A 72,089-nucleotide genomic window follows, 5' to 3' on the forward strand; every position below is an offset into this window, starting at 1 on the left:
CGAACAACTGTTTTGTACTTAGTCCAGGCATTCGCTTACTACTGTCAATTATCGTTAAACCATTTACTATAAATAAACTGAGTTAGTTGAGAGATCCTTCTTTAACTTCGTAAATACCAAATTCCTTGAACACTGTTTTTGAGCACAGTTATTAAATTATTTCAGATATACAGCGTCATTTCAATACATACAGCTAGAGATTCACATTTGAAACTCACCTATAAATCTTTAAAACGGCAATTTGACCACAGTGCTGAGGATGTATTTACCAGTATATTTTGTAACCACCCTGTTAAATTGTTGACAACTTAGTCAGCCGTTGTCTTAATTTGCAAATGAGAGTTAGTGTGAATGTCTCGTAATAAGTATTTCACGTGATGTGCCGTTACGGCAGTGGCAAAGGTCAACTGTGGAAACTAAGCCACCGAACTTTAACAGTAACGTTATTAAGGAATACACCCGAGTGACTACACAAAGTGAGAGGGCAAGTACATTCGTGAGTGAGAGGTTCAAAATAATTATTAATACCGAACGTTCTTCGGTGCGGCCTTGATTGCGATATATCGTTGCCAGCAGTGTTTCACTAAGGGCGGCGCCACCTCCCTGTTTTGGAAGGCAGAAACCGTGATGGGCGGCGCTTGCCGCTATACTCTAAGTATAGTTACGCCGGTACACAGTTGTATGCGAACGTACGATAGAGGTAGAGACACGTACGTTCTAAGTACTATCATTCCCCGTGGCCTGCGTAACAAGGATTGTGGTTAAAATGCGTTTATTCATCTGAGAGAGGAAATAATCGGAGTTCCGCGACATGCAGAACCTGCATGTCGCTGGAAATGTGACCTTAATATAGAAATTGACATTGGCGACTACGAAGGGAAGGAGAAAAACACTGTCACGTACCTCTATTGTTGAGTAGCGCCGTCTTAAAGATTGACGCCTCCATCTAAATTCCCCATACGAAATTAAAATAATAGTAATCTTCCATAGTTACACGACCTGGGACCCAAGGTATGGTAAATTAGAAAATCGTATTGTTTCAGAAGTTTTTTTCACTATTTCGCACAATTTCACTTGAAATTACACAGCAAAAAATGTTTCAAACGGCTCTGAGCACTATGGGACTCAACACCTGAGGTCATCAGTCCCCTAGAACTTAGAACTACTTAAACCTAACTAACCTTAGGACATCACACACATCCGTGCCCGATGCAGGATTCGAACCTGCCACCGTAGCAGTCGCGCGGTTCCGGACTGACGCGCCTAGAACCGCTTGGCCACCGCGGCCAGCAATTACACAGCACTTCGTTTCTACATCTTATTACCAGGACAAGAGAAAAACTAAATGTAACTATTACTAAAACTAATAAACGAGAGTATAAATCTTCTTCTGTCCGTCTGTGCTAAATACTTTCCAAATGAATCTTAGGTGTGAAAGTCGAATAATTATTTACACATTTTCTAAGAAGAAAATATTGTGAAGTTTCTTATCAATTTCTGAGGCCGAGAGTGTTCCAGCGTAACCTCTAGCGCTGGCACGTCGGTCATGAACGTTAGAGCAAACAGGGCTATGAGATGGCGTCAGCCATTAGTACGCTGACCGACCCCTCTCTAGGACAACACCGAGACAGCACCGCCCTCTAGGGGAAGAGAACATAAGCGCCGATCCACCTTGCCGCAGCCCAGTTCAAGACTAGCCGTTATACACTACTGGCCATTAAAATTGCTACACCACGAAGATGACGTGCTACAGGCGCGAAATTTAACCGACAGGAAGAAGATGCTGTGATATGCAAAGGATTAGCTTTTCAGAGCATTCACACAAGTTTGGCGCCGGTGGCGACACCTAGAACGTGCTGACATGAGGAAAGTTTCCAACCGATTTCTCATACACGAACAACAGTTGACCGGCGTTGCCTGGTGAAAAGTTGTTGTGATACCTCGTGTAAGAAGGAGAAATGCGTACCATCACGTTTCCGACTTTGATAAAGGTTGGATTCCAGCCTATCGCGATTGCGGTTTATAGTATCGCGACACTGCTGCTCGCGTTGGTCGAGATCCAACGACTGTTAGCAGAATATGGAATCGGTGGGTTCAGGAGGGTAATACGGAACGCCGTGCTGGATCCCAACGGCCTCCTATCACTAGCAGTCGAGATAACAGGCATCTTATCCGCATGGCTGTAACGGATCGTGCAGCCACGACTCGATCCCTGAGTCAACAGATGGGGACGTTTGCAAGACAACAACCATCTGCACGAACAGTTCGACGACGTTTGCAGCAGCATAGACTATCAGCTCGGAGACCAGGGGTGCGGTTACCCTTGACGCTGCATCACAGACAGGAGCGCCTGCGATGGTGTACTCAACGACGAACCTGGGTGCACGAATGGCAAAACGTCATTTTTTCGAACGAATCCAGGTTCTGTTTACAGCATCATGATGGTCGCATCCGTTTTTGGCGGCATCGCGATGAACACACATTGGAAGAGTGTATTCGTCATCAGGCCGCATCTCGTGGTCGTGCGGTAGCGTTCTCGCTTCCCACGCCCGGGTTCCCGGGTTCGATTCCCGGCGGGGTCAGGGATTTTCTCTGGCTCGTGATGGCTGGGTGTTGTGTGCTGTCCTTAGGTTAGTTAGGTTTAAGTAGTTCTAAGTTCTAGGGGACTTATGACCACAGCAGTTGAGTCCCATAGTGCTCAAAGCCATTTGAACCATTTTTTGTATTCGTCATCGCCGTACTGGCGTATCACCCGGCGTGATGGTATGGGGTGGCATTGGTTACACGTCTCGGTCACCTCTTGTTCTCATTGACGGCACTTTGAAAAGCGGACGTTGGATTTCAGATGTGTTACGACCCGTGGCTCTACCCTTCATTCGATCCCTGCGAAACCCTACATTTCAGCAGGATAATGGGCGACCTCATGTTGCAGGTCCTGTACGGGTCTTTCTGGATACAGAAACTATTCGACTGCTGCCCTGGCCAGCACATTCTCCAATTCTGTCACCAACTGAAAACGTCTGGTCATGGTGGCCAAGCAACTGGCTCGAGACAATACGCCAGTCACTACTCTTGATGAACTGTGTTATCGTGTTGAAGCTGCATGGACAGCTGTACCAGTACACGCCATCCAATCTCTGTTTGACTCAATGCCCAGGCGTATCAAGGCCGTTATTACGGCCAGGGGTGGTTGTTCTGGGTACTGATTTCTCAGTATCTATGCACCCAAATTGCGAGAATATAAAATCACACGTCAGTTCTAGTGTGATATACTTGTCCAATGAATACCCGTTTATCATCTGCATTTATTGTTGGTGGAGCAATTTTAATGGCCAGGAGTGTATGTACGCTACAGCAGCGACTTATCATTTGTATTGTTTCACTCGTATCAGGAGTTGTATACACTGAAGACTCTTCTTATATGACTGTCTCCAGTTGCTTGCGACGCGCCATTGTATATCCCCAAAGTTAAGTATTGGAAATTATCTTACTGTAAAAAATGTCATTAATACGATTTGGTTGAATTGTTGCCTAGCGATCAGAGAAAGCAGATTGAGCAGTGCGCGGCTCGCGCTCATTCCGTTTGTTGCTCGTCACCTTGTTTTTGTGGTTCTGTCGCCTCGCTTTTTCTTTAATTCGATTTACTGGCGTCACTAAGTTGCTGGTTTGCTTTCCCGTCAGTGGCAGCAGCAGCGCTTGTCGATAAGTGCACTGTCGTACCATCTCTGCAGCGACCGTAAGTATTTCAGGATCGTCGTCTGTCTGGAGTACAGTTGGGAGCTCAGCCGGGCACGGAGCAGCGGTCGGGGACGATGGAGAGTCGGGGACGGAGCCCCAGTGAGGTGCGGACAGCCAGTGCCCGCCGACCACTGGCCACACACATGATCTGTCCGACAGAAGGAGATTGGAGCGGGACGACCGTTGGTTGGTCGTTCGGTTGGTCTTCTCATCGGGCGACTTGTATTTGGTCTTTAGGTCGTTTCTGGGCCTCGTCACTTGGTCATGTTGCCGGACGTGGGTCGGTTCCTTCCTTGTGCAGAGCTGGCCAATGGGCACGTGGTTGGGTCCTAGCCAGTGTGCCCGCGTCGCCGTGTCTACGCGTTCCGAACGGACATGGAGTGGAGTCCAGTTGTAGCTGCAGTCAGCGTCGGACGGCCAAGAATCGCCCGACTGTTGCCGACACACGTAACTTGAGTATGAAAGACCTTCTAACACTGCAGCAGCATTTACGTAGCTTGTACTATGAAATACCAAATTTGGTTTATTAGGTAGTATGTCCCCGACTGAACAAATAGTCCTGTCACGGAAAAGCCACGTATAACACTCCTACCGTCTGCTACTGCTGTACCATAACCTCGAAGCTGGAGGCAGGTTGTGAAATAAAACTGTCTAGTTAGTACAATTATGGTATAAAGCAACAGAGCAGTGTTACCCCCTGAGAGGAATTTTGTTAAGTTGACCGTGCTGTACCTAACGGGAATGGCTTATCGGAAATGAAAGTCAGAATTACGTAAATATTCGAACAGTAACAAACAAAATTTTGCCTATCTGCACTGTTCAATGGATAAAGAAAACGGTCGCCAGCCTAACTAGGCAAGAGAATGATTAACATTCTCGTTCAAGTAAATAGTTGTTGGTAACTTTAATGGATAAACACAACCTATACTTTGTCACACGCGAGTGCAGTGAACTCTGACACATACATATGTTTACGGTAAGATTGAAACTAACACAGCAGCAGAAACAATTTGCAAAATTATAACAGATACCGAAACACACTATTACTTTCAGGGCTTGCACAAAGTGAATGGTCTGTATAACATTACTATTAATATGCACTTCTAATACACAAGAGAGACAAACACTTAGCAAACATGATTATATAACGTTTCATAACTGCAGCTTTCTCACTTTTACTACAGCGAAACACAATGTTGACAAAATTGCAAGAAACTGACTCAACTTTTAGAATTTACTACAGACAACAATGTGATCATTTACTTTATAAGTCTCAGTCTTAAGAACTTTTAATTTTGAAGTTAGCAACAGCACTTTAATAAGCAGTTTTAATAGGAATATTTTCAGCAAACAACATTTACTTTAACTCACTCTCTTGCCACCTTAACTTTAACTTTCTTTTCACTATGTTGAAGAGGCATTAATGAGCATAATTTTGGGATTTAATGTTCTTTTAGTAAGGACTCTCGGATATCACTTTAGCTCAAACGGAGAGGAACCTGAGAGGTGTTATGATGAGGAGAAAAATCAGGGTAGGTACAAAAATTCAGATATAAATTACCTTATATTTGAGCACACTAACACATCCATTAAGCAAATACTTCACTGTACATCATTGTAGTATTCCGATGCAATGATTGCGCAATGTGGTGGCAACTGCATGTTGTTAGGTGGAATTGCAGGTAGAATTGCTGGACTCTTTCATTTCTTGGTGGCGATGATTGATACCAATCCCAGAATATTTCCAGCTATTTATCCATTCTTCCGAGGCAATGGAAAGCGGCAGGAAAAGCCTCTCTCCGAACCAGCACAATATGCATCTTTTACATGGCAGTGCACAGACTCGTAGCTCGTCACCGACTCGTAGCTTGTCCCCGACTGACTATCAGTTCCACCTTTTCTACGTAGGCCAACCACAATTTGCGCGCGCTACACAGTTCCGTTCCCGAGGGGAACCACAACAACTTTTACATACACAATAACTAAGAGCCCTAAGTGAGGATCAGCAGTTTACATAACAGCAAACAAATATATTAAATAAAGCAGAACATTTACACATATTTACACTTCTACAAAAAATTATTCACACAGAAATTACAATTATATATAGTAAGTTTTTGTTCCTTCCAAATGGGACAAAGATTTAAAATTATAGATACACTACCTTGCATAGAATCAAATCACGACATCAAAGGTTTGACAAAGAAAAGAGTATACAATTTTGTGTTATCTGTTCAATCAAACACATTTACAGAGGCACAGCAATGTGACATTAAATGAAACAAAAGCAAAACAAATCAGTACAGCATTAGAGCTATGGTGTTACAACCTGGATTGGTCGTTCCGTCGGTCGTCTCATCGGATGACGTGAATTTGGTCGCCGACCGCTTGTGGAAACTCTCTGTGTGTCGAATTGATGCGTCCTTGTTGTCTCACACTGATTGCTTTTACGATTGTTCGAGTTCTTGTGTAAGAGTGTTTACGTGGGACTGTGTGTAGCTTCTGTGATTTCCACTGACCAGGTGAATGCTGTCTCCGTACTGGAATAGGCAGTTGGTCGGTTGCGTCAGAGGGAATTTATGAGGTTGTTGGTTGGTTCTTCAGCAGTCCCTAGGTCGTGTTGCAACCCGATTGTTTAGTGTTACGCTTGGCTGCCTCTCTCACCTAAACTGTGGTTAGAGATTCCACTCCAGGCCGACCCTCGGAACACTTTTGAGCGGCACTGTCTGTTGTTTGTGATTAGGATTTTATTTGGTCGCAGGTACTGTGCCTGCCCTTCAACCGTGTATTAATATCATCTGTTTTATGTTTAGTATATTTCCTTCAGCCGAACTTTGTAAGAACTTTAAGATTAGGCTCCCAGCCGTGTTTCATTTAAATTTTTCGTTGCTCTGCATTTAGACCTTCAGCCGCGTTTGTTTCAGAATCTGTGGCTTTAATATCTAAATCCTTGTATGTAAGGTTTCTCGTTAATTATCTTGAATATTTGAAACAGCCTTCAGCCGTGTTCTGTAAATGCTTCCCTTAAGGTTGTCTTTAATTATTCTTGAGTCATTGTTTGGGCCTTGAGCCGACAAGATACTTAAAGTTTCTTAAGATGTTTCTTTGTTTTACTGTGTAAAAGCGTATCTTTAAGCCTCTCTTTTATTATGTAAAGATATTTTTTATTGTTTTTTCAGCCGAAGAATTAACTTGAATTTTTCTTAATATGGCCTTTAGCCAGACTTTGTAAGTGCTTGGCTTTTAAAGAATTTCGTTACTTGATATGAAATATTATTTCGGCCTTTAGAAGAGAAGATATTGCAATTTTACTTAAGTAAGGCCTTCAGCTGTTACTCTAAATCCTGGAGTTTTAAAAGCAATCATTTAAATTTATTCTGGAGAAGTTACTTAGGCTCTCAGCCGTGAATTGATCTTTATTGTTTTAAAGACAAAACTGTGCATTGGTTTGAGGAATTAAGTTCTATGTTTTCTTATATAACTAACAGTAATTGAACTTGACCCTTTTCCACAACTTGATCCGCCCTGTCCTGCGAAACCAGATTGCACAGGTTTCCTAGGCACCCCATATTAGACGACTGGGCAGTACACAACATTGGCGATTATGAGGTCAACGGATACCATAGCGACAGCCACCCAAGTTTCAATGTTTTCATTTCGTAGGGTCTTCTGGTTTTGCTGGCGCCTTAAATCTACTTTGCTTTTCTTTGCAGGGCTGCATTTCCTTACTTTAACAGTCTCTTCTGTATTCCTGCTAATCAGTGTTTTCAGGTCGGCGTTGCAGAAATTTTCTTTGCTTTTGTGCTTATTTTTCTTCCTTACCTCGTCTGTTTATTGCATCTCTCCCAGTATGAGCAACACACCTAACGCAACCCCTGCACAGGCATGGCAGCTGCAAGCGCTGGATGCAACGGAGCTAGTGCAGATGTTTCAGTTTCTGAGTAAACAAATCGTGTCTCTAGTCAATAAAGTGCAGAAGCTGCCGGCGAATCAAACGAATACAGTGCAGCAGGTGCCTACAGCAGCTCCAAGTGCTACAAAGTCTTATCGCCAGTTTTATGACAAAGATGAGGAATGGCTCATGTCGTTGCCACAGTGTGAAGCCCATGTAATTTGTGAATGTACGTCACATAAATATTGACTTTTTTATCGGTTGTGAACCGTAGTTAACGTATTTTATGAATATAATTAGTACAAAATATACAGCTTATGTTTCTGAAACAACTGATATTCACAGATAATTTAAAAGTAGCATCTTTATTTAAAACATGTCGATGAAAATAAAAAAGGATCGAAAAGAGACGCGAGAGGAAGGACGTACTTTATATGCCGGCCCGGGTGGCCGTGCGGTTCTAGTCGCTACAGTCTGGAACCGCGCGATAGCTACGGTCGCAGGTTCGAATCCTGCCTCGGGCATGGATGTGTGTGATGTCCTTAGGTTAGTTAGGTTTAAGTAGTTCTACGTTCTAGGGGCCTGACGACCTCAGAAGTTAAGTCCCATAGTGCTCAGAGCCTTTTGAACCATTTGAACGTACTTTATGGTACACACACTGTTTCGTTTCGCGATACGGAAGGCAGCCATTGAGCGGCTACACATATTTTATGTAAGTTACTCGATATTCTGCTAAAATAAACTAATTATTGTTATCAAAAAATGAATTTCGTGGTAATAGTTGTCACCTCAATTGGTCGCAGTGGCAAATTTTTTGTAATAAGCATTTTTTTCAATAATTCTTGCTGCGGGAAGCTCATCTTCCGATGCAGCCTCTGGTCGGCCATTACACGCCGAAGTATTTATTTATTTTTCAAAATGTTAACAGTAGCTGTGAATGCGAGAGATTTCATTTTAAGAACCTTTTTAAATTGCAACAGATAATTAATTTACGTTAAAGTTAATTTTTTAAAATTATACAGATTCCATGAGTTCAGTAAGTTTTATCTTGGCCGCTCCACGGCAACAATCGAAATTCTCTCGAGCCTTGCTTTGCAATCAGTAAATAGAAATTAAGAAAATTACATTCAATTCAGTTAACGGCAACTATATTTTAGTCATCACGTTCAAAATCTAAAGTTGTTACATGAAAACAGCGGCCCTTCAAGAACACGTTTCATATTTGCTTATGCACGTAAGTAAAAGTAATAAGAAAAGACAATAACTCTGAGAGATAGAATCATGCTCTAACAAAAGAAAAATTCACCTGATTGTATATATATATATATATATATATATATATATATATAACGTAAAAAATGGCAAGGAAACAAATTGCTCACAACATACCAGGTACTGTGAAAAGCTGTTACTTTCTCTCAACTGTAGGAATATCATTGTTTCGACTCATTCAGAAGTTAATTCCTAACGCCACTCTAAGTGAACTTTCGTATGATCAGGCTGTAGATTCGCTAAGTAACTATTATGAGCAACAAGTGGATATGGTGGCAACTAGTTATCAATTCTTCAGAATAAACTTATCATGAGTGGGCAAAAGATTTGCAGATTATGACGATGCAATGCAATTTCAAATGTGCTAGTACTGTTTTATGTTCAGATATTATGTTGTGTGATGCGATCATGTGCAATGTAACTGATGTCAAACTTTGGGAACAGATTTTGAAACAGTCTGATCTGTCATTTCAGCACTTAGTGCAAATACTAGATCAGTAAGATTCAGTTGCCTTGTCAGCCGATAAGTTTAGCAGCCAGCAATTTGTCGGGTCGAGTCGCCTCTTGCTTCCAACCAGCCCATTAATGGCAGCAGCGGCTTGGGTGCGCCATGCTGTGTAAACAGCTTGCTCGCAACAAGCCGCGTCAACAGTTCTCCACAAAGGCGGCTGCAGGGGCAAACAGAATTAAGTCTGTCCTCGGTACTATTCATGACACAAACGCCGACGCTGCCCTTCCTTCCAGTGTGACGCTTGTGGCAAGGAAGGTCATGTACAATCCGTGTGTTTGCAATGGATCAAACATATGAATTCTGCGTACTCAAAAAAATCTAGTCATGATGTCCATGTAATCGGTGCCATGTATTCCAGGCATGCAACAGGTATTAGCAAAGCTAGCAAGCGAACAGTTTCTTCAGTGTTATGGCAGTCCAGCAAACTTTACACTCATTTACTTCTTTATGGAAAACGTGAGACATTTTAGCAGGACACGGGAGCCTCTGTTACATTGCTGAATCGTAGCGCATATGAACTGCTAGGCTCCCCAGGCCAGTCTAAAACTAGCACGTATGTGACAGGTTATAATGGACAAGACGTTCCTGTTCTCGGAAAATGTACTTTGCCTGCCATCTACCACTTGTATGCACGAACAGTAACTTACACTGTGTTAAAATCACTCGTTTGTCAGAACATACTTGGGCTTGATTCATTCAATATGTTTGATTTTCAAATTCAGGACAATGTGTTGTCAGTTTCTGCATTCAGTTCAAAAGTGTAGCTAGCATGCTGAAAGAATTCCTGGAACTGTTTTCTAAAGGTTTAAGCAAGGCTAACAATTTTGCTGCACATATTACTCTGAAAGACGATGCCCACCCGAAGTTTTGCTGGGCTGGAACTATTCCCATTGCATTACGGGACAAGGTCGTTGCTGAACATAAATAATTGCAAGCTAGAGGAGCTATTGCGCCCATAGAAGCTAGTCAATGGGCAAGTCCACTGGTTTTACCCCCCAAACCTTCAGGTCGAATTCGCCTCAGTGTTGACTTTGATTGATACTTTTCCATTGCTACGCCCAGAGGATCTCATGGACAGATTGGATGCTTGTCGCTTCGTTTCAAAATTGATTTGTGCGAGCCATATGCTCAAATACTACTAGATGAAGAATCTGAAAAAGTATGTGTAGTGAACACTCATTTAGGCTTGTTTAGGTATTTGCGTTTGCCTATTGGCAGTGCTTCCGCACCCGCCATTTTCCAACGGTATTTGGAACAACTGACTGCGCAACTACTAAACTGTTCAGACTATTTCGACGATATTGTCGTAACTGGTCGTAAATCTGAAGAACATATTGCAAATTTGCGAGCTTTGATTTGTGTGTTAAATGATGAAGGACTGAAGTGTAGAACGGACAAGTGTGATCTTTTAAAGCTATGTTACAGTATCTTGGTCATGTCCTGAACAGTCAGGGTGTACATCCTCTTCAGTCGCATTTGCTAGCCATACGAGGTTTGCCAGTTCCTCGCATTGTCACAGAATCGCAGTCAGTTTTAGGGTAAATGACTATTATATTCGGTTCGTTCTGAATGCTGCACAATTCGCAGCTCTATTGCATCGCTTGCGTCACAAAAATGATCTATGTTTGGTGCTCTTTGATCCCGACAAACCGGTTGTGTTGCAAGTTGACGCTTCATCTTACGGAATCGGTGCCGGGCTTTCGCAGAGATTTGGTGATAAAGAGAGGCCTATTGCTTTCGCATCGAAAGCGTTGTTCAAAGCTCAGTGTAACTATTCACAATTAGCGAAAGAGTTCCACCGCTATTTGTACGCCAGAAAATTCTACTTAGTAAAGGATCACAAGCCATTGCAGTCCTTGATTCATCCGAAGAAGACGGTTTCTGTGGGAGCTGCCCAAAAATTGCAACGATGGGATTTGTTGTTGTCTCCATACCTGTACGAGATTGTGTATCGTCAGATGGTTAAACATGGTAATGCAGACGCACTTTCATGTCTTATAACTGGCCCTGATACAGACTTTGACGCTTCCGTTGCATCGTGTAGTCACATCGATGCTCAGGATTCTGAACTGCTTGAATCCTTTCCGCTGAACTATAAAAAAAATGCACTGGCTCGGAAGCTGATTCAGATCTGAACATTTTGCTAAAATAATTTCTCACACCTTGGCCTTGTTTCTTGCATAGCATAAAGAACTCTGAAGTGCGCCGATATTTTGCACGTCGGCATAGCCACGCTATGCAGAAAGATGTAATTCTTGTTCAAAGTGGCAGTGGCCAGTCAAGTGTGTTGATCCCTAAAGCTTTGCAAAAAGAAGAGTTGCAATTATTTCACCAAGGTCACTGGGGGATATGAAACAGTTCGTGCGTCGAGAATGTACTTGGCGTGGTATGGACACCCAAATAGAACAGATGACGCATGTGCGGAAAATCAGCGCGCTCCGCCACAAAAATTCTCTACTTGGCTTACGTCGCCATGCCAACGTGTGCACATAGACTTCGTGGTACCTTTTTGGAACACTCGTTTGTTGATTGAGGTTGATGATTCGTATAGCAAGTTTCCTTTCGCTGTGCCAATGAACTGGACAAAGTCACGAACAACAATTCTGGTGTTGTCTATTTTTTGCCTCGAAGGTTTGCCTGAAGTCATAGTGTCGGACAACGGCCCTCAGTTCACATCAAATGAATTTGAAACATTCTGTGAACGCAATGCCATACAGCATCTAACTAGTGCCCCTTCGCATCTACAGTCAAACGGCGAAGCGGAAAGTTTTGTCAGAACTTTTGAAACATCCCCTTCGAAAAATTATGAATGACAGTGCTGGAAAATCTGACTTTCTATAATCCTTACAAAAGAATGGCCCTGACTAATAACCTATACCTTTCATGAATCACTTACCTCACAAAAATCTTCGTTATTCGAACTACTGCAATACAGCGTGCGCCAATACTTCCAGCTAAATAAAAGAGTCTAACTACGGAAGGTACTAACTACTGATAGGAATAGTTAGCAAATGAAAGATTTTGATAGAGAACAAACGATTTATTTACCTTAATAGTGTTCAAAAGTCATAACATATGTATCAGTTCATGACATCCAGTCTTACAAATTTCCTTTTTCTGACGGACACACTTCCAGATCGTCCGCTCTCAAAACTCTACCATCTCTCCTCCCACATCCACCACTGCTGGGGGCTCACCTCCAACTGCGCAACGCTACGCGCTGTTCACATCCAACTGCTTAACACTGCAATAGCGAATATTCCAAGAATGCCAACCAGCTACAGATTGCACACAGCACAGTCAGCGATTTTCATACAGAGTGCTACGTGGCGTTACCAACATAAAAACCTAAACAGTGTACTTACACCTTCAAGCAGCATATAGCCAAACGTTGCTCAACACACACAAGGGATCAAGAATTGCAACTCTTCCTCGCCTCCTATCATTCGTACCCACAAGATGGACCATCGCCGGTGGAATTGCTTCACGGCCGCCGCCATCGGACACTGCTCCACCTGCTCCACCCCCTGCAGCATCCGGCGCCGAAGGAAGGCCGCAAGTACCGCTTCGCGCTGCATGATATTGTATATTACAGGGTTTTTAGCGGCAGCAGACAGTGGACGCGAAACGAGATCCTTCGTCGACTTGGCCCATCATCTATCTCATTTCAGGCCCACATGGATTGCAGCGCCGACATCAAAATCAAATCCGCCACCGTCATTTGCACGGTGATCTTTTCGTGTCTCTTTCCACAGATTCAGGGATCCCGAGGAGAGCGTGACACAGCGGCCACCAGAGGGTGTCATCACGACACCGCAGGACGACGCCGTGGAGATGGAGTGCAAAATGGTTCAAATGGCTCTGAGCACTATGGGACTCAACTGCTGTGGTCATAAGTCCCCTAGAACTTAGAACTACTTAAACCTAACTAACGTAAGGACATCACACACATCCATGCCCGAGGCAGGATTCGAACCTGCGACCGTTGCGGTCGCGCGGTTCCAGGCTGTAGTGCCTAGAACCGCTCGGCCACTCCGGCGATGGCGTCCTCGCCTCCTCTCTTCCTACCAATGGAGCTCGTCCCGCCCACGCCGCAGCAGCCGACGCCTTCGACATCTAGCTATGGACCTCAGGAGGTGGACGCGTACCCTTCTGGTCGCTTTCCGGGGGACGTTTCCACCAGAGTGAATGCCGGATGGCGGAGTACGACCGGAACCGTTACGTCCACTGTTCCCCTGCAGGAACAGCTTACAGTCCAGCGTAGCATCCACACACCTGCATCCCACGCCGTTGCAGAGCGCCTTATACGACGAGGGGCCTTCGCCTTTGGAGGGGGGGGGGGGAGGTGGAGGAATGTTCCATCGTAGTTTCAAGTGCCGGCACGTCGGTCAAGAACGTTAGAGCTGAGAGAGCTGTGACATGACGTCAGCCAATAGTACGCTGAGCGACCCCTCTCTAGGGCGACAACGAGACAGCACCGGCCTGTAGGTGAAGAGAACATCAGCACAGCTCCGATTGGCCGCAGCCCAGTTCAATACTAGCCGTTCTACGAACGCCACAGCAGCGTCTTATGAACTGTATTGTTTCATTTCTTGAAGAGACTTCTTATTTGACTGTCTCGAATTCCTTGCGACACACCATTGTACATCCCCAAAGTTTGTCTTGCTGTAAACAAAATGTCATTAATACGATTTGCTTGAACTGTTGTCTAGCGATCCGAGAAAGCGGGTTGCTTTGGCACTCCATATTAGACGAGTGGGCAGGAACAACAGAGGGTAAATCAGTTAACATTTTCCCAATTTAAACATGCAAATTTTTAATGCGAATTAACTTTAGCCATCTCAATAATCACTAAGTAAACTGACTTAAAGCATCTTTCAGTTGGTTGGCCGTGCTGTCTAACGCACGGCTTTCCGGGCGGGAAGGAGCGCCGGTCCCCGGCACGAATCCGCCCGGCGGATTTGTGTTGAGGTCCGGTGAGCTGGCCAGTCTGTGGATGGTTTTTAGGCGGTTTTCCATCTGCCTCGGCGAATGCGGGCTGGTTCCCCTTATTCCGCCTCAGCTACACTATGTCGGCGATTGCTGCGCACACAAGTTCTCCACCATTACTCTACCACGCAAACGTTGGGGTTACACTCGTCTGGTGTGAGACGATCCCTCGGGGTTCACCGGGGGCCGAACCGCAAATTAACCTTGTGTTCGGTGTGGGGCGACGGAGGGGTGAAGTGGACTCCCATAGTCGTCGTGGGGTAGTGGACCCTGCGGCTGCGTGTGGACGGAGCCTCTCCGTCGTTTCTAAGTCCCCGGTTAACATAACATAACATAACATCTTTCAGTTGCTGGCACGTAACTATCATATATTATGAATATCAGTACATAAGGTTGGTACATGTGAATAACGGTCCATCTGAGGACCGTTGTTGAACTTATGGAGAGGATATTAATTGTTTTCTGTATAGCTTGTATGTTTTGTGTCAGGAGGGCATTGAGTTATAGCATTTATTTGGATTGTGAACGGTTTATTTGCCCTACGCAGAGGTTGAAAAAGTTATAGGGCACTTCATAATACCATGTCGGACCTTGTAACGCCTGAAATGCATATCCTTCTATTTCCATCTATTGTACTATAGATTTTTCCTTATTTTGTCATCTGAAGTTATGACATTTCTGTCTCTTTATATATTGTAATTGTTTTACTGTTTGTATATATGTATTTATGCATTTATGTTGGTTTGTTTTGCGAATATTATTTGTATTTATACGCTGGGTCTGTCGTAGGTAAAACTATGCTATCGAACGAATACATCGATAGGTCGTGTGGAGAACAAAAGTGTTTAGGATCTTTGGTAGTGTTAACGCTGTCGCGTGGAGCGTGGGCAGAGCAGAGAGAGTCTGGCTGGGGTGGTGCAGTGGAGTAGGTGTGTTGTGTGACGCTCCCGCGAGTTGCCGCTCTTCCAGGGTTAATTGCGATCGACTTGCGATGATTGTTTCTGACACGGTGTCGCGGACGGGAAGCATTAGCTGTCGCACATCAAGAGCCCATTTCGCCTGATGACTGTGTCGAGATGAAGGCGCACCAACATCCAGCTTCTGCAACAGCGACGGCCTACAATGAGTGACTGTCGCCACCTCCTCGATCGACAGCTTCAAACCTTCAATCAACCAACAAGGAAGACTGGAAGCACGTCAAGTTTTAGAACTGTATGAAAGACCTCAGCTTTTCATAACTGTTAAATTTTTGTCACTAAATTACAGCAACGTAGCATGAACCTTTGTTGTTCATTGTCCCAAATGCATTACCAAGCAGGGTCCCTTCCTTTTCTGGAATGAACCCGAGTGTCGTTGAAATTCAAACGCCAGCATTAAAGTAATATTATTCCGTTTCACTGCTTTAATTTCAGAGTTCAGTTAAGGTACTCATAACTGGCTACAATATTTAGATTACTCAAGCACAAATTAAGAGTGCGAGTCATTTTACAGTATTTTAGCTTACCTGTGACTGCAGCTCAGCTTGGTATGTACTAAATTATACTATTGTTATTTGTTCAGAATCATTTAATTCAAGTTCAAAGTTAAATCTCTTATTTCTAAATTGCGTAGATTCAAGTAGCTTTTGAAATGATTGTTGAGGTAACCCAAGACTAACCTTATTTTACTGAATTTCGATGTGCTTCACAAACAAAGCTCACTATTAATTTCAGTCACTAAATTAACTTTCAGTTTTCCGGTTTTATTAATTCTTTTGCTAAATTAAGTCAGAGTGTAGCGAAATTTATTACTTCTGACAAACTTTCAGTTTCCACACTACACGTGTCAACCTTCAGTTGCCATGCTTCTAGTGCTAATTATATGTGTAATAATCTTTCTTTTTCAGTTACTATAGTAATTGTCCTTAGGACTGGCGACCGTAATTTCCCCCAAATCTCAATTATCTAATTACGGTTAGTTAATTGTTAACGTAACGTCCGCACATTTACTTCCTTTATTAACTTTACCCCTTTTCAAAATTAATTTCCACCAGTGTCATTAGCATTTTTCCTTTCATTTAGATGTAACCCTTTCGTCCCTCTTTACCGACCAATTAACTTAGGTGACGATTGCTTTTCCCAAATTTCCATTAGGTACACGCGGTTTAATTTTTCACTGCCATTAAGGTTGATAAGTGAGGGAGAGGTTACATCCTCCTTTTGCCAGGCGCTGTGCAACAAGTCGACTCGATGGAAGTCCACTGCTCGAAGACTGAGCCATACTGCCTTAATACCCATCCATAATTGCTGAAGTGTTACCGTTGCGGAATTTTATGTACGTACTTACCTCTAGATCATATACAATTAATGTTATATTTGGCTCGTGTTCTCCCAATGATCGGTTCAAATGGAGCAGACGACCCGACGAATTCAATGTAAACACAGCCCACACCCTTAAGGAGCCCCCACCGCTTGCATATTGCCTTGTTGACAACCAGAGTCCATGGCTTCGTGGTGTCTGAGCCACATTCGAATCCTATCATCAGGTATTCCCAATGGAAATCGGGACTCATCTCACTAGACGACGGTTTTCCAGTTGTCCAGCAGATACGTTCTCGAGGCCAGGAAAGGCGCTGCAGGCGATGACGTGCTGTTAGCAAAGGCACTTTAGTAGGTCGTCTGCTGCCATAGCCCATTAACGCCAAATTTCGTCGCACTATCACAACTTATGCATTCTTCGTACGTTACACATCGAATTCAGCGGTTCTTCCATGCAGTGTTGCTTTTCTGCTAGCACTGACAACTCCACACAAAGGCTATTGCTCTGGGTTGTTAACTGAAGTCCGTGAGCCATTGCATGACCCATTTTGAGAGGTAATGCCTGCAATTTGATATTGTTGGCACGCTCTTGACACTGTTTATCACAGAATACTGGATCACCTAACAATTCCCGAAAGGTCCCAAGCGTCTAGTTCCAACTATCATTCCGGGTTCAAACTCATTTAGTTCCCTTTCGTGAGACTATAATCACGTCGGAGAAGTTTCACTTGAATCGCGTGAGTACAAATGACATCTCCGTTAATGCACTGCCCTTTTGTACATTGTGTACACGGTACTACCTCCATCTGTACATGTACATATCGCTATTCGATGACTTTATTTCATCTCAGTGTACTTCACGTGCATTGGTCGAAAGCAAAACTAGTCGGTAATCTAATAATGGATAATTATGTAGATTGGAGGTGGCGAGATACCGTAGAGTATTTCAGTGCCATGGCCGACAGAAACAAATTATTGGACTACCTCGTAAGCCAGCAGAACTCGTATACAAATTAACTTGAGGAAATTCCACGTCAATTCCAGAGAGGAACTATAATTGCCTAGCGGAACATAAGTGATTGACGTGGATTCCAGTATTTACTGCGAAGAGCTAGGCTACAATCGAAGTATTGATGTGATGGAACCTGTCCACTTTATTTAGGTGCACTTTCCACCTGAAAATCAGCCAGTGAATAATCAAAACTGGAGATCGAGACACCCATAGCGATTAAATGGAAATGGGAGAGGCGGGTGAAACAAAAACAGACATGATGTGGTCTTCAGTATCGGCCGCAGACGTGAGGTGACGTGACGATTGGCGGCAAGGAAGAGCTCTAATTGTGTTGGCCTGATCAGAGGCATAGTTCAAAGGAAGCAGGAGCCTAGGAATGGTTCCCGGGACGGAGACACGCGCTGGTGCGAGGGCTGTTCAGGGTCCTAGGACAGCAGGAACATTGTACACAGATTTCGCGGATCTCACAAGCACATTATTAAAAGAGCAGGATTAGACTGATGATTGTGAATATCCCGTCAGCAATGTAGATTTAAACGGTAATATAGTTAATTGTGTACTGTATACAGCTAGCCAAGTATCAGTTTTAGATGAGTGTGGCAATGATATGTTTTCGACTGGGAAAGGAGGTTATGGCATTCAAAACACTGAATGTGAATATCAGAGACGCTGTGAGCAGCAAGAGCGCGAATGTTAAACAGCACGGAAGGGCACTATTTTACATGCCAAACGTGTAACTTCTGCTAAGATTTTATAGTCATACAGGGCTTGACAGTTGAGGCAATATAGAGAGTCGTCTTTCCGAAGAGAGATGAGATCGTTTTGCACCTAGCAAAGAAATTTGTTTCTACCAAAGTTACAAACAGAATAGTGATCTGCATTTAGGCAACTATGTGTAGTGACATAGAGGGCATTGTTTCAAGGCACTAATGCATTTTCAGATGAATAAAATATAATTAGAGGTGATAAGTGAGAAGACATAGGCTTAACCACGGCACATTGAATCCTCAGACGTACAGCAGTACTGGATTTTGTATTAAAGACACGTGAACGAGCATTTTCAACATGCATCATGGACAGTCAGGACATTCACATATAAATTCAGAGTGATATAGCACAGTAATTTTTTTGTTAAGCCCGTAAAAAGACACTCTCTGCCGGAGAAGGCACAGAATGAAATCAAGACAATGTTCAGAAGAGCGTGACAGAAGACGCATTTAGGCTGCTACAATAATCTGTTGTGATGCCCCAACATAAAAGATGGATATATCAGGTTGGTACTTGACTGATGATAAATTAGTACCACAATCGAGACAGAGGCGGATAGCGCAGAGACCTGGAGAACTGCTGCCGTGGTGGACAGAGAAGACACTTGGACAACTGTTACCTCTATTTCATGGCATGTGTGTCCTCACATCAGTCGATTTATGCTCTAGTTACTAAAAAAAAAACCGCTGCTCCCAACTGTCACCAGTATACAGCACTTTTTGCCATGGACGTTGCTTTCAAGTCAAGAAATTACATTTATTGCTGAATGTTTCATCTGCTTTTATTAGAGGAGTAGCGTCCGTAATCGCAGAGCCTTCCAGAGATAAAGCTACGCTGTATGTTAACGACGTACTTATTGCTGGAAAACATGGGAGGAGAAGAATGAGACCTTACATCAACTGCTCGAACCTTTCATGAATCATGAGGTCACTATTAATTTACAAACATCAGCGTACTGACGCAAGGGGGTTTCCTAGGAAATAAGATATATGGCGATGGAATACAGCCAGACCCAGAGAAAATAGAAGCCAATGAAAGGGGGCTCAGCACCAGTAGTGAAAGCAAGATGACACAATTGTCGAACACAGTTATATCAAAACTCATAACTGCATTGATACAAGATAGTGACACATTAAAGCACATTCCTTAATGAAGAAAGGATACAGCGTGAACATCTATGTAGACCTGAGGCTAAATCGTCCCTTGCTGACTGCACAGCTACACTGTTGTCAAAGAGTAGTATCAACATTATACATTTTAAAATTAAAATCTAAAACGAAATGAACAATAACATGTATATCATGAAAAGTAATGCCAAAACAATAAAATGAGCCATTTCCAGCATTATGCAGACATAGTAGAATATAACTGCTGAAGAGATCAATTCTACATAAATTAAAACAAGTAGGGTTGTGGCTAAACTGGATTGCCCATAGTCGATAGTTCAATAGTTATTTTACCACACATGGTCAGCAGAGGTATACTACTTCATTCTTTACAACTGATACAATGTTCTCTGTTACAACCCTACGCTGTTACCGTCAGTGGGTGTACAACGAATATTAACATCTGTTATGATACGCTGTAGGCGATTATCTTTGGTTTTTTCATGTGTATATGTTTCTCCTTGATTTTCCCTTTTACATTAATAGCTGTTAAGTGTATTCGTTACTATTTTGATAGCTTTGAGGTTGTATTAGCCTACAAGGTACACAAAGTAGTCTTTTACCTGATCTGCTTTCACCAAGAATATGATACTCACATCCCTGTTAGATTATACTATTTCTGTATGCATTGTAAGTTTTCAGTTTATATGTTCACAGCCGTTCTGTGAAGATGGTGTATGACCGAAATCGGTAGGCATATAGAATGCAAAATAAACTGACTGTAGTGAATGCATTTTTTCTTTAAAGAAGTCTTTGTATTGTTTATGGTTCAGTTGTGGTTCAGATCTTAGGAAGACAAAGTGGGATCAGTAGTAGCCTTTACTTTGCCTACAACAAAACCACCTACGTTTACCATAAGGCAGTTGGTTTATGTTTCTTGTCTGTTTAAGTACGAGCATTCCTGAGTTTATCACTTTTCACAGTTTCACTGATTCTGTTACGCTTCCTCTGGCAAGCAATCTGATTTTCAGTTCAAGGACGTAGTTTGTATGCCCACTGTGCTGCGTCTGTGACATACATAAGCTGTTTCAGGTCATCAATTAGCTAAGCTGCCAGGTTTCCTTCTAACTTTTCCGATATGAACAGGAAAATATTTTTCATATAACAGACTAAGCTTGTAAATAAATCCATAAAGTTTACCGTTTACGTCAGATCAGCGAACAGAAGTCGAGCCCCATATTATTTCTCGCGCCTCAGTTACTTGTTCGGATAAATTGTAGCGCTTCAAGTCTCGGTATGAAGTCCGTTGCGATTTCTTATTGGGACATTCTACCCCATCACTAGGGTTATGTCATGGTCAGCCAAGACAGTTTGCAGATATCTTACAGATACGAATTACTTTGTTCCGGGGTTTCATTGCAGGTATATCTATGAGAATGAGATAACTTGTCTTGGAGTTGGGAGAAACCAGCTGCAGTAGTGTTCCATTTTAACAACGCAATATTAACATAAATTTTACAGTTGGAAGATCGCTGTATAGAAAATTTGTGTTAGAGTTGCCAGCTGTAATTAAATTCTCGTATGTCAATTCGAGACTTAAGAGACTAGTTTGGAAACAGACAAGCCCGCCTTCTTTATGAAGTTTGTGAAGGATACATGTTAGGCACTTACTGTTAAGGGATTTGATCTCTGTGAATATTCCATTCGTTTATCCTCATTATAGTTGGATTTGTGTAGGAAAGCACGTAATAAATCAAAACCTTTATATGCCCCTACTACGCGTTTGGGCGCTGATGACCATGCTGTTTAGCGCCCGAGAACCTCAAACCACACACACACACACACACACACACACACACACACACACACACACACACACACACCTACTCCACCACCGCGTCTGTTACTTCTCTTGTGTCTAAAGACATATTGTCCGTATCTTGTTCCAAACACAGTATACCATAATGATGATTGGGATGATGTTTGCTATGTGGGGCGGAACTGCACCCGTACTAATTTAAAATCTTTTTATTGTCCAGTCTCGTCATCTCCCCGAATGATAATGAAATGGTGAGGACACAGCAAAGAACCTGGCCCTGGGCGGAGAAAATCGCCGACAGTTTACGAGAACACTAGTGTTGTATCCACTGAAATAGATACAATGTTTGACGGGGTGTTGACAGTAAATTGCTGACATGATTCATAAGAAGACAAGCAAAGAAACATAACACAGCATAATCTATCGCACGGTCCAGTCACATTAACGTGCACATCGTCTGTGTTTAGCAAAAAAAGGGTTCAAATGGCTCTAAGCACTATGGGACTTAACATCTATGGTCATCATTCCCCTAGAACTTAGAACTACTTAAACATAACTAACCTAAGGACATCACACAACACCCAGCCATCACGAGGCAGAGAAAATCACTGACCCCGCCGGGAATCGAACCCGGGAACCCGGGCGTGGGAAGCGAGAACGCTACCGCACGACCACGAGATGGGGGCTGCCTGTGTTTAACGTCCACATTCAATACGCACTCACGGACACTATTTGCAGCACTAGCTGTGGACGATATACACACGCTAAAAAAAGTTTTGCATCACCTCGGTTCAGAGAGTTCCGGAACCTGAAAATTGGAATATAGATCAACATAAACATCATTTCCGCTCTTTTTATTGCACATGGAAACCACAAAAAATGACTGTGAGCACAATGGGACTTAACATCTGAAGTCATCAGTCCCCTAGAACTTAAAACTACTTAAACCTAACTAACCTAAGGACATCACACACATCCATGCCCGAGGCAGGATTCGAACCTGCGACCGTAGCGGTCGCGCGGTTCCAGACTCTAGCGACCAGTACCGCTCGGCCACCACGGCCGGCTGAAAACCACACATTGCATGTTGTACCACAATACAGTCAGACCTTTAGAGGTTGTGGTCTAGATTGCTGTACACACCGGTACCTCTAATACCGAGTTGCACGTCCTCTTGCATTGATAAATGCCTGTATTCGTCGTGGCATACTATCCAGGGGTTCATCAAGCCACTGTTGGTCCAGATTGTCCACTTCTGAACGGCAATTCGGCGTAGATCCCTCAGAGTGGTTGGTGGGTCACGTCGTCCATAAACAGCCCTTTTCAACGTATCCCACGCATGTTCGATATGGTTCATGTTTGGAGAACGTGCTGGCCAGTCTAGTCAAGCAATGTCGTTATCCTGAAGGAAGCCATTCACAAGATGTGCACGATGGGGGTGCGAATTGTCGTCCATGAAGACGAATGCCTCGCCTATATGCTACCGATACTGTTGCACTATCGGTCTGAGGATGACATTCACGTAACGTACAGCCGTTACGGCACCTTTCCATGACCACCAGCGGCGTACGTAGATGCCATATAATGCCACTCCAACACAGTAGGGAACCTCCATCGTGCTGCACTTGCTGGACAGTATGTCTAAGGCGTTCAGCATGAACGGGTTTCCTCCAAACACGTCTCCGACGATTGACTGGTTTATGGCATATGCAACACTCATTAGTGAAGAGAACGTGATGCCAATCCTGAGCGGTCTATTCGGCATGTTGTTTGGACCATCTGTACTGCGCTTCATGGTGTCATGGTGGCAAAGATAGACCTCGCCATAGACGTGGGGAGTGAGGTTGCGCCTCATGCAGCAACACACTTTGAATCGTAACACGACGTTCTGTGGCTGCACGAAAAGCATTGTTCAACAAGGTGGCGTTGCTGTCAGGGTTCCTCCGAGCCATAATCCGTAGGTATCAGTCATCCACTGCAGTAGTAGACCTTGGGCAGCTTGAGCGAGGTATATGTCATCGACAGTTTCTGTCTCTCTGTATCTCCTCCATCTCCGAACAACATCGCTTTGGTTCACTCTGAGACTCCTGGACACTTCTTGAGAGCACTTCCTGGCACAAAGTAGCAATGTGGATGCGATCGAACTGCGGTATCGACCGTCTAAGCATGGCTGAACCTCAGACAACAAGAGCCGGGTACCTCGTTCCTCGTGGAATGGCTGGAACTGATCGGCTGTTGGACCCCCACCTTCTAATAGGCGCTGCTCACGCTTCACTGTTTACATCTTTGGGAATGTTTAGTGACATCTCTGAACAGTCAAAGGGAGTGCGTATTTGATACAATATCCACAGTCAACGTCTGTCTTCAGATGTTCTGAGAACTGGGGTGACGCAAAACTTCTTTTGATGTGTGTATAAAATGTGTCGGGGATACGGGGGAAACAGTGTAGTCGTTAGCGTAGCGCGGGAACGGAGCGATTGGTCTGATGTGCAAATGGGCATGATCATCGGCTGTCGAGTCAATGCTGGAAGCATTTGCCAAACGATCAAGTTTGTAAACGGTTTGCGAACCGTTTGAATACCAAAACTGAGCTATCGAAAACCGCCGCCAATGTGACTGTGGTGCTCCATACGCCATAGATGAAGAGGATGAACGATGGTTGCAGACATGCTTACGGGGGAATAGTCATGCAACTGTTAAGCAACTGACCCTCCAGATGAAGTAAGGGGCTATCAACAACGGGACATAAGAATAAAGTGAAGCAAATGCTTCTACTTCGAATTTCGACGTTAAAGCTTCAGAATTTATGAATAAAATGTGAAGCAGGAGCTTTTGCATGTGGGAACAAAAAGAACAATTAAAGCTTCTCCTTTACCCTTGAGCTCTTTCCTCGGTATTAGAAGAACTGTAAGAATAAAGAGAAGCTCTGACTTCATTCTGGAAGCAATTACTTGTAAAACTTGAAGGCTGGTCAGTAGAAGGCTCACGTTTGCACAGTGCAGATATGGCTGAAATAGCAGCCGTTTACGCCGCGAAAAATGCTACAGACCACGTCGACGTCCGCCTGGAGAGCATTATAAAACTCTGCACCGTTTCAACGAAGAAAATGTTAAGTGGATTGGAAAGCATTTTCTGACAGAGACAAGGGAAAGAAGAGGTGGAGCACTATCGTTGGAACGGAAGATGAAGATATTCCTTCGGTATGTAGCTGATCCAGGGTTCCAGTCTGGAACAGCAGAAGAAATGGGAATTCATCAAACTACAGTGAGTAGTGTTTCTAAAAAGATAATGGAAAAAGCTGATTTTTGGATCAAGTTTCCGTCATCAGCACATGATATTACTGTGGCTAAAAATGAGTGGCTACAAAAATGTAAATTTCCAAGTGCTATGGGTGTAACTGACTGTACACACGTGCGAATTCCAAAACCCGTGCAATCTGGCGACGAATATATCAACAGAAAGGGTTTTGCTAGTATAAACGTGCAGGCTACATGCAATGTGAAGCAACAGTTCACTAGTATTGAGGCTGGGTCAGTACATGACAATCGAATATGGAGAAATTCAAGTGTGTGTAAAGTGCTGAGTGAGTGTACGAACACTGTTCTCTTGAGTGATTAATGGTATGACCTAGAGTCCTGGCTGATGACCCCCTTTCGTAATCCAACTGAGGACAGTCACAAGTCATTCAATTAGCTTTTAAAAAAAGAAAGAGTTGTGACAGAGCGTTGCTTTGGTCAGCTGAAGAGGCTGTTTCCTGTTTTTCAGTATACGTTTATAGTTGGCTTACCAAATGTTCCAACAATAACAACAGCTTGCTGCTTTATACTGCATAATGTTGCAAAACATCTACAAGACGAAGATTTTGAATACACGGCACAGGATGTACATGAAGATGGTGCTAAATAGCAGGAGGAGCCTTTCTTCGGAGAGGACGTCAAAGAAGACAAGAAATTGCAGCTCTAATACAAAATGCATAATTTTGAATATTTTATTTATGAAAACGTAAAAAACTATTGTCCTTCTACAACAAAAGGAATAATACAGTCTACAGAATGGTATATACTTTAAATCTATTTTCATTTTCCTCCTGTAGCAAATTGTTTACATTATTCATCTTTATATTAAGAAAGTTCATCAACATAATTCTTTTTCCATTTGCTATCGCGTGAGCTTCAGTTGCTCCAGCATCACCAGCCTATGTAGTTCTGTCGTACTGAGCATCTCAGTCTCGTCTGTTTCTGGCAATGCTCCTTTCTTCAAGGGTGTTGGCCTGGCATATTGACTTGCTCTAGACGAATAGGATGGTGGGCCAGCACGAGGTGTAACATCTGTTCCTAGAAACACATTTGTATGCCAGAGATGTATACAACGGTAGAACTGAACGCGTGTTTGCATTTTATGAAGATTTACTTTACAAAGATAACAGCGGAAACTTTCCTTCGCAAAGGGTTATGAAATGTTGTCGGCCCAAGTTAACTCTAGCTATGGCACTTAATGAAACTGAATAGCAAACATGGCTCTTACATCTCATATTACTGCTAGCACCGCTAATAATAGTAATAGTAGTAGTAGTACTTACGATACAGTAATAAGAACATTTCGCTACTCTCGCGAAAAAAAATGGCTCTGAGCACTATGGCACTTAACTGCTGAGGTCATCACTCCGCCTCTCGCGAAAAACAAATTTCCGCTAGTATCATAATAAGTAGCAGTAATTAATTTTGTTTGACTAACAAAATCTAGAACTGAATCTTACCAGATGACTTCGAGTGCTCTACTGGCGATAATGTAGATATGGACGGTGCAACCTCTAGCGTCAGTGTCCCAGAAAGTTAACGATTTGAGAAAAAAACAACTCATTTTAACATTTGCAGACTGTGTGTAATTTTTTTAACCGAATGAAAATAAGTAAATATTAACATCACACGAGCTTATAATTTGACTTACATGGTATCTGCTTCATTTTAGGATTCCCATCTCCTTGTAGCAAGCTGTAAAACTTCTCCTAAACGTTTGAAACTCGGTTTATTTGCCGTTCTGTTCTTATCCGTTTTCCTTTTTAGTATCGTTTTCATGTTACTAACTTTCTTTAGCAATTGTTTCCTGTCAATTTTAATGACGATATAAGTTTCAAATTAATGTATAACATTTAGGATTGCTTCTTCTTTCTTTCTTTTTGCTTCTGGAAGGTGTGACTTCTCTAATAACTCAGGTTGATTTCCTAAAGCCGTGCCTAAAAAAACATCGTACTTATTGCACATACCGAGCTTTCATCTGAATCTGACGAGGACGTCTACAGTCGATAAGTGACAGTACTCACTGAAAATAAATGAAGTGGAACGCAGTCGCACGGCAAAGGAAACAGTGATGAAGCCTGCTCTTGCTCAAAAATGGTTCGTTGACGATGCGTACCAAGCAGGTGGCTAGGAGCTTTTGCTACTGTGTTAGAAGTAAAAGGTAGAGAATAAAAGCAAAAGGTTATTCTTACAATCAGAAGCTAATGCTTCTGCTTATATCTTTTGCTTCCAAGTGAATGCTCTTACTTCTACCTTTTGCTCCAAGCTTGTGCTTCAGTTTTATTCATATGGCCCAATGTCTCTTCAGCGACCTTTCAGCGAATGTGGCTGTGTAGGCCTCTGCAGCATGCACCTGGTACATTCACCCATGCTGACTGTTATTCATCGTCGATGAAGGCAGGAATTTGCAGATACAGGAACTGGACGTCCAATGCGTGGTGACACGTGGCCTTTCCAGATGAATAACGTTTTATGCTCCAGCCGTGTGAAGCTTCTGAAACCAAACACCCTGCAACAGTTGTCGGAAGGGTCAAGGCCGGAGAAGGGAGCTTAATAGTCTGGGTTCAAATGGCTCTGAGCACTATGCGACTTAACTTCTGAGGTCATCAGTCGCCTAGAACTTAGAACGAATTAAACCTAACTAACCTAAAGACATCACACACATCCATGCCCGAGGCAGGATTCGAAACGTCGTCCTCCCGAATGCCAGTCCAGTGTGGAGTGATGGTTTCAAATAACTACTTTGCATAAATTTACGTTCAGACACAATCCATTTAATACTCAAACATCACTGTATACTATTTTTACAATTTTGCTGTGTCTGTTTTACGGTGTACTGCGCAATGTCCTTAAGACACGCGTTCACGTGTGATGGAACTGCCACTGCCACGATCTACCGCTGTAGATTGCGAATACATTTGTTCCACTGCATATGGCTATTCCCATTATTATAGTTTATCTACCAATATAGAATAGCTACTTTAATTTTGGAAGTGATTCCCACAAGTTTGATTTGAACTTTTCTATGCGATAAATTAAGTTAGGAAAATGTATGTATTTCATTTTAGACCAAAGTCATTCTATTTTTCTATCGTCTACCGTAGTTTTCGTTTCTTAATACCGAATAGTTACAGTTACGGCAGATGCAAATATAGGGTGTGGTCCAAAATATGGGAACATTACGAGAAATGGAACCTTGAACATAAATGCAGATGCTTGCCAATCTCGCAGATTTCGCTGTTTATTTGAGCACGAACCGCACGTCGGCAATGTCCTTAATGTGTTGCAAGTGTCATTGTTGTGATAAGAACGTGCTCGGCACCTGACTATGGATTTTAATGGTGTTGCTTTACTTCATTCATGTTTAAACATTATTTCGCTGCATATAACAGTGTCGGCTTCAATGTTTCAGAATTCGTAAAATACAGGGTTATTACAAATGATTGAAGCGATTTCACAGCTCTACAATAACTTTATTATTTGAGATATTTTCACAATGCTTTGCACACACATACAAAAACTCAAAAAGTTCTTTTAGGCATTCACAAATGTTCGATATGTGCCCCTTTAGTGATTCGGCAGACATCAAGCCGATAATCATGTTCCTCCCACACTCGGCGCAGCATGTCCCCATCAATGAGTTCGAAAGCATCGTTGATGCGAGCTCGTAGTTCTGGCACGTTTCTTGGTAGATGAGGTTTAAACACTGAATATTTCACGTAACCCCACAGAAAGAAATCGCATGGGCCAAAGTCGGGAGAGCGTGGAGGCCATGACATGAATTGCTGATCATGATCTCCACCACGACCGATCCATCGGTTTTCCAATCTCCTGTTCAAGAAATGCCGAACATCATGATGGAAGTGCGGTGGAGCACCATCCTGTTGACCGTCGGCTGTGGTACGTTTAGCTCCCTGCTTGCTTTATTCGTCGACTTCCGCGGGCTACGCGTGAAACTTGCCCGCACGCGTTCAACCGTTTCTTCGCTCACTGCAGGCCGACCCGTTGATTTCCCCTTACAGAGGTATCCAGAAGCTTTAAACTGCGCATACCATCGCCGAATGGAGTTAGCAGTTGGTGGATCTTTGTTGAACTTCGTCCTGAAGTGTCATTGCACTGTTATGACTGACTGATGTGAGTGCATTTCAATCACGACATACGCTTTCTCGGCTCCTGTCGCCATTTTGTCTCCCTACGCTCTCGAGCGCTCTGGCGGCAGGAACCTGAAGTGCGGCTTCAGCCGAACAAAACTTTATGAGTTTTTCTACGTTTCTGTAGTGTGTCGTGACCATATGTCAATGAATGGAGCTACAGTGAATTTATGAAATCGCTTCAATCGTTTGTAATAGCCCTGTACTTCTTTTTCAGTATCTTCTTGAAACACACTTGTTACAGTACGTGTGTGTTGTTTACTGAAATTGATGCAATTGTTGGCGTAGTGTTGAGTGAAACAAGATTTTAATTATCCCTACTAACTCTGTAACATATCCAGCCTATGTTTTCTACTGAAGAAAAGGGGGTTGGCGAGGACATATCTTACACGGATCTGCCACTTTTAAAACTGTTGTTGTTGTTGTTGTGGTCTTCAGTCCTGGGACTGGTTTGATGCAGCTTTCCATGCTGCTCTATGCTGTGCAAGCTTCTTCATCTCCCAGTACCTACTGCAACCTACATCCTTCTGAATCTGCTTAGTGTATTCATCTCTTGGTCTCCCCCTACGATTTTTACCCTCCACACTGCCCTCCAATACTAAATTGGTGATCCCGTGATGCCTCAGAACATGTCCTACCAACCGATCCCTTCTTCTGGTCAAGTTGTGCCACAAACTTCTCTTCTCCCCAATCCTATTCAATACTTCCTCATTAGTTATGTGATCTACCCATCTAATCTTCAGCATTCTTCTGTAGCACCACATTTCGAAAGCTTCTATTCTCTTCTTGTCCAAACTATTTACCGTCCATGTTTCACTTCCATACATGGCTACACTCCATACAAATACTTTCAGAAATGACTTCCTGACACTTAAATCTATACTCGATGTTAACAAATTTCTCTTCTTCAGAAACGCTTTCCTTGCCATTGCCAGTCTACATTTTATATCCTCTCTACTTCGACCATCATCAGTTATTTTGCTCCCCAAATAGCAAAACTCCTTTACTACTTTAATTGTCTCATTTCCCAATCTAATTCCCACAGCATCACCCGACTTAATTCGATTTTAAAACTAGCAAACGAAAACAGACTTATTCCCATTTCAGAAATTGCCTCTAGTCCACTCCTCCTTGACACAATACTTCAAAATTATACTCAGACATCCACGTCAACTTTTGAGAAACAAAACACGTTTCTTCGCCTACCGTACCACGAATTAACGTGAAAGGACGGAATATTAAACACCATCATGATCTAAGGGCTCACTCAGGTGACAGTCTGTCAATAATACTTACATAGATTACCCCAAAACCGACAAAGGAGTGGTTCTAGGACTCTTTTCAGTAATTTTTACGATCATGGCTTCCGCGCATTGTGTGCGGAGCATTCCTGAGAGATAACGTTGGCGTTTGGCAGCATTTGTACCTGGTGTTCATTGGTAAGCACTCTGCAGTCACCACATCTCTCTTAAACGGCGCACTACGAATGCAACTGAACGATCAGACTTGCTATTAAGATACGCTGTAAGATCCAAATTTGTTGTTTTTACAAATATAAATAAAATGAATACTCCATTAGCTGCTGGACTTTCTGAGGTCCGCAAAAAATTATATCCATTGAAATCAGCAGAACAAAGTGGTACGACACTCTACTGTTTTGTATGCAGTCGCAATATTGAAGTTACTTTCAATGTATTTCATTGTTTTCATTTGCATTTATTATTATCTTTCATATATACATGGCAAACGCTAGAAGAGCTCCCGTCTGTATGGAAAAATACTTCTGCGCAAATGGAACAGGTGAACAAGTTTGGATTGAAAAACTTAAGAAATACCCAAATCTCTGTAAATGAAAATTGTCACTCTGGAACGCACGACTACGTAAATTCTACATTTTGTGGAGAAACTAAAATGGTTCAAATGGCTCTGAGCACTATAGGACTTAACATCTATGGTCATCAGTCCCATAGAACTTAGAACTACTGAAACCTAACTAACCTAAGGACATCAGACACATCCATGCCCTAGGCAGGATTCGAACCTGCGACTGTAGCGGGCACGCGGTTCCAGACTGAAGCGCCTAGAACCGCACGGCCACACCGGTCGGCTGGAGGAACTAATCTTGCCAAATAATGTCATCTACATTATATATATATATATATATATACCTTTCTGCAGAGTACATTCTTATCGGCTCGATCCGGTAGAGAAAAACGTAAAAGATGCAGCTCCTGTACTAGAGGTACGCTGATTAACCATAATGTAAAAACATAATTGCTCAGAGAAACGAAAACAAAATATCTGACAAGAGAAGTGCAATATGTGGATCAGTCTCGCAGGTTCTCTGATGAAAATGCATTTGAAGCAGTAGTCAGTGTATTTGCGGATGTATCTTGTTCTATCTGGGAGGAAAATTCACATCCACAACGGCGCTACGATATTTGCAGTCACAATCTAGCTTTTTGCTACCGTTTAATTTAATTCTAAGGCCAAACTGATAGTCATCTAACACATCCTCTAGTTTCATTTCCATTCCTTTGTATGATATTGCCGGCCACTGTGGCCGAGCGGTTCTAGGCGCTTCAGTGTCGAACCGCGTGACCGCTACGCTCGCAGGCTCGAATCCTGCCTCGGGCATGGATGTATGTGATGTAATTAGGTTAGTTAGGTTTAAGTAGTTTTAAGTTCTAGGGGACTGATGACCTCAGATGTTAAGTCCCATATTGCTTAGTTCTATTTAAAGCATTTTTTAAGTCCCATAGTGCTCAGAGCCATTTGAACCATTTTTGTATAATATTCTTGTGAGAAACTGGATGCAGGAGCTGTTATGCCGATTGTGCTATAATTCTCGCCCTTGTCAGATCTTGCAGTCTTCGGAACTGCGTGGATGATAATTTTCCGAAATCAGATGGTATATCACCCGACTCGTTTATTCTACACACCAACTTCCCTAGTTGTTTTCTAGCCATTTCCCCCAACGTTTTTGGAAATTCTGATGGAATGTTATCTATCTCTCTGTATCATTTGTTCTCTTTTAAATTCTGACTTTAACACTGGATCCCTTATCTTTTCTATATCTACTTCTATTTCTTCTGCTATCACAGCAGACAAATCTTCCCCCTCATAGAGACCTTCACTGTAGTCTTTCCTCCTATCCCTTGTCATCTGCGTATTTACAGTGGAATTCTCATTATACTCTTAAATGTTACCACCCTTGCTCTTAATTTCACGAAAAGCTCCCTTGACTTTATTTTATCCTGAATCAGTTCTTCCGACAGTCATTTCTCGCTCTAGTTCTTCACATGTTTCATGCAGTAAGTTCGTCTCAGCTTCCCTGCCCTTCCTATTGATTTGATTACTCAGTAACTTGCACTTCTGAATTCCTGAATTTCCTTGGAGATTTTTGCACTTTCTTCTTTCGTAGATCAGCTGAAGTATTTCTTCTGTTACGTATGATTTCTTCGGAGTTAGCTTCTTTGTGCCTATGGCTTTCTTTACAACTTTTATCATCGCCCTTTTTAGAGATGTCCATCCCTCTTCAACTAAAATGCATACTGAGCCATTCTTTTTTGCAATATCTTTACCCTTAAGAACTTCAAGTGAATATCTTCCGTATCTCACTTCCTTGCGTACTGATTCTTCTTGACTGAACTCTTAAACTTCAGCGCACTCTTCATTACTACTACATTGTGATCTGAGCCTATATCTGCTCCTGGGTATTCGGTATTACTAGCTGAAATTTAATGCACAAAGCAGTTAGTTTTTCTCCTCTCTCATTCCTAATACCAAGCCCACATTCTCCCGTAACCCTCTCTTCTACACCTTTCCCTACAACCGCATTTAAGTACCCCATAACTCTAGGCGCTACAGTCCGGAACCGCGGGATTGCTACGGTCGCAGGTTCGAATCCAGCCTCGGGCATGGATGTGTGTGATGTCCTTAGGTTAGTTTGGTTTAAGTAGTTCTAAGTTCTAGGGGACTGATGACCTAAGATGTTAAGTCCCATAGTGCTCAGAGCCATTTGAACCCCCATAACTACTAGGTTTTCATTCCCATTTACGCACTGAATTACCCAGTCAATGTCTGTATATGCTTTCTCTATCTCTTCATATTCGGCGTGTATACCTCAACTACCGTTGTCGGCGTAGGTTTGCTGCCGATTCTGCCGAGAACAACTGAACTGTTCACAGTAACTCACTCTCCGCCATACCTTCCTATTTATAACGAATTAAACTCGCGTTATACCATTCTCTCCTGCTGTTGATATTATCGTATAGTCATCTGACCATAAATGCTCATCTTCTTTCCATTCCTCTTCACCCTGGACCTGAAAACCGTGGCCTGCTCAGATGAGTTCTGATTTCAGTAGTTAAGAGCTTATGCGATGGTTCGAATGTGGCGCAGACCCCACGAAGTCATGGACTCCAGTTGTCTGAAAGGCACTGTGAGAACTCCTGGTGGCTCCGTCATGATGTTGGTCGTGTTTGCATGGAATGGACTGGACCCTCTGGTTCAGCTGGAAATGGTTATGTTAGGCTACTTGGAGACCATCTGCTGCCATTCATGGACTTCATGTTCCCTAACAATGACGGAATTAATATGGATGACAATGCACCATGTCTCCGGGCTACAACTCTTCACTATTGGTTTGGTGATCATTCTGGACAATTCGAGCGAATGATTTGGCCACTCAGCTAGGCTGACACGAATCCCTTCGAACATTAATGGGACATAGTCGAGAGGACGGTTCGTACTTAATATCGTCTAGTGACAGCACTTTCGCTAATACAGAGGTCTTTGGATGTAACATGCCTCAATATTTCTGCAAGAGCCTTCCAGTAACTTGGTGAGTCAATGCCACGTTCAGTTTGTGCACCACGTAGAGGCAAAGGCCATGTGACACGGTATTAGAAGGCATTCCATGACTTTTGTAACGTCAATGTTTTTACTTCCATTTCCAGCACATTTTGTAATCCTCTACTCAGTCGTGTAAGAGACGAGTGAGTTGTGAGGGACATGTAATATGTCAGCGTCTTCCATCTTTCTCACTCTCTTTCCTCCTTGTCGTCCGCTTTGCTGGACCACAAGTCACTCGCTTCTCAATACCTTCAGCATATAATTATTGTGATGGCGCAGGCGCGTGGATAGTGGATAGTGAGTTTCGACATTGAAATTTCTTTGTAAATAACTTTTTAACACTGCAGGGCTCCGCTATTATCTCCGTAAGATGTAAAGCATTTCACTATTTTTTTGTGACTAGCTATAGTCTTTACCTAAGTACAGGACCTAAGATTTATTGCAGATCGAACAGAATCATAGCGATATTAAGTTCTTAATTACGAGGAATATTCTAAATGTTAAAGTATAACGTATAATAATATTTTTTCTGGTCAATGGAAATACTGTCCGAAATCAAATAATTGTAGTGTCTTAGATGTTATATCATACATATCTGGTAAGGTAACTACATATGAGGAAGCATTTCAGAAAATTTTATGCTTCAGCTTACTTGTTATTGTTTTTATAGGCATCAATACGCCATTTGTTCAAAATACTTATAAATTGATAAGAAAGAATTCTAAATTAACTGTTGTGAACAGCACGGTTGTATACCATACACAAAATAAAAACTGCAAGAAAGAAACAGGTGCTGATTCACAAAAAAATTGAGCCGACAATGTATTATGTGTGCTCGGCGAGAAATTTGAAATTTGCAGAAAGTGCAACACATTACTAACAGTAAAGTAGAGCTTAATTCAAAATAGTGAATGAGATGCTTTTTTTCCGAGCCGCAGAAGATGGATCAACATTAGATCCTGTGGAATGTACATTGTTCGGCTTGGAACGTCACAGGCCAAATCCAAACGAGGAAAGCTGAACTACGTTTGTGGGCAAAATAATCTGATCAATTCTACTATCGTCACGCAGGTACTGAAAAAGCGCAGCTACATGCCGCTACCATACTTATGATGTGTTGTGGAGGTTACTTCTGTTATTTTCCCAGTTCTCTGTTTCATTGGCGAATTATGAGCAGAAAGAACGACTGTCAGTGAACCTGCGTTTCAGCTCCAGTATCTTTGGGTATCTTGTTGTCATATCACTAGAAGTGCGTGGAAGAAAATGATACTTCTCCTTATACTTTTTGAAACGTAGTCATTCCACATTGGTTGCTGCAAACAGATACTCATAGTTATATAACTAATTTTAGTGTTTCTGTGACTTTTTGCGGACATCATAACTGAGCAGTTAATTACATCTACTCCCGGTGATGGGCAATATGTTACATTACGTTCACGTTAAACCGCTAATCACAGCTCCAATCGTTGATCCACCGAAGGTCTTTAGCCTTTGCAGCATATATATTACTAAAATACTATCTCAGAACACGTGACCAGGAATAAAGTACCAGCTGCGCGGTAGAGGGAACAAAAATATGAGCTCCCATAGTTCACGTAATTATTGACCAAACTCAAAACTTTAAATTGCTGTCATAATCTGCTCCTTAAGCGGAATAATCTTATGTTAAAAGTTCGACACAGTAGGACACGTATTACAGTTACGAACTATTTGTTCGTCTTGAGGCAACTAACTGACAGCGCGCAAATTCATGGACTTCGTTCATCCAGATTTCTGAATGATAGCACTTAGCGATTTCAGATAAACTTTACAAATATTTTCAATCCTCTACAAAACTTTTTCTCGCTGACATATCCGACAAAATGCTGAGAGGAAAATGGTTTGTCACTTACAATATATTTTCGTTCTTCGTGCAATCGAACATCGGCATCAGGCATAACGCTTTCATTTAGTACTTTTTTGTTGTTGACTCTATTCGTAACAGACTTTGCACAAGATGTACACATACATATGACAGATTTCAGCTGCAAAATTAACTAATACATTGCAGAACATGTATCCTAATTCAGGCGATATAACGTCACAGACAATGAGATCAGTGAAAAACTACTAATAGCTTCTGCATATGATGCCGCGGAATAAAACCTCAACATGAGGCATGACATTTTAGTTTAACACTTCTTAGCCATTAACCTTTTACACAATGCCCTTCTCGTACTGTATCTACACATATCTCTGAATGTAACAGCAAAATTATATCGTTCAGAAGGTATGATGTCACAAACATTGACATGCGTGGAAACACAGCTTTCAATTAGAGTTCAAATTACCCAGATAATAATCAAACAGTGTTTCATAACTAACACATATAGCGACTTCCAACAAACTTGAAGCGTATTTTTGAAATCTTTCGGCACCTTTTTCGCGGCTACACTCTTAAAGGCATAACATACTATTTCAGATCAGATGTTTGCAGCTGCTCTGTATATGGGAGACCGATTGTGGTTCGATTGTGTCAATAATCTGGAGCTTAAATGTTCGTGTGGAAAAATAGCAACGTCTGTGAACAGCCTCATTAAACATCATTCGGATACGCGTTCCTGTCCTGCCTACGTTCGGCTTCAACGTGCAGTAACCACTCACAGATGGGATGTGGCAGCACTAGCAGTGGAGGGTAAACGAAGCAGGTCGGGAGGATGCGGAAAACTTTGCAGTCGTTGTCATGATGCGAAAACAGAGTGATTTATCCGACATACAAAGGGAATGAGCAATGTCTTTCGGATTAACGGTGTAAGCGTTTCCGAAACTGCTGAGTCTGCAAACTGTTCGTGTGCCTTACTGGTTGAACTATACCACGTACAGGAAAATGGAGCTATCCCAAACCGGCGCCGAGGCAACAGTGATGCTCCTGAACCGTTGCGCAATCTATAGCTCGCCACGTTCCTGGAACACAATATTTGACGTGAAGGGGGCGTGGCACGTCAGTCGCAAGTGCCGTTGAGGCCATTTTCAGGGTAGAGCAGTGTGTGAAGCAGCACGTACAGCGCAAGTCTACAGGGCAACGGGCTGGCGGCTTGTTCTACCTCCCGCGTGACTTTCAAGTTGGTCTGTCTTAGCATCTTCCCGATGCGAGGGACCTGCACCGGAAACTGCGAAAATTACACGTTTATCACAGGGGGCAGAAGCAAAGGTTCGTGTGAAGTTATTCTAGGAGCGCTCTCAACATACAGCCATGAGCAGTTGGTTAGAAAACCAACTCGAGATGGGAACATATTAGATATCTTGGCGACAAACAGACCTGATCTTTTTGACGAAGTTAATCTAGAAGAAGGTATTAGCGACCATAATAACGTTGTGGCTTCTATGTCAGTGGAAGCTGCAAAAACAAAACAAAGAAACAGCGTAGAGTTTTCTTGTTTGGGAAAGCAAAAAAAGTGTCATTAATGAATATCTTCGTAGTCAGCTCCAAGCATTCACCGCGGGACACAAAGATGTTGACCATGTTTGGTCGGAATGTAAAGGTATTGTCCACCATGTGCTATGGAAGTCTGTGCCTAGCAAAAGTTTTGAGGAGAGAAAGAATCCAGCTTGGTAGAACAAACATATTAGAAAGTTGCTGAGAAAGCAGAGAATTTTGCACAGTCGTTTTAAACGTGTTCACTGCCCTGCTGACAAACAGAAATTATGAGAAATGAAAGCAGTTGTCAGAAGGACATTGAGAGACTCTTTTAACGAATTTGAAAGCAATATTTTATCTGCAAATTCTAAAAATAACTCCAAAAACTTTTTGTCGTACGTAAAATCTATGAACGCTACAAACAATTCAATACCCTCTCTTGCTGACATTACGGGTAATGTAACTGATGATGATAAACAGAAGGCCAGAATTCTAAACATAGCTTACAAAAACTTGTTTACGATGGAGGACTGCAGCACCATTCCCCCGTTCAATTATCGAACAAACGAAAGGATGGCTGACATAGAGTTTAGTGTATCTGGGATTGTATAACAGTTCAGATCCTTAGACGCCAGAAAGGCATCTGGCCCAAACGGTATCCCCGTAAGATTTTATGTCACTATGCTACTAGCACCATTCTTTTCCGTCATCTATCAGAGATCATTGGAACGGCGGAAAGTTGCACTGGACTGGAAGAAGGCCCAGGTCATAGCAATCTATAAAAAGGGAAGAAAATCGGATGCACATAATTACCGGCCAATTTCACTGACGTCGATTTGTTGTAGAATAATGGAACATATTTTGTGTTCAGACATAATGACCTTTCTAGATTCTGAGAAGCTCATCAGCAGAAACCAGCACGGTTTTACGAAACAGCGGTCATGCGAGACACAGCTGGCCCTCCTTCTGCATGGTATACAACGGAGTCTAGATACCGGTTCCCAGATTGATGCCATATTTCTCTACTTTTGAAAGGCGTTCGACTCAGTTCAACACTGTCGGTTGCTACAAAAAGTGCGCGCTTACGGTCTATCCAGTGACATATGCGGTTGGATAGAAAGTTTTCTAACAGACAGGGAGCAGTATGTCGTCCTGAACGGGGTAACTTCAACAGAAACAACAGTAACTTCATGTGTGCCCCAGGGCAGCGTAAGAGGTCCGCAACTTTTTACGATTTACAAAACGATCTGTTTGATGGTATTGACAGCGGCATTAGACTGTTTGCCGATGATGCTGTAGTCTACAGGAAAGTGGTATCACACGAAAGTTGTGAACAAATCAATGAGGATTTGCAGAAAATAAATGCGGGGTGTAATGACTGGCAGTTATCTCTCAATATTACTAAGTGCAACCTACTGCGTATAACAAGGTGAAAATCCCCATTAATGTTTGGGTACAAAATAAATGATCACTCTTTGGAAGCGGTAACATCAGTCAAGTATCTGGGTGTGACTATTCGAAATGATCTCAAATGGAATGATCAGATTACACAAGTAACCGGTATGGCGAACTCTAGATTGCGGTTTATTGGTAGAATCCTGAAGCGATGCAGTCCTTCAACAAAGGAAATACGTTAGTTCGTCCAGTCTTAGAGTATTGTTCGTCTGTATGGGACCCTTACCAGTTGGGTCTGATTCAAGAGATTGAGAAGGTCCAAAGAAGAGCGGCAAGATTCGTGACTGGTACATTCAGCCGTAGCGAGAGCGTTACAAATCTCATAGAAAGGGACACACTTGCAGATAGACGACGCGCTAAACAGAAGGGGCTGCTCACTAAATTCCGAAATCCAATCTTCGCCGAGGATGTAGAGCATAAATTATTACCACCAACTTTCAATTCGCGTAATGATCACCATTCAAAGATAAAGGAAATAATAGCTCGTACTGAGGCATTCAGACAGTCGTTTTCCCTCGCGCGATCCGCGAGTGGAACAGAGGGGGGGAAATATGACTATGGCGCCAATTGTGCCCTCCGCCACACACCGCTTCGTGGCTAGCGGAGTATGTAGGTATAAATGTAGCTGTAGAATGTTATTGCTTTGGCCGGCCATGTCTGGAGGTGAAAGGTGGGTTGTTGTCACCTATACATTCTCTGGCGGCTCCAAGTTTTCCACTGTTTGCCTTTTACTTCGTTGGTTCAGTGCCGAGACCACGTGGCATTCGCTAAGACTGATGTTGCTCTCCTCTGTGAGCGAGACAGTTGTGACTGGTTCGCCTCCTGTGTGTGTTTGTAGTGCCCTGCTGCTTCTACGTCGTGTTTGGTTCAGCCTTCTGTTGTTTCGGTTCTCGGCTCCTGCGTCTGGCCAGGAAATTTGAGGAGCGTATCGGTCGTATCAAAACATAATAGCTTCAATTTGGAAATTGTTACAGAGTTTTTATTTGATGGTTTGTTTTAAATTATTGGGGATTTGAAATTGCTTTAATGTTGAGTGCGTCATTTTTAGGACGTTCAAATTATTTTTTTGTCTGGTAGATTGTGAACTAAGTCACCAAGTCCCTTTCTTCCGTTATTTGCAGCCCGCCAAGCTTGTGCGCCTGACCTTCCAAAATCTAATCTCTTTGCATGCATTTTGGTGGGCTATAGTTCCAAGCCAAGCTTGGTGAGGTCCACGCCCTAGCCCTTTCGATCGTCCTTCCATCTATGTTTTCGGTCCCGGAAGACGGTTAAGCTTTCACGATTTCCGCCTCTTAGGTGATTGTCTGTTAGCCGCTGAACGTCTTCACTATCCGGTGGAACTGGAGGGAGGCGGGGGTGATTGGGTGGGCTATTTAACTAATTATCTAGTAGCAACTTTTCACAACTATTTTGCAGCGATGCAGACGTGTAGTCTGATGACTGATGTTTCTTTTTACTCGTTTTACTTAAAAATTACTTCTTTGTTCATCAGGCTATCACTGTATATTTGTGCCTTGGGGTGTGTTGCCACTGGTTGCTTAGAAAAGGAGTGTAGTGAGCAATGTATGTGACCTGCCGTAAGTAATTAAGAGTTTGTTCGTCCAGATCACATTTCCCTACCTGTGGTGGTTTCATATTAAGGAGCTTTAATTGTTGTGGTTCTCCTTTACTGAGCTCCATTTTAAGTAAACCTCAAATATTTGTTGTATTTTAGTGAGACACATTCAAGAAATGTTTGTGGACTACATTTTTCAGGACGGTTATCTCAGAATCTTTGTAGAGATTGTAGAGGTTGCTGAAACGCTATCTAGCTCCTCTTACTAAAATTCCCTGTAAATATTTAAAAAACAGTACCTAGTGGCACACAAGATTTGTGTATTTTTGGAAAGAGAGTAACATTTCTTGTAAATTTAAATTTTCGTTCTTCATCTTCCCATGAATAACTTTTGGAGAGTGGAGAGCAAGTACCTGAATTGATACTACGACCTTTGGTTTGATGTATCACTACACCATGGAATTCAACCTTTTACAGAACGATACAAGCTCAGCACAATAGACTGTGGGGTGGTTGGTCCGGGCCAGGTGACACATCAGGAAATCATAATCGACAGTTGCACTGAACATTTATTTGGCACAAAAAAAACAAGCAAACAACAAATAAAACCATCAACACATTTTTTAAAATTACTACACATCTTTAAATTTACCATTTAGGTGAGAGCAAGTTTAAAAAAATGTTCAAATGTGTGTTAAATCTTATGGGACTTAACTGCTAAGGTCATCAGTCCCTAAGCTTAAACACTACTTAACCTTAATTATCCTAAGGACAAACACACACACCCATGCCGGAGGGAGGACACGAACCTCCGCCGGGACCAGCCGCACAGTCCATGACTGCAGCGCTCAGACCGCTCGGCTAATCCCGCGCGGCGAGAGCAAGTTACTTCAAAATTTAAACATTCATAAGCCACTCACTTATGGCCTATTACACATTTGGTGAAACGAGTTAAAAATTATTTACTCAAAAACTATGATCAACCTGAAGAACAATTTACTAAAATTTAACAAGGAAATGTAGTTTTTCGTTACTGAAGTGATTGGTATTACCAAAATAGTTCAGAGTACAGGCAACAACAAATCAGAATTAATTACCATATCCACATACTGTCACTGAAGGAATTCTTGTACTTTCATTAATAGACGTAGTTTTAAACTATTGAAACACTCGATAACAACTGGCCTCTCCGTAACTTGTAAGAATTTATGAAACTACTCAGTTAGAATTCGACACGTGTCTCTCAGACACACTATCACTTCAGATAGAAATGTAACAGTAATGTTATTGCATTTCGCAGCAAAATATATCCAGGGAAAATTTTATCCATGTATATCTATAGCGATTGGCCAGCTTCACTCCGTCGTGCGATATAAATACAATAACCGGGCGGCACTTAGACAAGGACCAGCGAAACTGTTTTCAATGATGATTAAACACTGACATCAGCAACCTACAAACAGCATGTATCAGCACTCCAGGCCCTAGTAAACGTTAATCATCACATCACATACAGCTCTCACTGTAACATTGCGTACTAAGCAAGTTGAAAATAGGCGCAATCGAGGACAGACTCTGTTGGAGTAGCAACGGCCGGCGAAGAAAATGAAGTGAGCGTCACTGAACCCAGTAGTCGATTCCGGCCAGCACAATTTACAGCACAAGCAAAGCCCTTACCCTCCTGCTTGTTTGACGAAGCAAGCCGCAGCAGATCTCGGTGCCACGAGACATATAGGATTCAAAATACACAAAGGGCTTCCCAGTAACGTGACCACTTCCACCCCGGCGATATTTCCTACGGCGCCGTCACCCCGGTAAACAGCCCCTTTTCGATGTGCTCTTTCTGCTGCCTCGCACGGCAACTGTACTGTCCGCCAGACTTGGCAAACGACGTTACTGCTAGGCGTCCCAAAGCAAAATTCCACCCTACTTGCTAGAGCTTACCGCTCGCTTCCCATTCGGCCAGGTAGATGGCGCCTCCGCGTGCTCTGCGCACATCACCGGAAAGATGACCCATACCGGCGGCGGGAATATCGCCACACAGCTCACGTTTTTGATCTCACTGCAACAGTTGATAAATATTTGATAAATTGTTGCACAGTTATTATTAACAGTTTAAAGTAAATTTATTTAAATTAACAGTTTTGCCCTAATATGCCAAGGCCGGCCGGAGTGGCCGAGCGGTTGTAGGCGCTTCAGTCTGGATCCGCGCGACCTTTACGGTCGCAGGTTCGAATCCTACCGCGGGCATGGATGTGTGTGATGTCCTTAGGTTAGATAGGTTTAAGTATTTCTTAGTTCTAGGGGACTGATGACCTCAGATGTTAAGTCCCATAGCGCTCAGAGCCATTTCAACCATTTTTCAACGCTTATTTGGTCTGGTACTTCCACTCCCATGCAACCTCACACAGTAGCGCATACCAGCACCAAAGGACACAGACGACAGGACTGACCGACGGCTATGGGAATGTGTGCGCGACAATAGATGTCCAAGTCTTAAGCAACTGAATACAGTGCATAATCAACGACCGTTCAGCGAAAGTTGCAGGATATTGGCCTCCACGGCAGGGGCCTGTTTCATACACCCATCCTGACCGCTGTTCGTCGGCGACGAAGGCTGGAATTTGCACAACAATACCGCAATCACACGTCTACTGAAAGGCAACTGATGGCCTTATCGGATGAATCACGTTTTATCCTTCATCGGACTGAAACCAAACAATCGTCGGAGGCGTCCAGGCCGGAAGAGAGTGTGTTATGATCTAAGGAACATTTTCGTGGCAGTACCTGGATGATCTCGTCATTCTGGAAGGCACACTGGATCAACCCAGGTATGCACCAATTCTTGAGCATCATGTCAACTCCTACATGCAGTGTGGTTTTTCCTCCGAAAGAAGACATCCCAGAAGGAAATGCAGTGGGTGATATAGCCAGTAGTGTACGTGCGTGGTTCGAAGAGTACTAGGATGACTTCACCGTACTCCCATGGCTATCAGAGTCCCCATATTTAAACACAATCGAGAATCGGTGGAAGCACCTTGATCGTGCTCTTCGCACGATGCATCCTCAACGAAGAAAAAAAATGGTTCAAATGGCTCCGAGCACTATGGGACTCAACCTCAGAGGTCATCAGTCCCCTATAACTTAGAACTACTTAAATCTAACTAACCTAAGGACGTCACACACATCCATGCCCGAGGCAGGATTCGAACCTGCGCCCGTAGCGGTCGCGCGGTTCCAGACTGTAGCGCCTAGAACCACTCGGCTACACCGGCTGGCCCCAACGAAGATACTTAGCGCAGTTAGCCACTGGGCTGCAATCAGCATGGCTCCACATCCCTATCGATACCTTAAAGGACCTCATTGACTACCTTTCTCAACGTCTCGCCGCAGTCCGCACTGCAGTGTCTACCTTTTGCAGTGCGCACTGCTGCAAGACGAGGAGGAAGATTGTCAAACAGAACACCTTGAGCGACTAGAGATACGTAGGACGTTCGCATTCACAGCACATGTACATTAGTGTGTTCAACGTCAACATCAACATCGCGGCACAACACCACCTACCAGTAAAATGTGCCTCGGCTCTCGTTGTCGCTTTAAACCGAAGGTAAACCGATCAGTGTGACGTGAGCAGACGTGTGGGTTGCCTAACTGATGTATGCGGAAACAATACCGTCAAATCGGTGAGTCTGAAAGAGGGTGCGTTATAGGCATGAAAGAATGCGATTCATCCGTCTAGAAAACTGCTGCTCGCTTGGGACGAAATGTTTGGGCAATCCAACTGGTGTTTGCAGTGTGATTCACCGAGTGCAATACAACACAAGACATCGGTCACGTCGCACTACCCACATGACGCCCGAGGAAATCGACACATCATTTGATTGGCATGACAATGGTTGAACACTGTCACACATCGTACACTATCAGAGGTGACAGTCCACCGCCGTTTATTACGGCTTGGGTTACGTGTGCATCGTCCACTTCTCTGTCTACCTTTGATGAATGTGCGGAAACATGCTATATGGCAACAATGATGTATCGAACGACTTTACTGGGGACTGGAACGGCCTCAGGTAGTGTTTCCGGACGATTCAAGGTCTGTTTGTTTAAAAATGATGGCCGCATCTTGGTTCGTTACAGACAGGGGGAGTAGCGCCGCAGTGACTGTATTGACAGAGGACATACATTAACAACCCAAGGCCTTGTTGTGTGGGAAGTCACTGGGTACAACCAGATATCACAGTTGTTGCCAGTCCAGGACTCTGTGACAAGTGCGGTGGCCTACGTGAGTGCCGTCCTGCGACCCACAGCCGTACCCTTTCTGCACAACAACCCAGATGTCATTTTCCAGCAGGACAATGTTCGACCACACGTGCTGCTGCGCGAATATGTGCCTTCTTGGTGTCACAGGATGTCAGCCTTTTGCCCTGGCCTTCCACCAATGAAAAATGTGTGGGATATGATGAATGGATGGTTGCACCGCTGTGACACAGTGCCAACCACCACAGATGAAATTTGGAACCAGGTGAATGCAGCATGGATGGCCACAACTCAGGGCCCCACTCGCACCTTATACGCGTCGAAGCCATCATTCATGGAATAAGTAATGAGGGTCCATGTCGGACCCGGTGTCTACTAGATAACAGGGCACATGATAAACCGACGTGTCTGAAATGCTGATCACTTCCACAGAACGTACTAATGTACATGTCCTGAGCATATGAATGACCTATCTCTAGTCGTTGAAGCTGTTCTGTTTCTTCTGAACGTGAGAGTAGTTATTAAGCCTTCTCACAGGGTTAGCGTTGATTCTGAGTGATCAAAATAAAATATTCGGTTCTCAAGCAAATTCGTCGATCAAAAGTGGATAAAATTCAAACAAGAGTCCATTGTGACTGGGTAGCGTATAGTGTGAGCAGTGACGGCTACACGACGTTCTCTTATGGTACTACAGACACTGACTTTAAATGTGTCGATTTTTTCGTTAAAAATGACGCTTTTATTTCTCTCTGGTAAGAAGTCCTGACTCGAATCAGAAATCTGGTCCAATAATCCTTAGGATTATATGTTGTTCATTACTTAAATTCGTGAAGCTGTATCGAAATCCTTCGAAAAGTCCTGAAACACAGCAGTATGGGCCTCGTTTACGGCGCCCTGGATCTCATGGGTGAACAGAATGGACTAGTATTTTTCCCCTGTGTGTGTTTGCGGATTCTTTGTTGATTTTTATAGTTTCGATTATTATTTTTCAGAAAAGTGAACACTGAATACATTCCAGAGTCCTACAAAACACTAACGTCAGTGATACGGGCTTATAATAATGCGCATTTATCTCATGAGGTTTCTTAACAAGGCAGTGAAGTGCACTTTTTTCCCCTAGTGGCTAGGTACCCTATATTCCTCCATCTATCTACTATAACTACTGAAAGAAGTGAAGCAAGTCCTTTGGCATAATCTCTGTAGATTTTCACACTTATCTCATACGATCCTGATTCCGTTCCACTTTTGATCGTTTGGTGTTAAATTACTTTTCAGTGATTACTTATCTTGATATTTGCCATTTCAGCGTATATGCTTTGATTGGACGAAGGCACCGCATGAAACACATTCGGAAGTCCGCAGTCAGGATTTTGGAGTTCGCATTATGTTTCGATACCCATATACTCAATGAGCGACTGAATCTATGAGTTCGAAGATTTTACTCTGTGAGTGAGGTCGGTTGTCAAAATATTACTTTGAATTACCTGAAAGTTTCTCTCATTGTGCTCTTTCCGATAATTCTTAATCTTTTTTGCCAATAATACTTCGACTCGGCCTACATGTATGAGAAAACTCTGTTTTTGTGGCAAATATCTATCACTGGTATTGAAACACGAAGGCACTTTCACGTTCCCCAGAACATAGCTCAGAGTATACTTGCGGAAGGCATATTGGACATTTTTCTAATTTTATCCACTGGTAATCGACATATTCGCTTACACAACTAAATATTTTGTATTGACCACTCAGAAAAAACACTACTGGCGTTGCTGCATCAAATCAGTCCGAAGGCTGATTTGGTGCTGCTCTCCATGCTAGCCCATAATGAGAAACCCTCGTTATTTCTGCGTTACTACTGTAGCCGGCCTCAATTTGAACATGCCTGTCATAGACAAGCCTTGGTTCTTGTAATTTTTCCTTCAACACTTCCTTTTCTTACCAAACAATCTGTTTCTTGAGATAGCTTCTTTTAGTCTAACTTTCCCTTACAATTCTTAATTCCTTCATTCGATTCGATACTTCCTCATTACCTTTCCGGGAAACCCTTAAAACCTTTAACAATCGTCTACAGCTTCTATTCTCCTTTTGCCCTAATTGTTTTTGTCCACGTTTTACGTCCGTGTGAGGCTATACTACAGGCAAGTGCCTTCAGAAAAGACTTTCTAACATTTAACATACATTCGATGCTAACAAATTTCTCTTTTTGAGAAATGTTTTCTCTTGCTACTGCTATGCTGCATTTTATATCCTCTCTCATTCGGCATTCTCATCGTCACTTGGTTTAGAGTGTAGATAAAAAACCTAGTCGACTACATTTACTGCCTCATTCCAAACTCTAATTCTCTCGCGATCTTTTTGAGATCTAAATGGATTTCTGCACCCGTCACATCAGGGTTTGGAGAAAACACCGCGACAAATGTACACCTGAGCATAAATGCTGAGGATATCCAGGTCTGAAGATGGCATTGTTGTATTTTACCATGAGCAGCACCTGCGTAATGCACGCAATACGCTGCAAGTGTCAGTTGTGGTTCACAACAGTGTCATGCGTACCTCTGAGTGTAGTATGTTGGAGATAATTAAATTCGAGAGTGGACAAAATGTTAGTGCCCGTATGCTGGGTGTTTCCATTAGCAAGTGCGCCGAAATGTTTGGAGTTTCAAACGGCACCTTATCGAAGATTATACTCCATACAGGGAAAGGGGAAATACATCATCCGCTAGAGCAATTCGCAGATGAAACGAAGATCATACAGGGAAAGGGGAAGTGCATCACTCGCTACAGCAATTCCCACATCAAACTGTGGTAGAGCGATCGTGACATTCGGTGACGAAATAAAGGAAGACGAGAACTGGAAAAATTCATAGCAGAACTGAATCTCGCACTCATCAACCCTATGAACACCCCCCCCCCACGCCCCCGCCCCACCCCCCCCCCAAAAAAAAGAAAAAAAATATGAAGGGAGCTTTGTAAGCATGTAATTGCAGGACAAGCTGGGATTCCAAAACTAATCAGTCATCCAAACGCCCGTAACACAAAATAGTGTTGCCCAAGCCATAAAATTTTTGCCATGCGGCGATGGAGGAATTCATTTGCTTAGATGAGTCTTACTTCACACTGTTTTCGACTGTTGTAAAAGTTTGTGTCTCAGGGCTCAGATATGGAAGGGACGCGGTGATGACTTGGGCAGCGTCATTAAGGTATTCCATGGGCCGCATAGATAATTTGCAAGGTTGCATTGCTGGCAATGTTTATGTGACCACTTTGGCTCGTCGAGTCAGTGAATTGATACAATGTTTCCTATGATGATGATGTGTTCTAAGACGAGAGGGCCCCTGTTACACCGCATGCGTTGTACAGGACTGGTTTTGTGAGTACTAAGATAATTGTGGCCTCAGGTCTCACCCCTGGGCACCACAGTCACCAGATTTTATTGAGCCTTTGTGGTATACATTGGCGAGAAGGGTGCTTGATCTGTCTCCACTTCCATCATCGTACCTTGAGCTTGTCGTTATTATGCAAAAAAAATGTATAAGATTACCTTGAAAACCCTACAGGACCTACATTAATCCGTTAGAAAAAGACTGGATGCTGTTTTGAATCGCTGCAGGTTTCCTACACCGAATTATGCGTGGTAATGTGTTGCGTTTTTGGTGTTTGCAAATGTTGGTCCAACCTCTGTATCTTGCATACCAGGCGGAATAGCTTTTTCGTGGCTGTCTCATCCAGAGGTGTCACTGATCGTGATGGAATATCATCTGCTCCTGGGGCCTTGTATAGACTTACATCTTTCAGTACTCCACCAAATCCTTCTCGGAGTATAGTGGGTAGTATTTTTTTTTGTTTTCCTTCGAATTTTTAATATTTTTATTTGGAATAGCTTTTTCGTGGCTGTCTCATCCAGAGGTGTCACTGATCGTGATGGAATATCATCTGCTCCTGGGGCCTTGTATAGACTTACATCTTTCAGTACTCCACCAAATCCTTCTCGGAGTATAGTGGGTAGTATTTTATTTTTTTTGTTTTCCTTCGAATTTTTAATATTTTTATTTGGGAGCTTCTAAATCCACTCCTACATGGTGTTGCTACAGAGCAGCACTTTCCTCTTCTAGCTTGCTTTGGGGGAGAGGCGGCAGACAAACACTGTGCTGCGCGTCTGCACCTGTTGGGCAGATTGCCGTCGCGCTACGCCGTGGGAGGGGACGCCAGTGAAACACTCTGCGACATGTCCCTGCCTGACCCTGGGCTGGCGCAAAGCCTTCTAGATATAAGGCCTGCGCACAACGGCCATATTGGCACGTGACGTCACAAACTGTTGGCCATCTTTTCTTTAGTCGGCAGTCCTGTTGGCGTATATGTTGTGTTGAAAGTGTGTGCCACGTGAAAGTGATATAGATTTCATACAGTATTCGCCTACAGTTCTTCGAAATATGGGATACAAGTGTTGCGTTCCCTTTTTTGCCAGGGAAATTATAAATCCCAAAAAGGCATGAAAGTGCTGATGTTTCGATTTCCCGAATGTGTGTGAAGTTGAGAAATCGCTAGATTGCAGCTATTCTCAGACAGGTACCTGTGTCTACGCATCATTCAAGGGTAAGTAAATGACAAAAAATGTATAGCGTGTTATTTGTTTCCATTGCACCATATTTTCGAATTGTTTTTAAAAGGAGTTACGTATCATGTACCAGTATAATTAGTTTCTTAATTTTGAACCACTGCTGCGAGGTTAATACGAAGCTGGCTGTGAAATGCCTCTTATATTTGCAACTGTTGTCACACAGAATACTTATATTAATTAGTGTGGCTCGAAAATGTTTAGTATTCCTTATCATTCCTACCAGATTATTGAGTTTCCAGTACTTTTATTTGGAAGAGCTACAGAATAATTTTATTCAGCTATACATATACAGCTATTCGGAAATAATTTCAATTTGAGTAAACCAACTTAGAAAATTGTTTTCATGAATTCAGTGTTCGACAATTTAAGAAGTATATGAAGCACAATTTCGAGGTAAATGGATTGTGATTAACTTAACAGCACTCTGTGACAAGAATTTCAGTCAAAGATATAGGAGAAACCTTCTTTTCATGTTTAAGGTTGTAAAGTTCTGGAGAAACAGGGAAACAAAATATTTTTTCGGGTTTTTTGATTTATTAAACATTATGTCAGGAGGCGCTCCATTTCGTTTCTGAGTTTCGTGTGAGGTCAGCAAATTTTGAAGTGCAGAGGAATACTACGAAAATAATCGGGGAAACAAATTCTTAAATTCTGTGGGAGCTCCAGCTGCTTGATTTGAAACTGAAAACGTCTGCTTGTTGTTGCATATTGCCGATTATTTACTGCAAGAAAACGTAGCTCCTGAGGTAAAAGACAGAGTTTAAAATTACAGTTTGTATTCAACCCTAGGAACGCGTATCTAAGGCAAATCGTCAAAATAATTTTACATCTTGAATAGCATAAGGCAGTTTTGTTCAGTTACTTCACGCAATGATGTAAATTACCATACTTTCATTACAAGGACATGTAGAAGAGGAAAGCACGAGAATCCCTATGCGGTCTCAGCTCTAAAACTCGTAAAGTTCGTGTAGCTGCAGAGTGCTTAACAGGAGCGTTCCGATACAGTATGTGACGTCACCAGTGTACGCCCAGGCCCGTAGTCTAGGTGGTGTTGGCTGGCGCGGCGCCGCGCGGTGCAGACAGACATTTTGCGGCCCACAGTGTTTGTTGTACGCGGCAGAAGCGCGCATGTTTTGCGCGGGCAGACAGCACCCAGTTAGCCGCCAACCTAAACTGGCCACGCCACGCCTGTATCAACACTGGCCGTTCCCATCGATCCCGGCCACAGCCAGACACGGCCTGCCTAACGACCCCGTTTACGACTTCTTGCTTCTGCTCCAACAGCCAGTGGGGTCTCTTCGATTCGCCGTAAAACTCACCTGCCGCTCCTCCGCCAACAGAATTCGCCGTGCGGCAATTCGAAGTGAGGTGACACCCGTCGAGCGACATACTCGTCAGTTCAAACGTTAAATCAGCGGAGCGAAACACATAGTTGCAACATTAATGCAGCAGTGCGAACACACATAGTTGCAACCTTTGGTGTGGCTGTACGGGACGGTCGCTGCCAATTCAGCGCTAACAACAGCATTTCGATTTTTACAACCAGCTAAAACAAAGCTTTGTGGCATGGAAACCTTTCACTAACACTAATTTGGCTACAGAAATTCGTAGAAGAACTGCGTTGGTAATTACACACGATTAGTCATAAGTACTTCTGAAAGATTTTAGTAAGTGAGGTGACATTGGTAAGGTACCAAGGACAAAAGAAATAACACATCAACCAGAAGAGACTTTATTTAAGAAGTTGAAAAACATTTTTCTTGTTTTTATTTTACACAAAGGAAAAATAACAATCCCAAATTAATTGTAGTAAAGGAAAAAGTAGTTTAATATTTGTAAGCTGAGAGACTATCAGTTGTGGTTTTACATGGTAACATTTCTTTGAGCCTCTGACAAACTGGATAATGTGGATTATAGTTTCAGATCTTAACCCGAGAATGCTATACTCTCGTAAAATTTACGCTTGCATTTGGTATCTCTTAAAGGTTTCCTCCAATTCGGACGCATTACGACATGTGCTCTTGAGTACCTTCGTTGCGAAAATTTTGTTAACAATGGCTGAACTATTTATTGCCTGGCTCCAGTGGTTTGCTGACACTTGTGCTGTTATCGTACACATTTGAAATATTTAGCAATAGTTTACCTATTTTCTGATAGTCGGAATATTTGTTTTATCGTTTAGAATTTATCTTAGTGCGGCGTCTTAAGTGAAATGCCAAGCAGTCACAGTTAGAAGCGTTTTTAGTCTATCTCATAGTGGCCCTCTTTAGTGCTTATCTCGTCGTTAGCTACTGAAATCAGCGCAATATGGGTGTGATGAGTCTGATATTGGCACCAACGTTATGGGTAATTTACTTGGGGAACTTCAGCTGAGCAGTAGCAGCATAACTTGCTGCCACCTCAAAGGAGAAAAATATGATCGTTTTGGCCTTCGAGCAAATGTGTGATGAAGACATTTTGTTACCACTGCTCAAGAGCATATGTGTGCAGTTAATTGAAGTGGCTGCGGTTGCTGCCCGGGTAGGTGCAACGACAGAAGACGTCTTTGATAATAAGTTAACTGGGATGCCTGTCTGTAGGGGGGGGGGCAAACAAATTCGATATGACAGTAGAGAGCCTATGATTGGTGCACAATTCAGACAAGCCTGTAGCCTAGTGGTGCATGGCTCGTATTACGAATCGAAACATGAAGAGATGGTCTGTTAACTCACATGTGCTATCTTCTGTATGTTTTATAGTTTTCATAGAGTCATTTTCTGAAAACCCGGGGGCATCTGTATCCAACGCTCTACCAGATGTGAAAGAAGGTTGTATACATGGAAGAAGCCTGGAGACACTGGCAGGTTTCAAATAGATTATATAATGGCAAGACAGAAATTTAGGAACCAGGTTTTAAATTGTTATACATTTCCAGGGGCAGATGTGGACACTGACCACAACCTATAGCTTATGAACTGTAGATTAAAGCTGAAGAAACTGCAAAAAGATGGGAATTTAAGGAGAAGGAACCTGGATAAACTGAAAGAACCAGAGGTTGTACAGAGTTTCAGGGAGATCATAAGGGAACAATTGACAGGAATGGGGAAAAGAAATACAGTAGAAGAAGAATGGGCAACTTTGAGGGATGAAATAGTGAAGTCAGTAGAGGATCGAAAAAGTAAAAAGACGAGGGCAAGTAGAAAACATAAAAATGCAGTAAATGAAGAAGGCAACAAGGAATGAAAATGTCTCAAAAATGATATCGACAGGCAGTGCAAAATGGCTAAGCAGGGATGGCTAGAGGACAAATGTAAGGATCTAGAGGCTTATCTCACTAGGGCTAAGATAGATAGTGCCTACAGGAAAATTAAAGAGACCTTTGGAGAAAAGAGAACCACTTGTATGAATATCAAGAGCTTTGATGGAAACCAAGTTCTAAGCAAAGAAGGGAAAGCAGAAAGGTGGGAGGAGTATATAGAGGGTCTGTGCAAGTGCCATGTTCTAAAGGACAATATCATAGAAATGGAAGAGAATGTAGATGAAAATAAATTCGGAGATATAATACTGTGTGAAGAGTTTGACAGAGCACTGGAAGACCAGAGTCATAAAAAGGCCCACAGAGTAGAAAACATTCCATTAGAACTACCGACAGCCTTGGGAGAGCCAGTCCTTTCAAAATTCTAACATCTGGTGAGCAAGATATAAGAGATAGGCGAAATAACCCCAGACATCAAGAAGAATATAATAATTCCAATCCCAAAGAAAGCAGGTGTTGACAGATGTGAAAATTACCGAACTATTAGTTTAATAAGTCACAGCTCCAAAATACTAACGCGAATTCTTTACAGACGAATGGAAAAACTGATAGAAGCCGACCTCGGGGAAGATCATTTTGGATTCTGTAGAAATGTTGGAACACGTGAGGCAATACTAACCCTACGACTTATCTTAGAAGAAAAATTAAGGAAAGGCAAACCTACGTTTCTACCATTTGTAGACTTAGAGAAAGCTTTTGACAATGTTGACTGGAATACTTTCTTTCAAATTCTGAAGGTGGCAGGGGTAAAATACAGGGAGCGAAAGGCTATTCACAATTTGTAGAGAAACCTGATGGCAGTTATAAGAGTCGAGGGGTATGAAAGGGAAGCAGTGGTTGGAAAGGGAGTGAGACAGGGTTCTAGCCTATCCCTGATGTTATTCAATCTGTATATTGAGCAAGCAATAAATGAAACAAAAGAAAAGTTCGGAGTAGGTATTAAAGTCCATAGAGAAGAAATAAAAACGTTGATGTTCGCCGATGACATTGTAATTCTGTCAGAGACAGCAAAGGAATTGGAAGAGCAGTTGAACGCAATGGACAGTGTCTTGAAGGGAGGATATAAGATGAACATCAACAAAAGCAAAATGAGGATAATGGAATGTAGTCGAATTAAGTCTGGTGATGCTGAAGGAATTAGATTAGGAAATGGGACACTTAAAGTAGTAAAGGAGTTTTGCTATTTGGGGAGCAAAGTAACTGATGATGGTCAAAGTAGAGAGGATATAAAATGTAGACTGGCAATGGCAAGGAAAGCGTTTCTGAAGAAGAAAAATTTGTTAAAATCGAGTATAGATTTAAATGTCAGGAAGTCCTTTCTGAAAGTATTTGTATGGAATGTAGCCATGTATGGAAGTGAAACGTGGACGATAAATAGTTTACACAAGAAGAGAATAGAAGCTTTCGAAATGTGGGGCTATAGAAGAATGCTGAATATTAGATGGGTAGATCACATAACTAATGAGGACGTATTAAATAGAATTGGGGAGAAGAAGAGCTTGTGGCACAACCTGACTAGAAGAAGGGATCGGTTGGTAGGACATGTTCTCTAGACATCGAGGGATCACCAATTTAGTATTGGAGGGCAGCGTGTAGGGTAAAAATCGTAGAGGGTGTAACACCACAGCTCTTATGCTGTATGGATTTATTTTGTTTTTTTGCTGTATTTAATGTTACATTGTTGATCGTCTGTAAATGTGTTTGAATCGATAAGATAAAATTGTGTACTCTTTTCTTTGTCAAACCTTTGATGTCGTGATTTGATTCTATGCAAAGTAGTGTATCTGTAATTTAAAATTCTTTGTCCCATTTGGAGGGAACAAAACTTACTGTATATGATTGTAATTTTGTGTGAATAATTTTTTGTAGAGATGTCAATATGTGTAAATGTTTTGTTTTATTTAATATATTTGGTTGCTGTTATGTAAATTGCTGATCCTCACTTAGGGCTCTTAGTTATTCTGTATGTAAAAGGTGTAGTGGTTCCCCTCGGGAACGGAACTGTGTAGCACGCGCAAATTGTGGTTGGCCTAGGTGGAAAAGGTGGAACCGATAGTCAGTCGGAGACGAGCTACGAGTCGGGGACGAACCAGCAGTCGGAGACGAGTTACGAGTCCGTGCACTGCCATGTAACAGATGCATATTGTGATGGTTCCGAGAGAGGCTTTTCCTGCCGCTTTCAAATGCCTCGGATGGATGGATAAATAGCTGGAACTATTCTGGAGTTTGTATCTATCATCGCCACCAAGAAATGACAGAGTCCAGCAATTCTACCTGCAATTCCACCTACCAACATGCAGTTGCCACCACATTGCGCAATCATTGTATCGGAATACTACATTGATGTACAGTGAAGGATCAGCCTAATGGATGTGTTAGTGTGCTCAAATATAAGGTAATTTATATCTGAATTTATGTACCTACCTTGATTTTTTCCTTATCATAACACCTCTCAGGTTCCTCTCTGTTTGAGCTAAAGTGATATCCGAGTGTCCTTACTAAAAGAAATTAAAGCCTAGAGTTTTGCTAATTAATGCCTCTGGAACTTAGTAAAAAGGAAGTTAAAGTTAATGTGGCAATAGAGTGAGTTAAAGTAAATGTTGTTTGCTGAAAATATTCCTATTAAAACTGCTTATTAAAGTGCTGTTAACAACTTCAAAATTAAAAGTTCTTAAGACTGAGGCTTATAAGGCAAATGATCACACTATTGTCTGTAGCAAATTCTAAAAGGTGAGTCAGTTTCTTGCAATTTGGTCAGTACTGTGTTTCGCTGTAGTAAAAGTGAGAAAACTGCAGTTGTGAAACATTATATGCTCATGTTTGTTAAGTGTATGTCTCTCTTGTGTATAGGAAGTACATATTAATAATATAACAAGATCCACAGTTTGTCTATTGTATTAATGCTGAGTATCAAGTAATGGGAAGACCACTAATTATAAAAAATCATAATCTCTTTAAAGCCTGAATGTAATAGGGTGTTTTGGTATCTCTTATAATTTTGCAAATAGTTTGTGCTGCTCCAGTTGTTAGCTTCAATCCTAAAACATATGTGTGTCAGAGTTCATTGCACTCGCGTGTGGCTAAGTCTAGGTTGTGTTTGTCCGTTATAGTTACTTATACCTACTTTCTTAAACGAGAACGTTAATCTTTCTCTTGCCTAATTAGGCTGGCGACCGTTTCCCTTATTCTATAAACAGTATAGCTAGGCAAAATTTTGTTTGTTACTATTCAAATATTTACGTAATTCTGACTTTCATTTCCGACAAGCCACTTCCGTTAGGAACAACACGGTCAACTTAACAAAATTCCTCTCAGAGGGTAACACTGTTCTGTTGCTTTATACCATTATTAATCCAGTAAAATAATTCTGTTTTACAAATTGCCTACAGTTTTGTGGTTATGGTATAACAGTAGCAGTTAGGAGTGTTATAAGGGTAATCAAGAGAAGAATACACTAAGCAGATTCAGAAGGATGGAGGCTGCAGTAGGTACTGGGAGATGAAGAAGCTTGTACAGGATAGAGTAGCATGGAGAGCTGCATCTAACCAGTCTCAGGACTGAAGACCACAACAACAACAATCAGGTGTAAAAGTATGAAACCGGAATGTCCCTTTAGATGGTGCTAGTCGTGTGTGTGGGGCCCATGAGACCTCGTCTGCAACGCCATCTGCTTCCTGTAACGTCTGACGACGAATCTCAACACGCAGTAACCCAAGTTCCATACATCGGTATTTGTCTCAAACCTGTAAACAAGACGAGTTTCGTGCCTACGACCTACGATTTGCGAACAACCTTGTTTATCTGTTATCATTTGACGAACACTGCTGCAGAATCGCATTGAATGCTTGTCGACGCTATCGGCGAACATGCTCTGGAGAAAGCATAGTGTTTCGTGTGCTTCAAAAAATTCATAAGTGGTGGTGTTGACGTGAGAAACGACGAGCGCGGGAAACCACCGAAAAACTTGGAAAACAACGAACTGCAAGTCTTATTGGATGAAGATAATTCTGAAACTCAATAGCAAGAACAACTGAATCTGACGCAGAAAGCCGTTTCTTCTCGGTTGAAAGCTATGGGAAAGGTGCAGAAATTGGGAAAATGGGTTCCGCTTCAGTTGAATGAAAGACAGCAATTAAATCGAAAGACCACTTAAACGCTGCTCGCCAGATACAAAAGAAAGTCGTTTCTCCATCAAATAGCGACAGGTGATGAAAAATGGATGTATTTTGACAATCATAAGCGTCGTAAATGATGGGTGAACCCAGGCAAACCATCTACATCTACTGGAAGACCAAATTTGTTTGGAAAGAAGATAATGCTCCGTGTTTGGTGGAACCAGAAGGGTGTTATCTACACTCCTGGAAATGGAAAAAAGAACACATTGACACCGGTGTGTCAGACCCACCATACTTGCTCCGGACACTGCGAGAGGGCTGTAAAGCAATGATCACAAGCACGGCACAGCGGACACACCAGGAACCGCGGTGTTGGCCGTCGAACGGCGCTAGCTGCGCAGCATTTGTGCACCACCGCCGTCAGTGTCAGCCAGTTTGCCGTGGCATACGGAGCTCCATCGCAGTCTTTAACACTGGTAGCATGCCGCGACAGCGTGGACGTGAACCGTATGTGCAGCTGACGGACTTTGAGCGAGGGCGTATAGTGGGCATGCGGGAGGCCGGGTGGACGTACCGCCGAATTGCTCAACACGTGGGGCGTGAGGTCTCCACAGTACATCGATGTTGTCGCCAGTGGTCGGCGGAAGGTGCACGTGCCCGTCGACCTGGGACCGGACCGCAGCGACGCACGGATGCACGCCAAGACCGTAGGATCCTACGCAGTACCGTAGGGGACCGCACCGCCACTTCCCAGCAAATTAGGGACACTGTTGCTCCTGGGGTATCGGCGAGGACCATTCGCAACCGTCGCCATGAAGCTGGGCTACGGTCCCGCACACCGTTAGGCCGTCTTCCACTCACGCCCCAACATCGTGCAGCCCGCCTCCAGTGGTGTCGCGACAGGCGTGAATGGAGGGACGAATGGAGACGTGTCGTCTTCAGCGATGAGAGTCGCTTCTGCCTTGGTGCCAATGATGGTCGTATGCGTGTTTGGCGCCGTGCAGGTGAGCGCCACAATCAGGACTGCATACGACCAAGTCACACAGGGCCAACACCCGGCATCATGGTGTGGGGAGCGATCTCCTACACTGGCCGTACACCACTGGTGATCGTCGAGGGGACACTGAATAGTGCACGGTACATCCAAACCGTCATCGAACCCATCGTTCTACCATTCCTAGACCGGCAAGGGAACTTGCTGTTCCAACAGGACAATGCACGTCCGCATGTATCCCGTGCCACCCAACGTGCTCTAGAAGGTGTAAGTCAACTACCCTGGCCAGCAAGATCTCCGGATCTGTCCCCCATTGAGCATATTTGGGACTGGATGAAGCGTCGTCTCACGCGGTCTGCACGTCCAGCACGAACGCTGGTCCAACTGAGGCGCCAGGTGGAAATGGCATGGCAAGCCGTTCCACAGGACTACATCGAGCATCTCTACGATCGTCTCCATGGGAGAATAGCAGCCTGCATTGCTGCGAAAGGTGGATATACACTGTACTAGTGCCGACATTGTGCATGCGCTGTTGCCTGTGTCTATGTGCCTGTGGTTCTGTCAGTGTGATCATGTGATGTATCTGACCCCAGGAATGTGTCAATAAAGTTTCCCTTTCCTGGGACAATGAATTCACGGTGTTCTTATTTCAATTTCCAGGAGTGTATTATGAGCTGCTAAAACCTGGTGAAACCGTTAACACTGATCAATACCAACAGCAAATAATCGATTTAAATCGAGCATTAATTGAAAAACGACCGGAATATGGAAAAAGGCAACACAAAGTCATATTGTTCCGTGATAACGCCCATCACACAGTGAAAAACATGTCAGGGCAACGATCGAGGCGTTCAGTTGGGGAATAGTAGGGTATGCAGCTAATTCTCCAAACTTGGCTCCGTTAGATTATCATCTGTTTGCATCATTGGGACAGCCTCTCGCTAAACAACGCTTCAATTCGTATGAAAATCTTGATTGGTTCGCTTTGAAAGAAGAACTGTTTTTTTAGCGTGTCATTCATGACCTGCCGGAGAGGTGGGTGAAATGTATAAATAGCAATGAAGGTTATTTTGAATAAAATATTGTTTCTCGGTTTCAAACAACAGACGTGTAATTATTGCAACCAATTGCCAGTTTCATAACTCTACACCTATTATTGAAACTATTACTGCTGCTGCTTCTACTACTACTACTACTACTACTACTACTACTATTTTGGCCTTACAAACAGCAGTCGGTCTTAGGCCTCGCCATTCAGTCTCCTCCCTCTCCTTCGTTCCATGCATTCCTCTCCACCTAGTCCCACATACTGAAGGAGTTTAAAATATATGTCTCATTTTCCTACAGCACGTAGCATTTGTGAAAACTAGAAGGAATTTTCCGAAAATAATATGTTCAGAAACCAATACTTCTTGTGATATGAGCCTATACGTCCTTTTATTTCCCTCTGTTAGTTAAGATGTAGACACTATAGGCAATGCTGTATGAGACCACCAGGCATTCTCAAACATCGCTTAGGCCTCTTTCGCAGTGAATTAAGTATTCTTTCAAATACAGATGGCTCCTTCGGATTCGTCACACGCTCCTGTAACGTAGGCACATAGTCGATGGTGTACGAGGTGCATTCAAGTTCTAAGGACTCCGATTTTTTTTTCTAATTAACTACTCGCCTGAAATCGATGAAACTGGCGTTACTTCTCGACGTAATCGCCCTGCAGACGTACACATTTTCACAACGCTGACGCCATGATTCCATGGCAGCGGCGAAGGCTTCCTTAGGAGTCTGTTTTGACCACTGGAAAATCGCTGAGGCAATAGCAGCACGGTTGGTGAATGTGCGGCCACGGAGAGTGTCTTTCATTGTTGGAAAAAGCCAAAAGTCACTAGGAGCCAGGTCAGGTGAGTAGGGAGCATGAGGAATCACTTCAAAGTTGTTATGACGAACAAACTGTTGCGTAACGTTAGCTCGATGTGCGCGTGCGTTGTCTTGGTGAAACGGCACACGCGCAGCCCTTCCCGGACGTTTTTGCTGCAGAGCAGGAAGGAATTTGTTCTTCAAAACATTTTCGTAGCATGCACCTGCTACCGTTGTGCCCTATGGAACGCCATGGGTAAGAATTACGCCCTCGCTGTCCCAGAACATGGACACCATCATTTTACAGCACTGGCGGTTACCCGAAATTTGTTTGGTGGCGGTGAATCTGTGTGCTTCCATTGAGCTGACTGGCGCTTTGTTTCTGGATTGAAAAATGGCATCCACGTCTCATCCATTGTCACAACCGACGAAAAGAAAGTCCCATTCATGCTGTCGTTGCGCGTCAACATTGCTTGGGGACATGCCACACGGGCAGCCATGTGGTCGTCCGTCAGCATTCGTGGCACCCACCTGGATGACACTTTTCGCATTTTCAGGTCGTCATGCAGGATTGTGTGCACAGAACCCACAGAAATGCCAACTCTGGAGGCGATCTGTTCAACAGTCATTGGGCGATCCCCCAAAACAATTCTCTCCACTTTCTCGATCATGTCGTCAGACCGGCTTGTGCGAGCCCGAGGTTGTTTCGGTTTGTTGTCACGCCATGTTCTGCCTTCATTAAACTGTTGCACCCACGAACGCACTTTCGACACATCCGTAACTCCATCACCACATGTCTCCTTCAACTGTCGATGAATTTCAATTGGTTTCACACCACGCAAATTCAGAAAACAAATGATTGCACGCTGTTCAAGTAAGGAAAACGTCGCCATTTTAAGTATTTAAAACAGTTCTCATTCTCGCCACTGGTGATAAAATTCCATCTGCCATACGGTGCTGCCATCTCTGGGACGTATTGACAATGAATGCGGGCTCATTTTAAAACAATGCGCATGTTTCTATCTCTTTCCAGTCCGGAGAAAAAAAAATCGGAAGCCTTAGAACTTGAATGCACCTCGTACATCATTGCCTTTGAACGTCCCCTCTGATCCATGGCACCTCAGGATATCGACCCTTGTCCTCTGTTTTGGTCTTTGGCCGTCGGTTACGACACGAGCGTGGGGTGGCGCGCTCAGGCGGAGAGAAAAGTGGTCGCTGGAGAGACCTGAGGGCAGTACGAGCCCAGCAAGGTTCTCGCGAAGTGGCCGTTGATTTTGTCGTCATCGGCAGTACTTCAGGTGTGTTAGGGACTAGCCGGGGAGCCTAGGCTCTCGGGGACCGTTGACGGCTGTTGCTATGCGGACGTGGTTCACTTATCTGCCAAGCACAGAAAAGTGGCTCTGAGCACTATGGGACTTAACATCTGAGGTCAGCAGCCCCTTGGACTTAGTACTTAAACCTAACTAACCTAAGGATATCACAGACATCCACGCCCGAGGCAGGATCCGGACCTGCGACCATAGCAGTCTCGTGGTTCCAGAATGAAGCACCTAGAACCGCTCGGCCACACCGGCCGGCTGCGAAGTACATAATTTATGCTGTCAGACGTGGACTCTTGGAAACGTTTTAAGGCGACTTTCCTGTGCTTACGTCATTTTACTAGAACATTTTTCCCGGTCTCTATATCTGCAGGTGCGTTTATCCTGAAGCGCAGCGTTTGTAAGCGCAGTTTTTTGTTTGCTCCTGATCTCTGAATTCATATTCAATATTTATTGCATGGGTCGGTGTTACGATCCGTTGAGTTCATAGTGACGTTGAATAGTAATTCAAGTTATCCGCGCCTCGGTTTGAGTAGATTTACTGACAACTGTTACTTTCAAAATCAGTGTAGGCGTTTGTTGTCTTACCGTCTGTCAGTACTGGCACTCATTCCGTTCCAGCAAGCACTGCGTATTTCCGAGCACATCCCGTATTACACAACATTGTTATTCCGCCAGATATTTTCTGGTTGTTTTGGGTGTCGCTCTGCACCGGATAAGCAGTCACTGTAAGGTAGATTTATAATTGGATATTTTGTGAACTAGTTTTATGGCAGATTTGATGTGGATTTGACCAGAGCCTTTTAAGATTTAAATTTCTTGTTTACTTGATTAGGCTGTAGCTTCCTCCGTGTTCGTAATTTATATTTGTACACTCAGTTAAAATTGTGCCACCACATAGTGCTTCATTGAGGTGTTCTGGGCTTAATTGTGTTAATTTGATGTTGTGTGCACACGGCTGCAGTGTCCGTAACTTAATATTTACTAATGCCCATTCTGTACTCCAGAACACTAAACTTGATTGCTTGTGGGCCTTATAGTGCTACGGGCAGGCATGGGTGTTCGAGCCCGTTTGGAGTTTGTGATCCCTGTTTTGCCTGCCCGTTATCTTTCGGTAGACTGTTTGTCACTCCGGCGTTTGTCCAGTGGTCGCGCTGTCGAGGCGTTATCTGTGCCCACTAATGCGTACGGTAGTCTTATCGGAGCCCACTCCGTGCACGGAATTCATATACAAGGTACGTTGTATTCGTTTGGTATCACTTCTCAAAGCCTATGACGAAATTTTAGAGTGTTTGCTTTAAAAGATTGTGCTCTCCAAGAGGTTAATAAATTGTACGTTAAAGTAAAGTTTTTTTTTGTATATTACGACACCTTCAGGCTGCATGTTGAAGGTGGTATATGTTGTATTTTTATATTTCTATAAGGAAAATGTTTATACATTAATGTTTTCCTAGCAATGATGGTGGGCATGAAGAATTGAAGCTGTGACATTCCCTGAATGTTTGGGGTCTCTTGTATCCGCTAATAGTGATTATCAAGTTTTGTTCAAAATTATTTTAACAAGCAAGGGCTGTGATACTCTCACTTTCCAGGGTCGAGTTCTTGTCCTTTACTATCATCTTGTTCTTCCTAGAAGCAAATTATATAAATAAATGATTATATATATATATATATATATATATATATATATATATATATATATATATATATATATATACACTCCTGGAAATGGAAAAAAGAACACATTGACACCAGTGTGTCAGACCCACCATACTTGCTCCGGACACTGCGAGAGGGCTGTACAAGCAATGATCACAAGCACGGCACAGCGGACACACCAGGAACCGCGGTGTTGGCCGTCGAATGGCGCTAGCTGCGCAGCATTTGTGCACCGCCGCCGTCAGTGTCAGCCAGTTTGCCGTGGCATACGGAGCTCCATCGCAGTCTTTAACACTGGTAGCATGCCGCGACAGCGTGGACGTGAACCGTATGTGCAGTTGACGGACTTTGAGCGAGGGCGTATAGTGGGCATGCGGGAGGCCGGGTGGACGTACCGCCGAATTGCTCAACACGTTGGGCGTGAGGTCTCCACAGTACATCGATGTTGTCGCCAGTGGTCGGCGGAAGGTGCACGTGCCCGTCGACCTGGGACCGGACCGCAGCGACGCACGGATGCACGCCAAAACCGTAGGATCCTACGCAGTGCCGTAGGGGACCGCACCGCCACTTCCCAGCAAATTAGGGACACTGTTGCTCCTGGGGTATCGGCGAGGACCATTCGCAACCGTCTCCATGAAGCTGGGCTACGGTCCCGCACACCGTTAGGCCGTCTTCCGCTCACGCCCCAACATTGTACAGCCCGCCTCCAGTGGTGTCGCGACAGGCGTGAATGGAGGGACGAATGGAGACGTGTCGTCTTCAGCGATGAGAGTCGCTTCTGCCTTGGTGCCAATGATGGTCGTATGCGTGTTTGGCGCCGTGCAGGTGAGCGCCACAATCAGGACTGCATACGACCGAGGCACACAGGACCAACACCCGGCATCATGGTGTGGGGAGCGATCTCCTACACTGGCCGTACACCACTGGTGATCGTCGAGGGGACACTGAATAGTGCACGGTACATCCAAACCGTCATCGAACCCATCGTTCTACCATTCCTAGACCGGCAAGGGAACTTGCTGTTCCAACAGGAGAATGCACGTCCGCATGTATCCCGTGACATCCAACGTGCTCTAGAAGGTGTAAGTCAACTACCCTGGCCAGCAAGATCTCCGGATCTGTCCCCCATTGAGCATGTGTGGGACTGGATGAAGCGTCGTCTCACGCGGTCTGCACGTCCAGCACGAACGCTGGTCCAACTGAGGCGCCAGGTGGAAATGGCATGGCAAGCCGTTCCACAGGACTACATCGAGCATCTCTACGATCGTCTCCATGGGAGAATAGCAGCCTGCATTGCTGCGAAAGGTGGATATAGACTGTACTAGTGCCGACATTGTGCATGCTCTGTTGCCTGTTTCTATGTGCCTGTGGTTCTGTCAGTGTGATCATGTGATGTATCTGACCCCAGGAATGTGTCAATAAAGTTTCCCCTTCCTGGGACAATGAATTCACGGTGTTCTTATCTCAATTTCCAGGAGTATATATATATATATATAAACATCATTTGGTGATTGTTTATGCTGTGGTGTGTGGTTATGTGTCGTCGTTGACCGACTGTGGAAGGATGCAAGATGACTTAAAAAATGGTTCAAATTGCTCTGAGCACTATGGGACTCAACTGCTGAGGTCATTAGTCCCCTAGAACTTAGAACAAGTTAAACCTAACTAACCTAAGGACAGCACACACATCCATGCCCAAGGCAGGATTCGAACCTGCGACCGTAGCGGTCTCGCGGTTCCAGACTGCAGCGCCAGAATCACGCGGCCACTTCGGCCGGCTCAAGATGACTTAGACAAAATTAATAGAAAAATTTATTTTAATGCGTAAGGGTAGGAAAAACAAAACCTTAATCTTTGGATGCAGCATTACTAGTGTCCTGCTTGACAATATCATGTCGTTTAAATATCTGTGCGTAACGTTGCAAAGCGATATGAAATGGAACGAGCATGTCGATTTGTTGACAGAATTCTAGGGAAGTGTGGTTCGTCTCTAAAACGAGACCTCATATGGACGGCAGTGCGACCTATTCTTGAGTGCTGCTCCAGTGTTTCGGATCCATACCAGGTCGGATCAAAGGACGACGTCGAAGCAATTCGCAGACGCCCTGCTGGATTTGTTACCGGTTGGTTCGATCGACATGCCAGTGTTGTGGAGATGCTTCGGGAAGTCAAATGGGAGCTTTTAGAGGAAAGGCGACATTCTTTTCGAGGAACGCAATTGAGAAAATGTAGAGGACCGGAATTTGAAACTTACTGCACACAGATTCTGTTGTGTGCAACATAAATTCCTCGTAAGGACCATGAATATAAGAAACGAGAAATTTGGGCTCATTAGGAGAGGTACAGACTGGCGTTTTCTCCTCGTTCTGTTTGCGAGTGGAACAGGAAAGGAAATGACAAGTAGTGTTACGGGATATCCTCCGCCAAGCATTCTAAGATGGATTGCGGAGTGTCGATATAGATGTAGATGTAGAAATTATTATTAGCATGGTTGTCACCCCATGGGGCTTTTTATCTGCTGTAAATAAATTTTGAGTATTTCCGTTATTCGTTCGACCTTTCGTTGATTTCTAAATCTGTTATTAATGTGTTCGCGTGAAACAAAGTGTTAGTAACTGATCTCCTGTCCAGTGTGCAGTAGCTGTTAAAGTCATTCCAACAAATTGAATTATTGTTTTTCTATCTGAATTCTTTGTGCTGTCGATACATTTTTAATTGTAAAATGTGTTTCACTATGGAAAAACTATCTTTTCGTGTAAAGTTCATTATTTTATTAATTCAGAAACTTTTTATAAATAAACCATTACGTGTGCAGTAAATCATGAGTGACGATCCAAAATCCTTGGGTACAGTTCTTCTACTAAAATCCTTACTGGCGATTTTCGGGGGGTGGGGGAGGGGTGGAGGAGGGTGGGGGGGAGGGGGGGGAGGCTTCCTCGTTGGGGTACTGTCGCACGACTCGTAGAAAATCCGGAGTTGCCTCATCGTCGATAAACCACAGTCGTCTTTCAGCAAGAGTACTGTTGATGAATAGCACCGGTGATTCATTTCTCTGAAGTCAGTTATACACACAACCTGTTAATCTGTTTGGTAAAATGTGTGGCCGTTTGAGCCTGTCCCCGACAAATGTTGCCCTTACACTGATACTGAACAGATACTGATATCTGGCCTTAATGATTTTCCAAGGATTTCCATGTGCTCACACCCTCCTTCCCTTGAAACAGCTGTATGGACGTTATTACGTCAGTTCAGCTCACATAAATCAAATAGCTTGGGTTTTATGTCACATATGTATACGACAGTGCATTGAAGTTTGCCGGTTTCTATATATTGTGTGGCACAATACGCTGGAAGCTGGGAAAGCACTTCAGATAACAAATACAAAAGATATTTCATAAAACAATAGAGTTTCCAAGTTTGTTGTGTGGGAGCGAAACACGGCTGATGGAGTCCAGAGATGAATTTTAGATCCAAGCATCAGAAAATAGACTTTCATTTGCAGTCAGTGCCTGTTCTAAAGAAGATCACATTTGAAATTTGTATGTCAGAAATGAACCAGAAATTCGTTCTAGACGAGCTACAATTAATGAATAGAGAACTGCATGTTTCGTACGTATGCCGACAATGGATGAACATCGCGTAGTAAAATGAGCTCTACAATATGCACGCTCCGGCCATTGGACTGTGATTGAAATATTTGTCGAAATTAAATAAATATTGAGACATTATTTAGCATTACAGGGGGCTACAGGTAATTACCGAATGTTTGTCGACAGTTTCTATGAAATATACATCAAAGTTTCACAGCAGATAAACGAAGCGAAGTGTCAAACAAATAAGTCACTGGATTTGTCATTGGAATCCATGTATAGGGCTTACGTCATATCCCTAAATGTAAGGCAAATGCCAGGATACTGCGCATAAACGTCACGTGACCTTTCTTCTTGCTTATCAATGTGTAACTTAGCGTTTTAAAACGCGTCTACGACCACATTGACGCCGGAAATTAGTACACTAGACTTTCTCCCTTCCCTTCGTTCTTCATTTATCAGTTATAATACGCACCCACGACGTAAACTAACAAGAGAACATGTGCAGGTGTAAATAAACGATCACGACGAGACAAAATAATGCAATATGTGTCCTTTTGTTTCTGGCCAGTTTCACTTTTAAGCGGTAAAACACACCCCGAAACATAATTTGACGTATTAGGTTTAGAGGGAATATTTCCGAAACGATGATATATAATGTTTTTCTTTTTATATATAAAAGCTGATAGATAGTTGACGTTCGTGAAAACTTGTTAATTTATTTCTATAGTAATTCAAAATGTTGCAAAATATGCCACCACAATGCATTAATTTTGAAAAATGAAAACTTCAGTTTCTATATAAATTGAAGAAGCTTTCAAACCACATACAGTCATGTGTAATAAAACTGAGGATGCGATAAATCACACAATGAATATTCCAAAAACCCCGGATGACAAGTAATCCGTATATAGGCATAATGATTGATATATCCGAGGCGTTTGATAATTTGTGGTAGACTGAATTGCTCAAAAGATTCAAACAGAAGGATTAACCCACGTGTTTCTACAACAGTCTGTGATGTTATTGCACAGACAAGCAGGTACTGCTAGATTACCCTAAAAAAAATTGTGAATAACATCCGCACAGGCTTCTCACGGGGTTCTATTTGTGAACCAGAGCTCTGGGATGTTAGCATAGCCATTACTGAACCACTTTCAAACACTAAGGCAGCATAGCCTTCACAGACGATCTGCTGATTGTGAAATCTGCCAACAGAAAGGCCTAAATTTCAGAAAAACAGTAGGATTATTCTTAAAGACTAAGGAGCTGATACGAAGAAAACAAACTAACGATGGCAGCAGAGAAAACAATCTGTAGATGTTACTAAAAGGAACATAATTAAGATCGATAAACCCCACAATCGGAATAAATAAACCACCTATGAAAAAAGAAGTATATAGGTGATTTGGTGCTGGTACCGACGAAAACCAAAAATTTCAAGCACATAGAAATGTTCTGTCAGAGAGACATTAAAATTCTAAACAAAAATAGCAACAGCTGGCCTAGGATGTTTTCAGCTACACATTAAGTGCAGTAAGAACGTACCACATCACAGTCTTAATGACAGTTTACAGCCAAGCGTCGAACATTTTGGGCTCACATAGCTCTAAAATAAAGACGACACAGAGCCTCTGGCGACCACAGGGAAGTGTACTCCTGCAAATGATAAGCCCATATATATATTAACAACGACAGGCGTTGCTGGTGATAATAGGCTTGCTACGTCCACACCTAGGTGCGCCCCAAAATAGTCGAATATGGTGGGGTAAATGAGATACTGGCACAAGAAATATAGTGAATAAAGAAATAAAGGCATGCATTGATAGATACGGCAAAAAATCTGGGACACTGCAGAAACAGGGAGGAAAGCTTATTAATTGGTACCTACAATATACACTCCTGGAAATGGAAAAAAGAACACATTGACACCGGTGTGTCAGACCCACCATACTTGCTCCGGACACTGCGAGAGGGCTGTACAAGCAATGATCACACGCACGGCACAGCGGACACACCAGGAACCGCGGTGTTGGCCGTCGAATGGCGCTAGCTGCGCAGCATTTGTGCACCGCCGCCGTCAGTGTCAGCCAGTTTGCCGTGGCATACGGAGCTCCATCGCAGTCTTTAACACTGGTAGCATGCCGCGACAGCGTGGACGTAAACCGTATGTGCACTTGACGGACTTTGAGCGAGGGCGTATAGTGGGCATGCGGGAGGCCGGGTGGACGTACCGCCGAATTGCTCAACACGTGGGGCGTGAGGTCTCCGCAGTACATCGATGTTGTCGCCAGTGGTCGGCGGAAGGTGCACGTGCCCGTCGACCTGGGACCGGACCACAGCGACGCACGGATGCACGCCAAGACCGTAGGATCCTACGCAATGCCGTAGGGGACCGCACCGCCACTTCCCAGCAAATTAGGGACACTGTTGCTCCTGGGGTATCGGCGAGGACCATTCGCAACCGTCTCCATGAAGCTGGGCTACGGTCCCGCACACCGTTAGGCCGTCTTCCGCTCACGCCCCAACATCGTGCAGCCCGCCTCCAGTGGTGTCGCGACAGGCGTGAATGGAGGGACGAATGGAGACGTGTCGTCTTCAGCGATGAGAGTCGCTTCTGCCTTGGTGCCAATGATGGTCGTATGCGTGTTTGGCGCCGTGCAGGTGAGCGCCACAATCAGGACTGCATACGACCGAGGCACACAGGGCCAACACCCGGCATCATGGTGTGGGGAGCGATCTCCTACACTGGCCGTACACCACTGGTGATCGTCGAGGGGACACTGAATAGTGCACGGTACATCCAAACCGTCATCGAACCCATCGTTCTACCATTCCTAGACCGGCAAGGGAACTTGCTGTTCCAACAGGACAATGCGCGTCCGCATGTATCCCGTGCCACCCAACGTGCTCTAGAAGGTGTAAGTCAACTACCCTAGCCAGCAAGATCTCCGGATCTGTCCCCCATTGAGCATGTTTGGGACTGGATGAAGCGTCGTCTCACGCGGTCTGCACGTCCAGCACGAACGCTGGTCCAACTGAGGCGCCAGGTGGAAATGGCATGGCAAGCCGTTCCACAGGACTACATCCGGCATCTCTACGATCGTCTCCATGGGAGAATAGCAGCCTGCATTGCTGCGAAAGGTGGATATAGACTGTACTAGTGCCGACATTGTGCATGCTCTGTTGCCTGTGTCTATGTGCCTGTGGTTCTGTCAGTGTGATCATGTGATGTATCTGACCCCAGGAATGTGTCAATAAAGTTTCCCCTTCCTGGGACAATGAATTCACGGTGTTCTTATTTCAATTTCCAGGAGTGTAGGAACGATACAGAACCTCATACGTCCTCCGAAATAGGAGAGCTATACATCAACTGTCGGTGCACAGTCCTTTCCTCCGCCACTTACTGCAAATGCGACAGTGCGCCACAGACAATTGTAGATGTGGAGTAGTCGGGACCCAACACCAGTTCCCCTGCCAGTGTGCTATTCCACGTTACACAGTCGGACACGAACTACGTTTTGATAATACAACCGTCTATAACGTAACAAGGATTGACGAATTGTGGCGTAAGCTGAACTCATTGACAGCTGAAATATCAAATGTAAGCCTACGTGGTTGACAGACAAGCAGAAAGACGCTATACACCGAGAGAACGAGACGCACCCCGGCAGAACGTCCACCTGCAACATCCTTCCGCAGTGAGGAAATGAGTCACAGGGAGGACCAAGATAGATTTCCTGTCACTCTGAAAGCCATCTCGCAACTTCTACACTTTGGGCCGAGGAAAAGCGCACCCCCTGTGAATGCTCAATTGCGCCTCAGCGCACGGGGTACTGACCATCCTGGCAAACGAGGAATCTAGCTTAGTGCTGACGCCAAGTACAGTAATGTAGTGTAGTGTTGTTTAGTAATGCAGTCCAGAATTATAAATTACAAAATTTATGAATCAGCCCTGCAGCGTAGTACACTTCAGCAGTACCATATGCCTTATGGAGTCCGAATGAACATCTGTCAGTGCACCAGATGGCTAAATGGTGGTGCATAGAATTTCTTCTGCTCTTTCTTTTAGAAGTTTTTAATATATTTTTCTTTTCCATTGGTATTTATGCAGTTTTCCGCCCATTGAACGATGTAATGCTTAGATATAGTAACATATTTGAAATTATGTTGGAACATTATGTGCGGTATTCATGCTAGTTCATGTTCAGCAGTTTGTCTGTTATTGATCTAGATAAAAGAAAATAGCAAATTAGTAAATATCATCGGAACTGCATAGAGGGGTGCGCAATCCAAAAACTCCGTGTGCACCACACACACAGTAAGCTACCTGTGTAGAAGCTTATGTGCAGTGCACATGTAACATCTTTAGAGGGACACAACAATTCTCAGCAATATGGTACAGGACCAGGAATTCGCATCCGAGCACGTCACAGAAACTTAGCAGTCTCTGGTTCAATCCTTCCACTCACTACCAGGCCCTCGATCTGTTCGTGTGACCATACTATATACTGTGAGCTTCGTTGAAACTCCATGAGCAAAGCTGATAATCTCAGCATTCTCTGGCAGTCACTGGAAGCATCCAAAATTGACCTCGGAGTCTAGTCGACAGGCATTGTTTTTTTCGGCGTGTCCCACAATCTGTAATTGACCGTATCGTTTTCCCGCCGAAAAATCCTCTTACTCACGATGAATGAGGGCACATGTTGTTTCTTCCCATTCCAATTTCTCCATAGGGCACCATTAGTCGCCATACATTTTATTGGCAGACCATTAATAGAACTTACCCTTTTGTGTTTGCCGTTCCGTGACACGGGATATAGCACATTACCAAAAAGGTGAAGTGAGTCTCACAGATTTAGTTCTGGTTTCCGTGTAAGACAGTATCCCGAGCAAGGACAACGTTTGTAGCAACATGGTTCCTCCCTGGTCCCTCCCTGTGTTCCCTGTCCTTGCTACCCAGCTCTATCATTGACACACAATTCCGAGTGAAGTGGTCGAGTATGATAGAGTTTGAACATACTGCGTAGGAGACAGTAGGCGCAGGAGAGATTACTAGTTGAGGAACCTTTGGTATTATCACTGATAACACTTCATAAGCAGTAGCAAGCAAAAATACAGGGTGTCCGAAAAGTCTTTCCCTGATTACGCAAATTGATAACTCAGGCTAGAAGTAAGATACAAATATGAAACAGGTGTCTAATTGTTTACAAACTATCAAAGCTTTTTTCACACATCAGTAAACTTCCACATGAGCACTCTTGGTAGCACGTAGCACATCTTGGCGATATTCAATTTCCGTCCACACATTAGCCAACATCACTGGAGGGATCGATTCAACGACTGTGGTTATCCGTTGCCGCAGGGTTTCAAGATCTAGTACACGTGTTAGGTAGACCTCGTCCTTGACATAACCCCATAAACAGAAGTCTAATGGGGTTATGTCAGGAGAGTGTGGAGGCCAAACCGTTGGCCCATCATGACCAATCCATCGCCCAGGAAAGGTCATATCGAGCGAAGCACGGACGTCCAAACCCCAATGAGGCGGTGCACCGTCTTGCTGAAACAAGACATCGGAGTGATACTGAAGCAGCTGAGGAAGAGCATACAGTTGCAACATGTCCAGATACACTGCAGATGTGATGGTAGCCTCAGCGAAGAAGAATGGCCCGATAATTCGATCGAGCAATAGCGCGCACCGAACATTCACCTTTGTACTGCCTCTGGTGCACTCCATGACCTCGCCAGGGGTTTGTGAACCCCATATGCGCACATTATGGCGCTTCACTACTCCACTGAAAATAAAGGTCGCTTCGTCGGAAAAGGCAATTCGTCTGAGATAACCATCATCGTCCTCAACGCGTGATAGCATTTCGAACGCAAAGTCATATCGACGTGTACTGTCACTGGGCAACAAGGCCTCACCGATTTGCACTTTGTATGCACGAACCAATAAACATTTGTGTAAAATGTCATGGAGAGAGCGTTTTGGCATCTGTAATTCACGTGAGGCCCTGCGCACCGATTTCTTCGTACTTCGCAGAAAAGCCTGCCTTACAGCTTCCACCCTGTCAGCTGAGGTTCTTGGTCGACCAGACCTCGGAAGGTCAGCAACCGATCCTGTGTTCTTGAACCTCTCATACCAGGCTTTAATGCAGGATTCCTTCCAAATGTTGTCTGGAAGTGTCTCTGCATTGTGGTTGGTGATCATGTCTCATGGTACCACAGGACACACTGTGCGTTCTCCTGATTGGTTAACATGGTTTCTT

This window comes from Schistocerca cancellata, unplaced genomic scaffold (genome assembly GCF_023864275.1).
Source record: "Schistocerca cancellata isolate TAMUIC-IGC-003103 unplaced genomic scaffold, iqSchCanc2.1 HiC_scaffold_754, whole genome shotgun sequence".
Taxonomy (NCBI): Eukaryota; Metazoa; Arthropoda; class Insecta; order Orthoptera; family Acrididae; genus Schistocerca; species Schistocerca cancellata.